We start from the raw sequence: 72,089 nt of genomic DNA on the forward strand, positions 1-72,089 counted from the left end.
ATAATTTAAGTCTCTGCTTCCCAGAGAACAGCAGCTTTTATGTTACCAAAAAGCTGCAGGAAAGTATTTTTAAAATGACAGGATCACCTCTGTGTGAGGAGGAATATGGGCATGGAGAGATATCAGCAGCAAGTTACACGTGATAAATTAACCCTTGTAAAGAAATACTTGAGACACAGAGTTACAGACAAAAGAAATCAGAAGAACATGTGGGGTTTTTGTTTTGTTTATTGAAATATGAGCAGCAGTATGCAAAAAACATCTTTAAAAACATTACATAGCAAAACCTAGTAATTTTAAAATTAACAAAATAAAAAGATGTTTAGAGTTAAATGAAAAAAACCTCATTGCTAGAACTGTGTTTCCTACAATGTAAACAAAAGCATAAAGGTTATGCTCGCAACAAACACAGAAGCAGGTTTATGGAGCAGCACAAGAAAGCAACATTTTGTTGTAATCTGATGGTTTGGTCTATTGATTTGAATTCAGAATGGGAAACCCTCCTCAAAAGAAACCTCTCAACTACAGAAGAAAGTTAGTCACACGTCATTTGAAGCAAAACATTCAGAAAATAGTTTGGTTTCGTTTTTGGTTTTTGTTTGTTTGCTTTTCCAGAAACTATCACCAGCAACACTTTGAGCAAGTAAAACAACACCCTGAAAGTTATTATTTCAGACTAGTGAGGACATTTTCATGTCTTCTAGAGTTATACTGCAAGAATCCAAGTTGATCTTACACCCAAGAATTGACAACTTTCACACTGTAATACTGTAGGGAAGAAAAAAATCATTGCTTCAAGTAAAAGAATTCCAGCATTTTAAACAATTCCATCCTGAATCATAACACCTGGGCTGTTTCATCACTATTTTGCCTGTTGGGCTGTTGTGTCAGATTTGTCTCTCACTGCTCAGTTGTGCTAGGTTTGATTTTGGTCCTGTAGATTCCACAACCCAGTGTCAGCCCTTCACAGACAACTACTTGATGCTGACGCAGTTCACGAGTGTGATACACAAGGCACTGCCTGACTGCCAGCAAGGCCCAGCTGTCTAAGGAGCAACAGCCAAGCTGCTGTCCCACCTCAGGGACTAGAAAAGCACTCCCAGGGAAGTGTCCAGGATAAGCCTGATCCAGGCTCTCTGCTGGTATTGCCAAAGCTGACAGTCAGTGTGGGGCTGGTGCAAAGCAGAAAGATGCCCAGAAAGAATGCACTAGGAAAGCCAAATCATTTTCTACTGAGGAGTAACAACGAGTCTAAGCTGGGCTACACTGGAAAGGCTCCATCTGCCACTGTCTGAGCCAATGACCCCATCCCTCCAGCTAGACCAAGGGGTGATTTCTGCACAATGTGCTGTACCAGGAGCAGCACTCCCTGCTCTCACTACACTTTACACATCGTTGGCACCAACTTTCCATCCAATCTATCCATGCACCCATATCTGAATTTTGTATCAGCAGCACAGATGAACAAAACAGGATTAGCAACACCATGAACCAGCAGCACACAAAATCTGCTCACCAGAAAGCTCCCAAAAAGCCCTAATTGGAGAGAAGTGGAACGCAGACAAATCTGACTGGGCTTGCTCCTGCAAGCCTGCCCTGCCAAAACCAGCAGTCACAAGGATATCCCAGCACTGCAACTATTACAGTCCCAGAATATGTACACAAGCAGAAAAACGCCAGAGCATTTCAGTACTTAATGACAGCATCAGAAGTGGGTTAACTGGATATTATTGCAGAAATTATGGTTCAGTGCATGGGTAGCCAATCTAACCACAATACTAGCACTAAGCACCAGCTCTGGCTCACAACACCCACTGCAGCACCCACTCCTGAGTCATTCAGTTGGCCACACATAAGCATACAAGTGAACAGAGATGAAGCCAGGTGAAAAAACATTTTGGATAATGTAAAATCTTGTACCTACAACTGCAATCTTTTCTTAATTCAATGTGCCATGTCGTTCATTACATAAGGTAGTCAAGAAATAGACTATACTGTAGTGTCAGAACAGCAACTTGACAAATGTCAGGCCCCAAGAAGAAAATAGAAGCTGGATCCTGTGGCCAACTGACTTGGCATCTTATTCAATCAAAAGAACTCTGTGTGGGTTGCAGCATCAAAGAATGAAAGGGAAGAAACCAAACCTATGTGGCAAATAATGTCACTCCCCCTTCTGAAGATGCAATCATCTGTTTTCAAACATACTTGAGAAACTGTTTAAAAAAACACAACAAAACACAAAAAGCCAAGACAGTAATACAGAAATTCCTGTACAAAAAAACATTAGGGTTCTGCAGAAGTGTTACAGTTTATTCCTTTAAGGCAATTCATAAAAAACATTTTAATGACACGTAAACAATTTCAATCCTTTAAGATAATTTGTTACTTAGGTACCATACGATGCACGGTTTCCACATTTGAGGAGAAACTGTCATTCAACAGAAGACACAAGAACTTCTTTAAAAATAACTTTCTCAGGATTGCAGCAATTAACTGCAACATATCTTTTAGTAAGTATTTGCATATTAGTTTTCAGCTTCTCCCTCAAACACTGAACCCTTTTCTGAAGAGGTGCTCAGGAAAGAGAAAAAGCAAGGTGAGGTTAAAAATATAATAGAGTCTTTCTGCATGCAAAAATTTTGTATATAATTCACTTCTAATTTTCTTAACATGTTTCTTTCAGCCTCTTTATTATCATATAAAGGAGGGAAATACGCATATGCTATGTTGATTTTTAGTGTTTAACATAATGTTTAAATTCTCTACCAAAGTTTGCCAAATGCAAACATCATGAAGTTCAACAAAGTCAAGTGCAAGGTCCTACACCTGGGTCCCAGCGATCCCAGACACACCCACAGGTTGGGCAGAGAAGTGACCAAGAGCAGCCCTGCAGAGAAAGACTTGGTGATGGCTGATGAAAAGCTCACCAGGAACTGGCACTTAGCACTCAGAGCCCAGAAAGCCAACAGAATCCTGGGCTGCATCCCAAGGAATGTGGGCAGCAGGGTGAGGGAGGGCACTGCCCTCTCTGCTCTGCTCTTGTGAGACCATACCTGCAGTGCTGACAACAGTTCTGGGGCCCTCAGCATTAGGAGGACATGGAAGTGCTGGAGCAAGCCCAGAGGTCACAATGCTGGTAAGAGGACTGGAGTACCTCTCCTGCAAAGAGAGGCTGAACAAGTTGGGGCTGTTCAGCCTGGAGAAGGAAGGTTGAGTGGAGACCTCATGGGAACCTTCCACTATCTGAAGGGGCTACAGGGAAGCTGGAGAGGGACTCTGTCTGGAGCTGTAGTGACAGGACAAGGAGTAATGGGTCCAAATTGAAAGAGGGCAATTTTAGCTTAGACATACAGAAGACATTCTTTACTGTGAGGCTGGTAAGGCACTGGCATAGGTTGCCCAGAGAGGCTGTGGATGCCCCAACCCTGGTAGTGTTCAAAGCCAGGTTGGAGAAGGCCTGGAGCAACCTGGTCTGGTGGCAGGTGTCCCTGCCCATGGAAGGGAAGTTGGGACCAGGAGATCTTTAAGGTCCCTTCCAAACTTCAACATTCTGTGATTCTTTAGCTGTGAGAGAGAAATTCCACTGTCATATTAATACAGTCCTTCAATCCCATAAAGATGCCAACCACAGTTACAAGTCTTCTGATTGAACCCCTGCCACAGGGACAGGATCGAGAGCAGTTTCATTCAGGCTACAAAGAAGTGATTACTTTTGGTCATTACCAACAGGTCTGAATTAAATTACACGATCTGGAAGTAAAAGCTTCTGCATTCAGTTACTCATTTGCTAAGCCACTCACAGTCTTCAGAGACTCAAATTTATACTTGAAAGTGAATTAAATACAGTGTCATCACTAATACTGCATAGTGTCTACTGAGAGACTAAAAAGGCCTAACACAGATCAATTCCAGACAGGCAAAATAAACAGCTAAAATACCAAAAAGAAAACAAAAAACCTAATCCTTCCAAAAAGTAGTAAGCACTGCCATTTACAAATAGTAGTGTTTATGTTAAAATAGAGAAAGGTACCTAAAAAGAAATAGCCTTGGCAACCAAATCCAAACTGCATGAGTGTAAATCAAAGCAAAACAAGAATCACTACTCCAGAAACGTGCAGGATGTTTACCTTGGATCAATTACTACTTTAAATGGTGGTTAAAAGAGATATTACAAAACCAAAGTGGGAAAAGGCTAAGAACTGCTATTCTGCATTAATATACATTGTGTTTATGACAGCATTTTCCAATAGAAAATACAAGTATTTTTACACCACTCCAATATTTGTAAAAAGTATATTTCATGTGTACACTTACAAAAAAAAAAATCACATTGCTCCATCTGAGGCAAATTAGCCATGATAAAGTCTAATTTTGCTTATGACAGATGTCAACCTTAAGATGTTAAAACACTATGCTAAAAATACAGCTTGCAAGCTTTGCTGCATATGTTCAAACAGTTTCATAAACATTAAAAAAATCCCAAATTATGATATGTATTTATTTTCTGAAGTCAGTCTTCATTAATTCTTGTCCCTACAGGACAAAAAGGTTTTCCAGTTAAGACATTTGTCTGTTTAAGCTTTAAGGGGAAGAAAAGTGTTCTGAATTTTTCAAGACTATTTTTTCCCTTAGGGCTCAACTGTCACTTAAGCATCACAAGAACAATTTGAAATGTAAAACTGATTAGCTATACACAATGGAATTGGTCACAAGGGATCTAAAAAAAAAAAAATAAAAAGTTAAATCATTAGATCCATTCTCCATATAGCTCACAGTATCCACTGGAAGTTTCTCTAGAATTAGAATAAGTTCGCTAAAAATAAGGCTGCAGATGGAATTTCAGCACTATGAAACAGATGAGATGGGATTAAGAGGAGAACCCATTTGTGTAAGTACTTTATCCAGCCACTGGAGGGGCCCATGAAGATGAATTTCTATCCAGCACGGGGTGCTTGTGACATCCTGCCGGTGATATTCAGCTCCCCAGCCCTAGAAAATGAACAAAGTGGTACTGATCAACTTGAGAACATGATTGTCTTTTAAGATGTAACTACTAACAAGAAGCAGGAAATCTTGATCTCAGGATACCTATCTGAAGGTAATTCACAATCACAGTGATCAAAAGGAACAAACCTGAGGCTGGGAAGGAGCAGGAAGGAAGCTGCACCTGGAAGTCTGAATCAAGTCTTGCGTGCTCCAGCCTCCTGCGGAGCTCACTGTTGACTTGAGGATGACTCCTGGCCATGGCCAGGAACATCTCTCTTCACTTTCAACCTCCTGCTCCCTTCTCCTCCACACTCTCAAACTGAGCAGTATTCATCATAACTGACAAAGCCAAAGAGACTTCTTTTGAACAAGATACAAATAAAATGCCTGGAAAGCCCAAGTTTGGACTCCACACTAAACCTGAGACAGACGGAGACGTGATTAAATGATGCTCAGGAAACTCTCCTGTGAGAGTAACAGCACAGCTTGACCTGAGAAATTCACATTCTGTCTTTTTTCCATAACCAGGAATTTTTTAAAACTAATAATCAATTTGAAGAAGCTGAAAATTTTCTTCAATAATTATGCTCCTTTTTACTCACATTCTTTTAGTGGACTTGTTATTCACTTTACTCGTTGAAATTTAGAGCATAAACTTAAATCTCCTTTAACAAAATTACAGCAACCATAATGAATAAATTCCTGTCCTGAATACTGAAGTAACTGAACACATAGCCAATATTCAATACAGCAATCTGTGCTTTTCCTTTCTTGCACCGATTTCCTTCTCCCCCAGTTAATCACTTTAATCACTTATCATTACAAAGAACCACATCAGGCCAGAACAGCTTTGCTACAGTGCTAATGGAATTACTGCTAAATACCCAAACCCACAATAAGCTTAAATACCCTCGCCATAATTTACCTTTACAAAACTCATTCGAATTGTGCACATTTTGGTGAGCTCATATACTGCTTCAAATCCATGGTTGACAGACTGAGCTAAAAGCTGAGCGAACTCCTGATTGTTAAAAATTTTCAGACTGCATCCACTGGGAATCTTGCATACAGTTGTTGGATGAAAGCCATGGTGGTAGTTGCAGTTCCTGCTCTGTACAAATATGCTGCTATCACTTAAACACTCAGCATAGACTTCTCCACCAACATAGTAGAGATGAACTCCTTGAAAACAAAGATAAGAACATTTTAAATTACTTTGTTGTCTCTGATTTTGAGGTAGTTATCGTAAATTCTATTTTACTGGAAAAAAAAAAGATGTAAATATCTGCCTGAGGAGGTTTTCAGAAAAGCTTTTGCTCACACTGTAACACACTGTCTCATTTCAACATAGCAGGTTCATGATACACCAAGCCACTAGATGTCCTTCTCTGATCAGTTGCAGAATAGAATTAAAAAATTACTGCCACATTTCAACTGTTATTTAAAGCTATTTTTCTAGAGAATTTATGTGGATTTCCAGTTTTATAGGAAACTTTTAGTTTCCAGTTTTATAGGCAGCTTCTGCCTATGCCAAGTAGAACAGAAATAGGTGTGTCCTGGGAGAAGGGTCAGTGATAGACATGAATGAGAAAGTATATCCACAGTGTGCTCTGACTTTCAGTACATTTTATCAAGCCAAAGGACAGCTAAGTCCAACAGTTGCTGCACTTAATTAGCATCAGGCTTTACAAACCTTAACAAAGTCCCTAGATTTATCACATCTGTCTGCATTCAGCTATGCATGTTTTGAAGACTACACAGCATTATTACTGACTAAAAATTAATATCCAGAAGTTGCCCATCCCTTCAGCACCCAAAACTCAGGTGGTGCTGCTTCACTGAGACACCTGATTTTCCTTCCCCTATCCCAGATTTTATATGGTTGGGATACAGCTCCTCCTAAGTCTTCCCTGCAATACCCTGAGAATCCACTATGGACTATCCTGTGGAGTGCAGAGGAGGCTGCAGCAAGTCAACAAATGCAAGTTAATCTTTCAGACAGCAGCAACTGTTGTGAATGTTGCTAGACCCACCTGGGACTAAGGTAGGATGGAGGTTACAGAGGAACCATTGGTTCAATACCTACAAGCAGCTGTCAGGCAATCTGGGGTGGGCACGAATGCATCTTCAAAACACAACCCTACTTATTTAAAAAGACAGTGACCACCACTTGCCAGCTACAGTAAAAAACCTTAGCACATAGGATTGGGTGATTCTAAGGAGGCAAAACCTCAAGACCTTTCAAGCAAAAGCCATAAATAGTATTTTATCCCTAAACAACCTTAACTCTTGTCAGAACAGTTACCATAAAGCAAAGTTTAAATTCAATAATTATTATTAGAGATGCAGACATTTTAAAGCTCATTACAACATGATGATGGGTCCTGGTTACACTTCTGACCTTATGCAGATGCACAAGATTTCTCTGCCAATACCATCAAAAGGGGTGAGCCAAAACAAAAGAGCCTGACAAACCACCCACACCCCACAAATCATTTGTTCCCCTTTATAATATTATTTATTATTCTTTTGACAACTGCATTGCAGAGCCAAGTTTACAACAGATAAAAATAGAACTTCTGGTCTCCAAATTATCTGCAAAATTTTGTCATATTTAACATCGTTTCTAATTAAAAGAATGTTATGGGACAGGGTGAATTTTCAACAGTCAAGACCAACTTTATCAAATGCTCTTAGGTGGTAAAAAAGCTTCCAAACATTGGCAAGAGAAACAGGGTTCCCTTATCAGGACCCATCACAAAAAAAAACCCCACAAAAAAAAAAACAGAAAAAGTGTTCTACAATTTAAGATAATCCAGGCACATTCCATCAAAGATGAAAACTCTGCATCTCTATGTACTATCAGCCAAAACAGTACAGGAAAACTAGAAGATCTTGCAAAACCTGCTGTCTCCAGGAATCCCTCCCACACACATCCACACCCCATGGATTCACTCAGACAAATGAGCCCTTGCAGTTTTGCATTAGCACTTCAAAGTCCTGCTGCCAACTCACCAAGATATTTGAACATACCGTAGACAGCAGGTAATACCTTACAACAACAACAAAAAAAATCTGACATACTGTAAAGGTGTAGGGAGAATTTGATTTAAGAAGTAGATATAATGTAGAATATCATGGCATATCCTGTTATGTTTCTTGGTGCTGAAACACAAACCACTACACATCATTTACCCTAACAAGCAAGCCCCAATGGCAATCTAGTTTGGTAAGGAAAGGGTAATATTTAGTCTTTTTAATTAGTGACAAAGAAAAATGCATGCAATTCCTGACTAATTAGAATCAAACCATGCCTAACTAAGATGTTTTCTGATACTGGAGAGGTAGATAATGTATCACAGATTACCTCTAGCATTCTCATCTGAGAATAATCACTGCTACAGTACAGAGAAGCAGAAATAAAACCAAGGACTTGGTTTCTCAGCCATGGGTAAGACAACCCAGTTTTACCTTTGCCAATGTGCCGTCGAGTGTTCTCGATCGTTGAGTTACGATTAACATTGGAGAGCAAACCTAAGCAGAACCTGTTCTTGTTATTGGAGGGATCTGTAAACCCATCTACTAAGACACTTGTGGAAGATGCATGGAAAGCCTCCCCAACACGGTTATTTAACTCGTAATACACAATGGAACACCAGTGTTTGGGTTCTTCATAGGCAACGGGCTGAACATCTGAAAAGCAAATGGAAGTAACAGTTCACACAAGTGTTAAAATATTAAAGCTTCAACTGTCAAGCAAACCTTCCAAAACACCAATGAACAAGTAAAATCTTAGTGAACAATTATGATGGGCAAGAAGTGTTGTGATTTAGACCTTCATGCATTTTAGCTGGCCTGTTGATTTTACCATTATTTTCCAACTTTAAGCCAAATATTACACAAAAACAACCTTACACACACAAGACTATGTGACAGCAGGTAAAACATAAACTCTTCTGCCCACTTTTAAAAAATCTGTTATAACTGGTATTTTGGGACTCAATTTTCAGAGCCTTTGTGCTCTTTGTGCTGAAATGTTATTTATAGCAGAAAAGATATGAAAGTTCAACTCACTGTAAGCCACATTATGCACCTGAGGCTTTAAAAGGAAAAGATGAAAATAAAAATAAGCAAGGCAAGTTTTATTTCTCAATTATGTCACTCACAGCCCCAGTTTGCTAGGAAAACTGCTTCTACCTATCAGCAAGATTTACTGGCCCATTTAAAGTTATTCATTCAGTTTGGTCATGAGTTGCAAGAAGACAAACTATGTAATTTTACACCAGACTGTACAACTTACCTCTGGTAGATATATTTGGCATGATTTGAGGGATCATTGTATTGCTTGTGTCCATAGACTGTGAATTATCCTGCGCCATTTGTTCATCAGGGGGCATATATGCAGGAGGTGGAGTATCAGCTACAAACATGAAAAAAATAAGAATAAACTTCAACAGTTCAGAGTATTTATGAACTTATCTTTCTTTCTGTGGTTTTTGTTTTTTCTTTAATACCTACACTCCTGCATTTGGACAAGATGACTCTGCTTTAACATTAACTTTCTTGCTTACTCTCTTCTCAGTGTTCAAAAATAAAGCCGTAGAAAAGTAACGATTTGTTTAGTATAACAAAGGCCTAGAAGAGTTTGGGGCTTTTTGCTGCTCCTGCAGGCTGAGTTCATTATGAAAGTCTGGACCTGTTCTCTGCCATCAGCACAACACTCAGTGTGGCAGCAGCCCATTATGCCCCATAAATGCATCTACCACAGTGATCCCAGAACTTGGCCAACACAGACACTCAGACTGGGACACTTCTGGGGACCTGAGCAACCAGACAGAACCATGATGAGGCCACTGAGCTAGTGGAAAAATAATATCTTTATTGAATTCCTGGCTTTATAAACCGCACCAATAATCAGACAGAATCAGTAAGACTTCTTTCCTTTGCCCCTATCAATTGTTTCTTCTGTATTTTCCAACTCAGTTAAACAGAAACAGTTTAAGCCAATCTTTTCCCAACAGAAACATTACTTTTTTTCCAGTTAAACACCATATTTTAAGTGCTTTTATTCAATAAAAGACATCAGTAAACTTCCTGCTCAGCATCATGCATTTGCTTTTTTTCCATTGCGAAATATTATTCTAAAGTATGGATTAAATATGCTATAGTGAAGCTGTGCAAAATAACTCACCAGTATTACATCCATGACAAAAATCAGTTGGAAAAATAAAACTGTAACAATCAACCAGTAACAAAACTAGGAAGAAAATCCCACATAATTCAAAAGAAAAAGCCATTTATTGCAAATACCACAAACTCCTCAGGTCATAGGTCACAACAACATGTGACATTTCAATGATTTTTATTAAACTGACATTCAGGCTGTACTCACCTGGCAGCTGAAAGGGACTGGATGGCCCAGAGCTGGCTGGGGAGCTCGGGTAAGTGCTGCTGGCTGGAGAAGGGGGGTAGGGGCTGTTTGGCGAGATGGAGAACGGAGTGCTGTTGGGCTGCTGGAAGGAGTCTGGAAATGTCGCGTTGTGTGGCATGTGGGGCTCGTTGTGGCTGAGGTTCCTGAACTGAACTAGCAGACTGTGCTGGGGGTTGAATTCACTATGTCTAGGCACTAACACTGGAGGTAGAACTGCAAAACACAAACAACACCCAGATACATTTAGATTAAAACCTGAGATATAAGGTAAAGAGAACAAATAATGTGCTATTCTGCTCATCATGATAATTTCAACTCTAGCTGGGGTGGAAAGAGGAGCAGGGGATGAATCTGGCATGCCTTTACACATCCTCTCGCCTTTATTTTTCTACATCATACTTGACAGAAGATTCAAACTTCCCTCTTGCAAGAATCATGAAAACACACGTGTTTCACACAACTTGAAGATGACCTTTTTTAAAAAAATAATAAACCAAACCAGGCTACATGTAGAACTGAAACACTCACATCTGCACACATCAGCAAATCAAAGAAAATGGAAATACAGTCTCTATTACTACAGTCAAATTATATGAGTATATATTGTCCCTTCCACTGAGGAGAAACAAATTCTATACTGCAATATATTATAACTTCAGGACTGGTGAAGTCTGTAATTCCAGTGCTGCAGCAGGGTACTTGAGCACTACAGTCAATGCAGTAGAGTTACAACCACTTTGGGAAGCAAGGGAAGCAACTTCTCACCACACTGTCCACAGAAACATTCTTCATCTCTCCCACTGCAATCCCAATCCTCCTCACCTTTCCCATGGCAGCACACTTTAACAGCAGGCTCCTTACCTGACACACATCTGACACACACCTTCCTGTAACTGATCACATCTCTTGATTCTATTCAGCTCTGCTGTCTCCTAACTGGGAAGTTATGTGGGGAACTCTATCACCCTAGAATTTCCTAGAATTTGATTAATTTTATTTTTTATCTCCTCAGTTCATGTCACACATTGATTAAATAGCAAGCCCCTTAAAGGCAGCCACCAACCTCCTTGCAAGGACTGAGATTTTGAAACAAGTTTCTCAAAGAAACTGAAACTGAAAGAACACATCACTGCTTTCTATTTTATGACAAAGGAGAGTTTTTCTACTAGCTTTAAGGGCAGCAGGCTTAAGAGGTCAGTGGGAAAAAGGTGATTAATCTCAAAAAAACAGCTAGTACAAAATAGACCACACACCTCCCCAAAACACCACCAGTAAGGTATACTTTAAACATTCCTCTCCCAAACTGCCTCATAAACCACTTTTAATTGGTTGTACAGTACCATGGGAGGAGGAGGATGATGGAGTGAATAGTTAAATGATTACCAAAGATTCTGTTCAGTTTTTAGGACAGTAACTTTCAAACATACCTGGGCTCTCCACCCTCTTGTAGTGGTATGGATTGATGCAGACTTCCTTTTGTTTGGATCCAAAAGGAAATTCACAAATATCCAATGGCTTCAGCTCGTGATGGCTTTGTAGATCCGGCCAGCGCCACACACGACAGTAAATCACGTGGGGAAGGCCTTTTCTGTGAGAAACCTGGAGCCGTCCATCCAAAGAGCGGGGGATAGTAACGCACTTGCTGGGCTGCCCTGGACTGCTCAAGGCTTTCTCCAGTTCTTCCATAGCACCCTTTTTCTTTTTCAGCTTTTTTACCAAAGCATCGACAGCTTTTTCTGCCCATTTTTCCTCTTCATCTCCTTGTTTCCAGCCCAACAGACGCTTTACAGCTGGGCTAGTAAAGGAGAACAAACTGGCCATTGACGTCATTTGACACAAGTCTTCAGAAAGTTTGTTGGGTTTTGTCTGTTGGGGTTTTTTTGTTTATTTATTTGGTTTTTTTCTAAATAGATGTCAGTGTCTACCCAAAGCAGTTATTACAACTGATGAGCCGTATTATTTCCTGGAGGATGACAAACGAACAGAGATGTCAGTGATGAAGTCTTCCCATCAAAAATGATGATCGATTCCTCCAACTCAGTACTAGGAAAAAGACAATTTAACAAGAAATTAGCAAACAAATAAAGGCTGCGGTAAAATAAAAAGGCAGATATGAAAAGACTTCCCGTTTCAACCCCATCATTGCACCTGATTTTGTTTCAAAACAAAATCCCAGAAGTACTATGATCACATTCCAAAAAAGCTCTCAGTCCCCAAAGCTTGCATTATTGATTAGTGGGAAGAGGGATCACCAAGGGATGATAGGGACAGCATAGTTCCTGTTAATATTCCTTAAATTGATTCCTCTCTCTCAGAAGATAAGCTTGTGGAATATGCTTTAAAACTAATACTACCCCTGTCACAGTACTGCATTAGAAGACTAAACTTGCTATGAAGAAACGAGGAAGAGGCAGGGTGGAACCTACCAATGCCAATACTGCACAGAAATACTCAGCTTCTCAAATGGATATTTATTTCCAAAAAGGAAAAAAATCCAAAAGCATCTGCTTTCTCTTGAGCTCTAATTAGTTTTCCTATGTTTTTGGGAGCATTAAAAAAATAAGAAGAAACTGTAGCACAATTAGAAGAAAAACCCAATGAAGAGCACAAACCACTTTCTATCCACCTAGAGATGTGGTCAACCTTTTTTCAGCTGTAGCTAATTTTATGCTACACTTCCTTATATCTTTTAAGAAGAGTATTTGAAGAGCTAGATATTTTTAGCCTCGGCAAAAAAAAAAAAAAATTGTTTTCTTCTCCCCAGAAAAAAGAAGTGGGGAAAAGACATGGTGGAGTCAGCACTAGAAATGCGACCTTTACTACAAAGTGCCTCCAAAAGGAGAGGAGCAGAACAACTGGCTCATGAATGGTGTTTTACCACTCACTAGCCCTAATGCAAATCCTCCCCCCAGCAATTCAAGGAGTACCGATGACAAGAGGAAATGATGTGCTGTGGCAACGAACTGATAAGAACTTGTAAAATCCCTTGTGAATACTAAATAAGCAAGTATAGACAATGAGCAGCTGGCAAAAAGCAAGAGCAGTGCTAAGAGAAAGGATGTCAATAACAAAAGATGCTTCCTCTCTTGCTACAGAGACTGCCAAACAACATTGTCTCTTCCACTTTTGATAAACCACGGTGAATTAGAACACCTACCAGCCTGAGACACCAAATCTGCACATAAGAGAAAAAGGGGGTGGGGGGAGTAAAATGTTAAATATCTGTGCTGGTTCTTTCAGATTGCTACCTTTAATCAAGAACATCTTTTTTCCTCCCATCTTTGATAAACTAAAAGTCATCTGATAAGGCTTTTTAAGTGTCTGGGCACATTTACAGGTTCATTCAGGCGCTTGGACAGATACTTTTATATAACAGAACTGTGTACTAAGCACCATCAGCCAAAGCTAAAGCAAACATTCCTAGGCAAAGCATTCATGTCCCACAGGTAACCATCCTGTATCTTCTATTATGGAGTTAGAGAGTGAGGAAAGCAGGGAACAAACCCAAGGACACTTGGTGTTCCTTTACAGGAAAAAAATCCATTTATTTCATGCAGTAGGTTAATCCCATTGGTACTTCTTTGATTATTCAGCTTTGTTTCAGTAATATGGAAAAAAAAAATCAGAAAAGCAAAACAAACAGAAAAATTGTGTGAAGGTCTTTCTTCCTAAAGCCCTCTTAAAAAAAAAAAAGAAAAAAAGGAAAAAAATAAGATAATAGAAGTCTCCCACTGCTTCAGTAACTCCCTAGAAGAAGGTACTGAGAAAAGGAAAAAAACCCTCAAATAATTACATATCACCTCTGTTTTCTTCAGAAATATCACTATGTCTGCACTTTCAGACTAATTTAGTTCCCTCAGACTGTTACACATGAGAACCTTTGCACCCTTCAAAGAAACAGGAAATACATAAAGGGAGATAAACTTGGCCAGGAACTCAGACTGAAATTTTTCTTTTACTGAGGATAAAAGTTTACTGTTTTAAAAAGTAAAAGCTGTTTACAGTTGCAACTGACTTGCTTTCAAGCCTCGCATACATTCAATAGCTGCAAGATCAGCAACCGCTCACACCCCTAGAAAAGGAAATGAACCCACCTAGAATCTCAGACCAGAAGACAATTAAAATGTTCTATTTTTGCTTTCAGCTATGCTTTCAAAGAACCTTAAGCATCATCAAGGCAGAAGATGCACTGGAAATTCCTCTAGTTAAGTTGAGCTCAAAGGAGATCTTAACAAACATCACCTGATCTGTCCCATTACAGGAGTCCCATCTGTATTAAGAAACCAGATTTAAAGACCTATAATTCTATGCTATGATCATGTAAAATTTTGGTTTTTAGTATATTTTTAACATAATGTATCAACTAGGAAAGATATTTTACTGGTTTTATATAATTTCAACATCATTTACCCACAAGTATGCTCATGGAATAAACAAGCTCACTAAGAGGAAAGGAAGTTGGAACAGTTCTACCAAGATGATATTTTGCAGTAACCAGTATTTGTAGGGCAAGTGTCAAGGGAATTAGGATAAATGACTGTCCTACAAACTATCACTTTAGAAATAATCTGCTTGCAGTAAGTAACAGAGTTAACTCTAAAAATTTTACATTTGTCTGAGAACCCAACAACAAAAGCAAAGCCCAGTAAAACAAGTATTTAGAAGCATCAGAACAGATTCGATCAAAACTGCTTCAGCTTCTTCGAAAAAAGTTTCCACATACATGCTTGTAACTCTAACCACTGAAAAATGAGACTTGAAGTTTAAAACCTTAGTACCATTCACTGTAACTCCATTCTGGCCACTTACGAGGCTTTCAAGGTTCTTCAGTAGAAGTGTATTTGAACCTGTTCAAGAAAATCAAGGGCAAGAAAGAAAATGCAACAGAATATTAATAGGCTTTGAGAAGTACAAAATGACTCTGAGTTTATCCCACTGCACACCTTCCAGAAGTTCATTTTGGAAGGCAAAACACTCACAGTTTACAGCTTTTGCCTCTTCTTAAGAAAACAAGGCAGAACTAAAAAGCTTCATGAATCATGAGCTGGCTTCATGCGCTATTTAAGGCCACAAAGCAGTAGGTTCAGGTATTTATGTAGAAACCAAACATTTCCATGTAGAAACTGCAATTCATGAAGGGTTTTTAGATTTCTGAATGTGTGGCATAAAACACATTTAGAACATTTACTTGTATTTGCTGTAATTTCAGCATCTAATTTGTGAAAGGTTTCTAAGTAATCCTGACATCTTCCAGAACAGATTCCCCAGATCATCTGTACTTACAATCCATTTCTTCTGAGGCTTAAAAGCACAAGTTATGAGTTGTGATTGCAGTACCACAGAGCATCACTGAGCTTTGAATATAGAAACAAATGCTTTAAAGAGTCACATTTTCATTCAGTGGTGCACAAATTACTCGTATTGCTGCACCTCTAGACACAGCTGGTAACTACTTTCATGGGGAAAAGAGCTTACTTAAATTTCCTTAAGAGGCAGAGGGCTTATTATGCATTACCTTCTTTTATTAAATAACTTTTCAGCTGAACTACAAGACAACATCAACTGAAAACCACACTATTACATTAAAAAAACAGTTAGAAACACTCTTTAAAGAGTGAGTGTAATGAATTACATGGAGTAGTATGAGGGGGCTTTTAAAGGGCAAGTAAAAAAGGAAGTAATCACTGTATCAAAATTAGACTTTGGGGCATGCACTAGTTATAGTTTTAAAGATCTTGTTAATGACTACAGCAAATGGAAGGAAACTAGTTGGGTGAACAGGTCCATTGTTTGAATCCTCTCCTTTATACCTTGTCCACCCAGCCAGACATAAACGAAGTTGGCCAACAACAGAACTTATATTTCATTTATGGAGATGGGAGAACTCTACCACCTTCCATCTGCCATCACAGATACTGAGCAACTTGACTTCCTTTTAGCACTTCTTGTGAAATTTTCCTACCCTACTACATTAAACTGGCACGCTCTGTAGGTTCATACCAAGGAATCTCCTTCTGCCAAAAAAGGAACTGAGCAAGAATCACTGCAGAACAGAGAATGTAACAATACATACAATGTACCTATTTTCATGAGATGCATTTTGTATGCAATGTGTTCTCTCACTGATTTCCAAACTACTTTCCCACCTGCAAAATCTAGGTCTGAAGTACCATTAACCAAGCAAACCCATCATCCCAAGCAGCAGGGCAAAGAATGGTGCTTTCACAAGCAGAAGAATAAAATGGGTAAAACCAATGACCCTCATGCCTTCCTACTGCCAGTACTAAGCTTGTGTTCAAATGTACAAGGACTATTCTCTTCCCATTAATTTATTTGTTTGCAAATTCAGGGAGCCTCCTGTAGCATCATACCCAACCTGAAACAAGGAACTTCACTGCTGATGATTAGAAGCTGTTTTGAGACTCAACTTCATACAATAAACAAAGCACCACTTATAACCAGCAGCACAACTGGGAGTTCATTAAAGCTGCTGCAGATCTGCAGTTAAAGCTGTTCTGCAGTCAGCTCTTGTGCTTAACTTTATTGCCCTTCCAACTCAGAAATGCTCAAATATTTTGAATTCATACACACATTGACATACATACTCATACAGAAATCTCAGAAACTCAACCACAGTATATTACAGTGCATTATGCTATATACAAAGATCAATACTTTCTTTAAAGCTACAACCTCACACATCAATTTCACCTGGTTTTATTAAAATCCTTCTTTCCTTATAAATTTCCTAACAGGAACTGTGCAGGATTGTGCTTGGGTTTTATTATAATTTTCCCAAGTCTACAGCTTACATTGCAGCCCAGCACACAGTCCCATTCAATGGTACACATTAGTCTTTTCTTGAGAACACAGGAGAAATGTTAGCTCCACAGTTTCTCCATACACATCAAGCATAGAACAAATCCTAAGATGACACTGTGGTTAAAAAACTTGTTCAATAAACTTGAAAGGCCTGCATCCTTCACACCATTGCCACAGCATCTCCACAGAAAAGATTTTACTTCAATTATCCTGTGCAACATCTCAGCCACAAAGAATACCACCAATGAAAGATCTTTTCTCCCTTCTCCTCATAAGTTTAAGATAAAAAATATTTTATTAATTATATCGAAAAGGAACTTGTGGTATTTTCATCAGAACTGGGCTTGCAGTACAAATGTACATCCAGCTGACCAAAATCTAGGGTAAGTGCTTTTACCCTAGCACTAGATTTCTTGCTTCAAACATGCCTTTTAAGGCAATATAATCTAACTGATAATATATGTAAACAAGAACAGAAAAGAACTGTCTGGTGTCTTCAAAACTTTTACTAACCATGACTGTCCTCCAAACAGAAAAATCTACTGACAATTGCTGACAGGGCTTTCTCACACAATACTTTTGCTTTTAATTTCCACATCTGTACACCATCTAACACAGCTCAAAAAAAAAACAAAGCTGAAGCATTTAGCTCTGTCAGCTGAGAAGTATTTAACCAGCACTCTCTTACAAGAAACCTAACAAACTCTGAGGCTAAGCACAAGCAGCAATATAATATACATGGAAGATATAGCTCAGATAGCAAAGTGATGCTTCTGCTTCTTCTTAAAGTTTCCTCAAATACTAGTCAAAAAATAGTACCAGTGATAATGATTTATACCACAAAAGAGGTCCAGGCAAAGAGATCATTAAGAGAGCTCCACTGCATTTCCAAAGCACCCTCACTTTCATCTGATGTCAATAAAAACCTCAAAAAAAAATTATAATCAAAGAACAGTTTTGAATTTGTCCTGCTTCATGGCAAAACTTGAGTTTAACTCTGACACAGGGGAAGGGAGAGGGAGGGAGAGAACACCACAACTTGCCATGCCTAAAAAGTACTATCTATTTCTTAAAGCATCCACATTTAGAACAAAAAATATCTAATGTTTCCATGGCCCTGGTCTCTGCAGCTGCTCTAATTACTGAGCAATTAGCTTTTGTAGAAATTCTCAAAACTAGAAATTCCATCTTAGAACCAATACCTGTTTCCCTTAAGTGTCTTGTCAGAACTGTACATTTTCTCACACTTCTATTTCAGCTAACTAGCACTTTGCAGCAGAAGCATTATGCTGGAAAATGCAACCATCAACAGCAGACAGCCCTGAAACTGCCTCCTGTTTTTAAGGTTAAGATCTACTCTAACCAAAGCAGATCAAGTACAACTTAGAATCCATTTCTTAATTAAAATTCCAGAGAAAAGCACTGCTACATTTCACTAAACATGAAAACAAAGGCCTATGCCTCCATTGGTAGGTTGGTGGACATAGACAAGCAAGTGGGTGATTAGGAATGACCTCAGTACTACACTTGGAAACAAAACTGGGAAAATAAAGGGCATCTTGTACTTTTCACAAGCCCTAAAGTATGCTAAAAAATTAACAAGCTGGATAAAGCCTTCTGAAAATTTAGAAGTTCATGTGCAAGATCTTCATTAAAGACGAAGATTCCAAATACTGAGAGTCGGCAATAAAAAGTATAACCTGGAAAATGGGACACTCAAAAAATCTTAAAAGAAGAAGAAAAATAAAGATGTATATGTGTGTGTGTGTATACACTCCCACTCCAACCGAATTGCATTAAGCCTGTGACAAGTTTACAAAAGCTACAGGATTGGAGGGAACACTGACAATACTAATTCAGCAAGCTTTCTTTTCCCCTTGCACAGAATGAATGAATGGCAAAGTATTCTAAATTTGTCAGTTTGTGACATCCACTGACCCAGAATTCAGAGACACTACTTCATAGTTGGTGTATCAGTAGCAGGGACTCTGACAAAGATCCTCTGTCAAGGATGACAGTGCTGGCAGGCTCAACCTTGGTGGTAGGTCAGTGGGATACAGACTTGGCAGGCAGCACCCTGCACCTTGCCAACCCACGCTGGTCAAGCGCGCTCCAGTGCCAGCCAAACTTTTCTACGTGGTCACAGGGACACGGCTAAAAAGGCTTCCAGAAAACAGTGCAGGAACCTGCATTGTGACTAATGATAACAGCAAAAGTGTTAAATTACTGCTCAACTTGCTTTTAATGAGCTGTTTATCATTAGCCATGAAGATATCTCAAGTGCACTCAGCTCACACAAGAACAAATCTCATCCTGAACAAGAACTCCTGAACTGTTATTAAAAAAAATCAGTAAAGATCTTTAAAGAAACATTAGCAGATTAAAACAAAATTAATGCCACCAAATCTAACAAGGACATTTGAAGAAATTTGAAATAAATAAAGAAAAAAACCAAACAACTAACATGAATGTAACACAGGGACTTGCACAGAATTGCCACAGGAGTATTTCTGCACGTACGTAATTCAGCCAAGGGCAATAAAAGAGTTCCTAGCATTTTCCTTAGACATTTATAAAGAAAATAGAGAGGACAGTTTTCTGTAATTAGAAGTGTCCTCCAAAGCACTAAAGATCACAATATAATTTGCAAAGAATATTCAAGTAAAGCCAAAAAGTTTCTTAACTGAGCATAAGTACTCCATCTTGGGAAACATATTTTTCCAGCTCAAATATTCTGTGATCATTCTGTGATCTGCACAAATAACCCACTCCAGGTGCAAGATTAAAAAACTGACTTCCTAACAAGTACAAAATAGTACAAGGTCAACAATTACAGTTCCTTCAAGTTCCATCAGAGGTTACAACTACAAACCTCAAAAAAAAACCCAAAAAACACACCCACCACAGCTGTACACAGCAGCACACCCTGTTGTGATCTTTTGTCATCAAGAGAAAGAAATGCAGAGGAAGCCTCTCTTCCTTCTTTCCTATTTCTCAACCCCATCATGATTGTCCATCTGGGCTTCCACTAAGAACATCCTCTTCAGAAAAAAGAGAGAATTCCTATCTCAAATGTATGTCCCCCATATATGAAAGGAAAAGAAAGGTTTGAAAAAGGTAGGTATCCCAGTAAGCACATGGTTTGTTGGGGTTTTATTTCAGAGAAATAAGTGGCATTAGACACTTAGCAGCAATTTCAAGGCCAAGTGAACAAAATTTTAATATCAGAGGTAAGAGTAAACCACTACCAAACGGTAGGGATTAAGACATTAAATCCAACACAGACAGGGCACTCTCAAAAGTTACAACACACTAATTATGAAACATCTTCAATTAAGTTATTTGCTGCTTCTATTAACTTCCACTACCACTAGCTGCCAACTTCATAAAGCATCACAGCTTTTGATGAGCACAGGCACATGACTGCAAGTGTTAGCATCTTCTTCTTTACTCCAGTCAAACCGAGATTCCTCAGAATACCAGGAGGATATTCTGTGCAGAATTTCTGTAACATATACAATGAACTACGCTCAATTCAGTTTTCAGGATTTTAAAGCCACCCATGGAAGGCTAATTATCTGATATTAATGAAGGAATGAAAAGCAGAAAGAGATTTCATCTAAAACCATCATATCCTGACAATCTAATTTCCCATGACAGACAAAACTTTGCTGATGCAAATTCTGACAATTATTCCTTGGAGGTTTTGTTAAAGCAGCGAGCCCAAGTGATTCACTGCATGGAATTTCTAAATCCCTACCTATTCTACCAAGAGACTCAAGAATTATTACTGAACCTATTCAATAATACATTCAACACTACTGCTGAATCAGTTCTGCCCTATCTCATTTTCCTGCGAAGTATCACTCAATTACCTTAAGGTCACATAAGAAACCCCACAACTGGAACAGAGAACAGATCACTTGATTTCAAGTCTTGTGCTTTTAACCGCAAGAGCATATTTCCTCTATTAAATTTACAACCCGCAGAAGAGAAAAATTGCCATTCTAAATCACTGAAGCCGTGCATCTGTTGTCAGGCAGCTCTCAGGGCTGAGAGAATGCGAGGAAGGCATGCCAAGGTGGCCAAGTGTGTGTTTGTGTCTCTGTGTGTTTGTGAGCGCTGTGTGTGTGTCTGTGTGTGTGTGTCTGTGTGTGTGTGTGAGCGGTGTGTGTGTGTCTGTGTGTGTGTCTGTGTGTTTGTGTGTGTTTGTGAGCGCTGTGTGTGTGTGTGTTTGTGAGCGCTGTGTGTGTGTGTGTGCACTTGTGAGTGGTGTGTGTGCCTGTGTGTGTCTGTGTGTTTGTGTGTGTGTGTGTGTATGTGTGTGTGTGTCTGTGTGTGTGTTTGTGAGCGCTGTGTGTGTGTGTGCGCTTGTGTGTCTGTGTGTGTGCCTGTGTGTGTGTGTGTGTGTGTGCCTGTGTGTGTCTGTGTGTCTGTGTGTCTGTGTGTGTGTGTGTGTTTGTGAGCGCTGTGTGTGTGTGTGTGCGCTTGTGAGTGGTGTGTGTGCCCGTGTGTGTCTGTGTGTTTGTGTCTGTGTTTGTCTGTGTGTGTGTGTGTCTGTGTGTGTGTGTGTGTTTGTGAGCGCTGTGTGTGTGTGTGCGCTTGTGAGTGGTGTGTGTGCCTGTGTGTGTCTGTGTGTTTGTGTCTGTGTTTGTCTGTGTGTGTGTGTCTGTGTGTCTGTGAGCGCTGTGTGTGTGTGTGCGCTTGTGAGTGGTGTGTGTGCCTGTGTGTGTCTGTGTGTTTGTGTGTGTCTGTGTGAGCCCTCACTTCGCCTCCCGCCTCTTTACCAGTGCCTGCAAATGTGTTTGTTGCTCTCCCCTCTCTCGGTCAGGCCTGACTCCAGCTACCCGAGTCCAAGTCTTAAAAAAAAAAAGCACCCACGAAAAAAAACCCAAAACAAAAAAACAAACAAAAAACCCCAAAAAAACACACACAAAAATGAAAGACGACCCCCTCGAGCTCCGCTGAGCACTGCGATGTTCGCTCCTGTACCGGCACCACGCGTGTCCGAGCAGCCCCGCGGGCGGCCCCGCGCTCCCCTCTCCCTGCCGGGGCTGCTCCTTCCCCCAAGGCCGCTCTCCGTCCCCTCCCGCTCCGCCGGGACCCCCCGTGTCACCGCGGGCCCGCTCGAGGCCTCGGCCCCGTCTCCCCCACCACCCCCACCGCCGCCCGGAACCCGACTCGCAGCGCCGCGACCCCGCGGCCCGGAACTCCCCCCACCATCCCGCCGCCCCGACACGACCCGACCCACCCGGCGCGGAGCAGGCGGCCTCCCCGGAGCGGGTGTCCGTGAGGCGCCGGCTGGGCCGCGGCCGCCGCTGCTGCAGCAGCGAAAGTTTGCCGGGGGAGGCGGCGGGACGGGAGCGGCGGCGGCGGGGCCGGCGGGGCCAGCGCCGGGACCCGGATGTGCGCGAGGGGCGGGGCCGCGCGCGCGCCACGGCGGCGGCGGGAGGAAGCGGGAAAAGGGCCGGGCCGGGCCCGGGTGCCGTGTGGGAAGGGGCCCTGTGGGGAATTGGCCCCAGTCTGTGAAAGGGAGCGAAATACATATAATAATAAATCAGTAAATAAGCGTGCGGGGTTCGGTGTCCAGAAGGGAACGCACCACATAACGGAGAAAGAGAAAAGGCCCCGAGGGTCCCGCTGCGATGGCGGCGCTCTCCCCCAGCACCGTGTGCTGCTGCCGTACCGCGGCTGACACGGGCCCTGGGCACGGCGGCTGTTTCCACATTGTCACAGGCTCACCTGGCTTGGAAAAGACCTCGAGATCACTGAGCCCAACCTATAACCAACACCACCGTGTCAATCAGACTATGGCACTGAGGGACACGGTCAGTCTTTCCTTAAACACTTCCAAAAAGAGTCACTCGGCCACCTCCCTGGGCAGCCCCTTCCAATGTCTGAGCACCGTTTCTGCAAAGAAATTCCTCCTGATGCCCAACCTGAACCTCTTCTGGAGGAGATTAAGACTATGTCCTCTTGTCTTGTCACCCAGGAGCACAGCCTGACTCTCACCTGGCTACAACCTCCTTCCAGGTTTGTAGGGAGTGGGATGGTGCCCCCTGAGCCTCATCTCCTGTGGGACTGGCTGTTATCCACAATGTCTTGGGGCAGCCGAGGTCCTTCAGGGGCTGCGTCTCTTACTAAAATACACAGTAAAGCTTAAAGGAAATCTGTCGGTGGTGTTAAGGATGGCTCTAGAAAGGATTGCACAGATGAGGAGTTGTATATATATATATATACACATATACTGTGTATAATGCCACTACAGGATAAACTCTTCTGTCCTCATCATGTCACATGGAATTGAGCACTGTTGCCTCAAAGCTGCTGTTGGACTGCACAGAAGAAAATTTCAGAGTGATACTGGGCCAAAACCACATCCAATGTGCCACAGCAATGTCTGACCTGGGTAAAGCATACTGCATGTGCAAGTGTTTCTTGTCATTTTTAACTGAGTGAATTATTAGATATGAGGATATATTAAAAAATAATTGGATTCCACACCGTGACTTGATTGCAGAAGGTTTTCATTTTTTAAATTGCTGTCAATACACAACTTACTTTTGGTACTCCAAACACCCCAATTTCCACTAAAGAACGGGCTTTCTTCTACTGAAATCAGTTATAAAAATCATTTGTCCATGCAGAAGTGTCTCATGGCACGGAAGGACCGGCCAGGTCTTGTTTGCTTTACAAGAGATGAGGTGCTGTAGAGCAACGCGTGCAAGGCTGATGCATGCACTCAGCTCTGTTCTTCAGGACCAGGTGGAGCCGCTCACCACAAACTATTATTGAGGTCTGAACTCCGATGGCTTGGAAATATTTTCATATGGGCAACAGGAACATCCACAGTCTGAGAAAGTATTTCACGCTTCAACTCACAAAGTGATTTTAAGAAGAAACTTTTCCTACAGGACAATTATTTCATAACTCTCCTTAGAGGAGGCTGATGATGGCCAGCTTCAGACACATTTCTGAACTAAATTAAACCCTAGTCTGATAACTACAGAATTCCTACAGAAGATTTTCTTCCTCTGGTCAAAAAAAATTGTGTAGGAACAGATGTAGGGGGAAAAGCCATCATTTGTACATAAATTTGTGTCTCTGTTGTAGAACATGTAACTACAGTTAGAAATCTGGCATGCCAATTGTATCTGGCACGCCAACTGAATCTTGCTATCACATTCCTTTTGGAAAAAAAATAGAAGCACACAAATGTAATGAAAAGTGATTTTATATACATATAAAAACACATAGATAATTAAGCTAAAAAGAAGCCACATGAAAATCTGTTTTTTATTTGTGTAACTTAAAGGTAAAACATCTACCAAAAAGAAAAAATAAATCAAGAAAAAGCAATGTAAAGTTGACAGAAATAGGGATAAAAATCAAATGAGCCAAGCTGAAATTTCAGTTTCAAGTATGTTTGAGCATTAAAGAAATTTTCTTCTGGTTCAAAACTACATGGCTCTTGATTATTTTGGATGTAAACAGAAGTTCTTAAGAAGTCAATTAATAGCCCAACAGGCTATCTCTACTAAAGTTCATGACAGCAGTGAAGGAGCAAGGCTTTGGTGTAATGCAGTCCCAGAAGAGAGATTATCTTTGGGGACTCCTCTGTATCTCTGCACCAGCAATTGTTCTGCTTTGGCCAGGCAGTCCAAAATATGGACAAGAAAAAACAAAAACAATAACTGTTGGCCTTCTTCCAAACCTTTTGTGTAACTTAATTAATAAACCAAGTAACAAACAACAAATTGGCAGCAGGCATTTTAGGTGTTGTTCATGTGCCAACCATCATCTAGAAAACAAAATGTTCTCCTCTGCTGAGGTGTTACAAAACAGTTGTATACTGCTGCGTGAATCTATATCACAGACCTCCAATGCACTTCCTGCTGCGGAGGTTTCAGAGTTCCAGTGATGAGGAAAGCTGAAGGTGTGCATGCAAGAGTATGGGAAGACAAGGAAAACTCTAAGGTTTCCAAAACTAAGTTTTCCTAAAAATTCTTTATTTAAAAGTACAGGCAATTGAGACATGTCTGCTTGTGGCACACCCTCCTCAGAAAGCAGTGATTTTTAAGCACAACACAGAGGCTGTTTTGGAATGTGGTGAAAGGAATATGGTAATTGGTCTGAAAAATAGCTTTCCTTTTTTTTCACACACTACTGTTGAATGGGAAAACCCCAAATGTTTGAAGTCAAATTATCTCTTTGTAGTCAATGAGACGGATAAAATAAAAATAAGTGACACTGGCTATCGGGTGATTCAGGTCTGTGTGCCCTTAAGGCCACAGGAAAATCAACACCATTTTCACTACTGCCAATTCATACATGGTCTCCATCATTTGGATCCCTAGTGCCACATTCCAGTGGGTCCACTCTTACCATATTCAATAAAATGACAATATGGAGACTCAAAGCACCCTGAACACGTTTTCCAGAAATCATGTGATTTCACAAATTCCTGAATTTCACAACTCATGGGACCATTGATCCTATTTTATCACTGTCAAACCCAGATTTTCCAGCACAGACATGCAACTGTGTTAATCCAAGGAAAAATGACTAGCTAATCTCCCCCTCACTTAAATATTTTATTGAATTATGTTAGATTCTGCAGAGACAACTGTACCTGTTTATACTTTGGGGTCTGCCTTGTAAAGTCAGCTGAAGTAAAAGTACCTGATTCCAGGCTAATGGCAATGAGGGCAGAAAAATACCTTCCCATAAAGCTGATTTACTGTAGGTGTTTATGTCAGAGTGAGAGGTAACCTCAGTCTGATCAAAGTACAAAACAATCAACATAAGAACTACCTACAAGTATCAGGCTTTCCATGATTGGGAAGTGTGAAGTTGAAGAAGTTATCTTAAATTCCATTATTTTCATTTTACTCTCCAAATTTTGAATACAATTTCTGTATTTCTTAATGAATTTTTTATTTGGTTAGAAGTGAATTAGTATGAAAATCAAATAGATAGCTTGAATTATAAGGAGATAGTTTTATTACAAAACATTGTTCTTTCTGTAACTTCTTAAATGGCCATATTGTTCAATTTCATACTCTATTCAACTTTCTAAATTGCTGGGGGAAGAAGGTGGAATGTTGTTTAAAAAAGAAAAATAAATCTATGTAAACAGTTGCCATGTCTCTATCCACATTAAGCATTTGCAAAGCCACTCTATGTTTAAAAACTCCTGTACTGTGAAAGATGACTTGGATATTTAAACCAAATCCAGCTTAAAAACAGAATTGGGGGAAATGGATAGGATAGCTCAAGAAAGTTCCACTCACAGCTGTCAGCTGAGAAGAAATGGGGGAAGGGGGAAATGCTGAGAAAGGAATTTATTTTTTTTTGGCCGTGAGGAGAGGAACATGCCATCCCTGTTTGAAAAGTTTCAGGGTGGGAAAGGCTAAGGAGGGGCTAACATACTATACATACCTTTATGTATATTTTTGAGGCAGAAAAACAGTGTAGTGTTTAAGCAGAGTTCAGCAAGTGGAGAGGGAGGTGACATTCACTCTGGCCATTTGGTTCTCTTAAATAAGCCCACAATTGACAGCAGACTGAGAACAGGCACAGGAGGTGGTAAGAGGCTGCCTCCCAAGAAGACAATACAAATGCTGTGTATCTTGCATCACATATGTAAGAAAATGGAAATAACCTTTAGTGTCTGGAGGAAAAATATTAAAGAGTTTATCTACAAGGCCCTCAGAGGTGTAGGTTCCTGTGAAGATACACTTACTGGCTCACAGCCTTTGAATCCCCAGAGCTAATTCTCAACTTAGGTACCCTGTTACTGTTACAGCCACACTTCTGGGTACCTTGCATGATAACTCACAGAGGAAGGGAGAGAATTAGTCTTGTTTCCTGAAGCTACAGATAGAAAGCATTAACATGAAATTGTAGTCCAGGGGAGAGAGGGAAGGCAAGCCAAAAGTATTCTTACCAGCAAGTTTACAGCTGCAAACTTTTCTTCCTAGACTGGAAGAAGAAATGGGCTGAGACATGTGGCTGAATAATGGTATGGGGCATCTATGGGGATGTTAGAAACCAAGACATAATTATGTAAAAGTCTGGTAAGTTCAGTTTCACTCCACAGAATAAACTGTGACTATATGGGGTATGGTATAGCCAGTTCAGCAGACCTGAGAGTCACTTAGGATGCAACACTGAAGACATAATTCACGAAAAAAAAGTCTGAAAAACATATTAAAAAGGTAAAATCCTAAGAAAATAAAAAGGACACTGCTGGAAGAGTAAGACGTGTATGAAGGAATGAATAAGGGCATTTGCTTGAGAATTGTCACACTGTCCACATCAGAGTGGAAACTACCATCCTTTGATACCTGTGGATAGAGTCTGGTCAGGGCAGAGTATTCCTGAATAAGATCTTCTTCTTGGAATGGGGTGAAAACCTTCCCAGAGAAATGGAAAAAATGTCCCAGCAGATGAACACAAAGTATTGTAGTTCTCTCAGAGAGGAAATGATAAAGAAGAGAGTTTTAAACAGCTTGATTCCTTTGACTATTCCTCTGGTGTTATTTTTGTGGACCATCCCCAGCCTGCCCCCACCATCACATCAGCAATATAGAAACATGGAGTGCTCTCATTCTTTCTAATCAGTGATTTTCAACTATTTCCAGAATATGACCTTGCATTACAAGAACACTTTCTGGGATCTGACACCCACTACTAAGCTCAGAAAAGAGTTGGCTCTTGCCTCCTCAAAGCTGGCTGCAACAACCAGACCAATTTCCTATGGAAAACAGAGAAGTTGGACCATGGGATTGAGATAGAATATGTTGTACAGAAATAGGATGAATCTGACATCACAGTGAAGCCCTGCCATGTACCATAACCCTGTGATCACTATGAGCTTTTTTCTTTGATGAAAACTGGGCTTCAAATTAGCCATGAACAAAATTGCGTCTTCCTTTCCTAAAGGTTTACTCCCTTCCCTTCATTTGTTTTACATCCCATACCATTGGCCAAACATGGAGATTTCTGGGTGAATTCTTCAATGTTATCTCCTGCATGGTCCCAGATTTTCCTAGGGTTTTTCAGTGCCCAGCCCAAGCACTGCCTCCCAAGCATGGTCCCTTTTAGTGGTTCTTGGCATTTGGGTGGGACACATGCTCACTTCAGAACAGTGAGAAGATCTGACATGCAGCCTCACACTCAACAGAATCATCTGCTGACACAGTCATGAGCTGTGTCATCCATTTCTTGCAGGAATTCAAGGAACCAGCATCCACAATAGCTGTGCACTGAAAACTTGCATTTGTGGCTCCATGGCCAAAACCACAGGAAAACTATTTTTAGCACAACAGAGCTCTAAATAGTGGAAGCACTGAAAATTTAGCTCACATCATGGGCCAAATTCTTCTCCTGGTTACACCCACTCTATGGAGAAGCTTGAGTGTAGTAAACAGAGACACTCTGAAACAGAAATTAATTTTTTTTTAGAAGTGGTGTTTTGCTTATGAGCAAAATAAGTATTTTTAACTTTAAATGAAGAAGGGTATGCATCCTCCAGCATTTCCTCTGGAATTAAATGAAAGGAGAAAGGAGCGGTTTGAAATAGAAGCTCTCTATTAGAGTAACTGTATCTGTTGTGATAAAGGTAATTCTTCCCACTGTGTATGTGTGAACCATACCCAGAGCTGACATCTCCCCATTCATTACACGGCCACTTTTGGCCTAGACCAGTGAAAAGAACACTGAGTTTATCTGTATCTTGAGAGAAGGTGACACAGATGAGTACACCTTATGAGTAACAAATCAGGTTTTAATAGCTAGACCTACACTTAATTACTCACAAGCCAACTTTCTAACAGCCGTTTTATCACCTCAGCATTTCCCAACACTAAACAATTAGTGATGGCACTGCAGAGCACTCAGACTTTCTCATGTACAAACTGACAGGACCTGACTTTCTCCTTCTGGGTGTAATTCCAACGGAGTCACCAAGTTACAGGGTGCTGAGCCTTTATAACTTGCATTTAAATTTTGTGGCACACTTAGGGACACAATTTTTTTTTTCCAGCCTCATGACCAAATAGTTGGGTTTAGTAATTTCCTCCACCATATCAAGATCTGCATATACAAGCATAATAACGTCTGTTGTAAATTAAAGTGCTTTTGGGCATAGTGTAGTACAGGTTTTGGACCGTGTTGCAAGCAATTTCTTTCTCTTACCAAAATTTCCACCAAATTTTTCTTTTTCTTTTTTTAGGGGAAGAGGGAACTGGATCATCTTCTAAACCCAAAAGTTTTTGGAAAAGCCAGTAAGATAAGAAAATCATAGAACAGTAATATAGTAATGATAATGTTATTTCTCACTATCTTATTGTTGATGAGTCTTCTTTCACTCTTTAAGCACTGCTCTATGACATATGTTTTAAAAGGAAGTACAGAAATGAAAATCAAACAACACATTTTCAATTTGGTTACATTTTTTCTAATATGAAACAAAGTAGTATTGTTGTTGTCTAAATACCTTCATAAGTAACACTGGAAAGGGCAAAAAATAAATTCATAAATGCTCCAGCTGCTTAGCTGGGCCCTGTGTAAGGCACTGCCACTAAAATAGGTCACACCCGTAATTACAATTCGCCACATCTTGGGAATGACATTTAGGATTCTCGAGGTGCTTTTAGATAATTTTTAGACTCTGCTTAGAAGTTCAGCTGTTACAAAGTCAGTTTTATTTTGTAACAGATTTTATCCTTTGGAATGTTATGTTTGGATTGAGCTGAATATATGGAAAAATACATGCAATATAGTTTGCTTACCGGTCTGAAATATAACTCCTAAAACAAAGCTGAAACTTTTTTTCCCCTTGATGTTCATATTCCAGCCTGTGCTTGTCCACAGCTATTTAAATTTGGAAGTGGGGGCGATGGGGGAGGCAGCAGAAAAAACTCTCCCCTACTGCACTATTCCGACTCCATTAGTGGAGTCAACGAGAATTCCTGCTTTCTCTCCAGTAATTAAATAAATATTTAACATTGCGGGATGTAATTGGAATCCCAAAAGTTAACAATAGCCTCAGCTATCGGTGTCGCTATCTCAGGGGTTCTGTTTTCACAGAGGTATATTTAGATCTCGGCCACATCGCCCACTTGCATTACGAATAGTACAACCCCCTCTCTTAAAGGAAAAAGAAAACAAAACAAAACAAAAAATCCACCAAATCCACACGCACACAAACCCCCCAAAAAAACCACCCAAGAAACAAAAACACACAAACAACAAAAAATAAACAAAGAAAAACAAACAAAAAACAAACAAAAAAAAACAAAAAAAAAAAAACAAAACAAAAAAAAAAGGGAAAAAAAAAAGGAAAACCAAGAAGCTCGGTAAAATCTGGAAACTTTTATAAAGTGACGCCATCTCCGCGGATCTCCTTCCCTGCTGCACAACAAATGCAGCGGCCGGCAGGAGCGAGGAAAACAAACAAACAAACCAAAAACCCAACCAAAAACAACAACAACAACAACAAAAAAAAGCAGTGAGGCCTGAACAGAGCGTTACCTTGCAGCAATTAGTGCAGCTCCATTTCCTCGCCGTGTTCTGTCCCTCTGTCCCGGGCAGGGGATGCCGGTTCCCGGGGAGGAGCCGCGGCCGTGGCACCCCCGAGCTGCCGGCGGAGAATCCGCATCCCCCCGTCAGGAACCTTCTGCAAAACCCGTGTGTCGCCTCTGCTTTTGCTTCCTTCTCTCATCCTGGAATATCGCCCTTCGCCCCATGCAACGCAGCCATCTTTTGTGCTGTGCCTTACTCTCTGCGTTTTGCCGGTGCAAATTCTGGCTTTGCCTGAGCACGCTGATAGCTTTTGGTGATTCATTTATCTAGTTTGCAAAACGGGAGCTACGATCGTGGATAGATTCTTTGCGTTAAGTCTGTGCACAAAAAGAATATGCACAATCTGGGATTTTATGGATATCAATGTGTATATGCATGTATAATACATATAAATACATATGTATACACATATTTAAGATATTCGCGTGCTGTGTCTATGTTCACATCAACACACACCTCAAAATTGGGAATTTTAATTAGTGTAATGATGCTTTTCATATAAGAACTACAGTTATGAGGTATGAATGATCTTTATGCCAAGCTTATGTTTGTGTTTTACTGTGTGTATAAGCAAGATGGCAGAAATGGAGAGTAACGTTTGTAAACGAGACTACAGGTCTGCAAAAGATCGTTCTCTGTGTATCCACTGAACTAAACACAATAAAAACTGATTAGTCTTGTTGACAACAGAGCTCACAGAGGTTCCAAAGTCCAGTTAACAGAGCAGTTGAATAGCTGCACCCCCTAGAAGAACCACTTAAAACAGAAAATCAAATTTATGCAATTAGATGCCTACAGAATCAAGGAATTTATTATTAAAATAATGAAATTATTATGATTATGGCTAATCATTAGGCCTTGCTCTTCATGAGGATGACTAGAGCTGTGTAGGAATGACCACCTCAACCCTCTCAGACCCCAGTTTGGGAGAAATTCTCCCTCACACTGCAAGCTTGAGTTCCCTGGCCAGAACATCAATGTTCTGACAAGATTTGAGCCAGGAGTAGAAAGGAAGGTTAAGACCCACTGTGAGGTGTTGGCTTGTCAAATGAAAGTCAGACTTTGCAGATTACTGCTGGTTTGCTTTGAAGGATTCGCCAGAGCGTGAGGAAGATAATATTCTTCTTGATGTATTCAACCTGGATTTCTAAAAGGCTCTTGGCAACGTCTCCCACTTGTCTCAGGGGAGATTATCTGCCAGGGGAGAAGAGGTAATGGTCTCCTAAAAGGTATAACCACTCAAAAGAAGGGCAGGAAAGAGTGGCAGTTTGTGGTTCCTTTTCACAGCAGAGGAAGTGGAATTTCACAGGGAAGAGTGCCCATTGGAGCTGCTCAGTGTGCCACTGGCTGTGCTGGAGAAGGCACTTAGATGAGCTGTGGATAACAAAGTCATGTATGAAAAAGTGAAGATGAGGACTTGGTGTGAAGAACTGAAGGAGGAGTTTCCCACACCGAGTGGAAAAAAGGCAGATGAAGTCCAGCCTAGATGTAAATGTAAAGTAGCACACATGGGGCTGAAGTAACATCCAAAATTACATGATCTAACATAGTATCACTCACTAGCTATGTTTTTAATAGTTCAGTGCAGGTATTGGATGAATTTTTGATCACCAGGAGTGCACTGAACATCAGAAATTGCTCCAAAAGCAATAGCAAACAAAGCAAAGATTGATTCCATGCTGGGAATTCCTGGTGCACCTGCATCACAGGTTCCAGGCAGAGGGCCAGTTCTCCATCTCAAGGAAGGAATGCTAGAACTGGTAGAGGTACAGCCAAGGCCAAAAGGAGTGACCTGAAGATCTGATGAGTCCCATGCACAGCATGCCTAAATAATCTCTTCCATCTGGAAAAGAAACAGCTGAAAAGGGATATTAAAGACATCTGCACAAAGCTCAAATTGAAAAGGTGAAAGAAAAGCCTTTGTCTTCAAGTTCTGGAGGAAGAAAGCTTAGCTGCAGGCTTTTGAGAAGAAGAAGGTAGTTCTTCACTCAAACTACAATAAGAAGTTCAAATTTCTGCCACCAAACATTGTGGATACTAAAAGTTTACATGAATTCAAAAATCAAAACTGGTGATGGAGCAAATTCACAAACGAAAAGCCCGTTAAAAGTCATTAAATACAAGACACTGGTGTCTGGCTCTGGAATTGCCCTGGTTGCAAACTGGTGGGTGAGGATTCCATGTCATCACTGCTATCCCAGTACTTGCATTCTTCCTCTGGGCATCCCTGGTGTGGCTGTTGGACAGGACACTGAGCTAGACAGGCCTCTGATCCCATCCTGCAAGGGGCATACTCATGTTCTTCACATGCTGTCAGGAGAACTTCTTTTCATTTTGAAGCTCATCTCTCACTGCAGTCATATTTTATTGCCTATAATATCACAAATTCTGCTCTGCATTTTTCTAAATTGTGTGATACTCCAGTTCTACCTTTCCACCATTCTACAAATATTTCACATCTGCATAAATAACACATATAAAGACATCTGTTAATAGGAATAAAAGTCTTCTATTCAAAAACTGTGAAATTGTTTTCATTTATGTACCACTCTGGCTTTCTCAATAGGCTCAGAAGAAAAGAAACTATTAAGAAACTATTATTAAGAGTTCTACATTAAAGGTAATTTAAATAGAAACCTCAAATTAGTGAAGCTTCAGTATGGTAGAGCATGACTATGAGAGCTCATAGCCCAGTGCAGAAACTGAGCGAGTGAGCCCTGTTGCATCTCTTCATCCACATTTTTCATTTAACAGTGAAAGTTATGTTTTGAAACAGGCATCTGGTCTCTTCCAGTGATAACAGGGCCGTGTAATAATGGGAAACTTCCTTTCATGCCAAACAAGGGGAAAAAAAAAGGCTTTTTTGAATTTTCTGTGAAGAGAAAATGGTAGCAGACAGAACAATAATTTGGCATTTGAAAAGCTATGTTTGATGGGAAAAAAAATCCTTTTGAAACAGTAGCACCAGTGAGGAACATCTAATGGAAAAGCAATTTTCAAAACTTGAGTTTTTGACAATATTGACAATATTGACGACAATGAAATGGGATTGCAGCTGAACTTCTTTTGTCCATTCTCCTCCTCTAAACTAGCAGTAAAATAAAATGTATTTCATGAGGTACTTCAACAAATTTATATAGACCAGTGGAAGAGATGTAGGACAAAGCTTCTTTGTTCCAGCTCAAAAGGATGGCAACATACTTGAGGAATATTTGATTATTCCACTTTCTAAGAGGAAAGCGTTTGCTATTAGAAATACGAACAAAATTAGGTTCAGCTACAAAATGCCACGTGTCCAAAATCAGTCAGATATATCAGTGGCAATTTCAGGGCTCAAGCTTTTAATTCAACCCCTACTTTTTTATTCCAAAGACTGCTCTGATGCAGAGGATCTTGGGTATATAAACATAGAGCAGTTATAGTTGCTCTGCAGTTCTCACTACCCCTAAATACTGAAATATTTTGGGGTTTTGTAGAGCAAGAAGGTTTTTCCGTTCTAGATTGCCAAAGAGCTGTTTCTGAGAAAGCCACACAATTCAACTTGAAATAAGCGCTTTTCCTGCCTTTCTTACAAATAACTCATCACACCCAGATTTTAATATTTGTGTTCTTGTTTCAAACCTACTCTTCTAATTTATTATATGAGCGATATCTTGATTTTCATGCTGTTGAACTTCTTGGAAAAATTCTGGTTTTAGTGCCAGGTATTATTAGTGGGATAGTTGGAACTGCTGATAGAAGGCTATAAACTTTAGTTTTAGGAAAATACTGATTAGTGCTTACATTTAAGCATAAGATTAATCTCCCATTTATTCAATGAAGTATTTATGGCTGTGCTTTACTTTAAGCACACGTTTAAATTCAGTTAACTTCATTTTAATAATGGACTTAAGTGCTTTGTTCTCTCAGGATAATAAGACCATTGGCATTTCATTTAGCTGGCTGAGCTTGTTTTTAAGTAAATTTTGTACTCTCAAGCAGAAACTGACAAACATGCAAATAAGAGTTACCTTTTTGCCTAAAGACAGAAAATGATAAACCAAGTAGTTTTCCAGTCCATGAGGGGAAACACCTAGGCAAGGAATAGATTTTCATTTCCCTGATACTATCATATTAATTGTCTGGAAGTGAAACACTGCCTAGCAAGGAGGCTTTGTGCCATCTTTGATCTCCTTCTGTACTTGAGCAAGGAAAGACATAAGTGTTGTTTTCCATTGAAATGAAAAACATTTGTTTGCTTGTTTTCTAGACAAAGGCAAATGTCTTTGAGACCTTGTGGGCCATAGCTCCATTTGATATAAACTGGCACGTCTCTTTCATTCCAGCAGAATTACACTAATTTTACACCTCAGAGTGCATCTCAGAGACTTTCCACGTCATGTATAAACTTGAATAGAGAGATTCTGTATCATGAGGTGAGATCATAATATGCAAGTGTTTCACAGACATAAAACTATGAGGTCTGGGAATGCTTGACAGTAGCTAGTAAATACAGTATGGTCTAGTCATTAAGTGGGACCAATTGTTTATAAGTAGAATAAACCAGTTGGTAGGCAGAGCCAAAAAGCAGTTTTCTTTACCATGGCACTCCTAATTAATAGCTTTTCCCCACTAAAGCAATAAAATGAAAAATTATTATGGATTTTTAAAGTCTTATGTGACTCAAAAAAAGCCCTTTTAAATGTCATTAACACTTGATCCGTTCACCAGAGAAGTAACCATTTTAAAAAGAAGTAAAAGAATAATTGAAAAATTTGAGCATAAACCAGCTTATAGAACTGGTAAGGCTATTTTTGATGCAAATTGAAAAAAAAATGCCAATTTTGCCACCATTCAATGTTAAAGGAAATAAATTATGTTGTCATAGTTACTTCAATTAATGTGAAATAAAAGACTTTCAGTATTTTCTAACACTGCTAATATTTATGGAACCAGACCAAAAGCAAGCCCAGCAAAATTGGAATTTCTGGTTTTCATACAATTACTTCTATGAATAATATTAACAAAGGCTCAGTATGAAAAAATACCTTGAACACATGTAGCACACTTCCACTTTCTATATTGTGAACATTACTGTGATAATTTTCACATACAGGAGAATAATAATGCTAAGTAGGATGGCTTCCCCATGTCCTACCCTTCATCTGACTGATAAACACCTTTTTCTAAGGTGAAGAAATAGTGGGTTTGGTTTGAAGAGGTCCCTCTGGCTGACTGCTCCCCATTGCCTGCCTTTTGTCCTTTCCACCTACTTTTACAGGCTTTGCATAATCTGCCTATAAGCCCTGAAGATATTGTTTAGTCCTTTCTTTTAAAAGGCAAAAAAGTCTGAGTACAGAATGATTTCAGGCTGTTCAAATTCCTGACATGGAAAACCCTGTGGTTAGTCAAAAGTAATCCTGTTATTTCCACCAGTTTTACAACACTATAACCATCACTTCCCGTTGGGTGGTTTTGATGCTACATCAATGTGAAGGGAGAACAAAGTTAAACCATCTTCTTCTGAGTACAGAAGGGCTTTGGAACCTCCATTAAACTTCACTTCCTTGTTGTAAATGATAATAATTCAGGACAATTCTTCATAGGTTCTTTGCATTTAAACATCAAATGACACACAAGGCTTCAGAAGCACTCACAATCTGCTGAGAATAAGAGGAAAGGAAAGCAGTAAGAGTTAATAACTTCTTTGGAGCAAATCATCGTTTACAGCTGGTTCACCATTAATGTGTACCTGAGCAACCACTCTGAGTTCATAAAGTTCAGCAGATTCAGTAAATTTAAATTAATTATTGTATATTAAAGGCCAAGTCGTATGTATTCTTATGCAGGCAAAAGCTTCACTGTTTCTTTCTGAATAGGGCCTGATTAACAACAGCAGAATTCAGCTCTATGTTAATGTACCATTTAGTACCTCACTTTTGCACAACTGCAATGCTGCATCTGTGCCCATTTCATGTTCTCAGCTAAGTTAAAAGCCAAAAAGAATTGTGTGCATTGCAAGTATCTCACGCATAGTCTTCCTCATAAGCTGAATGGCTATTTTGTAACCAAAAAATGGCTTCTTTTCCTGACTGGAGGCCTTTTCTAAATCTGAATCTGGCTTTTAAAATTCTTTATGGTAGTAGAGAGAAAAACCCCATAATCTATATTGATGTTGTGCTTTCAGATTGCCCTCCTTGCAGAGGGCACAAAGAGCTGCCTGGCTGGTGCGTGGTTCCACGGGAATAATCCATTTTTATCACTTGCAGTTATTGTTTCCTTCCCTTGCCACAAATATTTCCCACAGTGCCACTGTTTTCCCTTGGCCTCCTTACTCATCCAAGCTAGTAGTTAAGGGCACACTGGGCATTTTGTTATGCTTTTCTTTTTATGTTCTGGTAAGCATGAAAACACTCAGTAGGGATTCCATTATGTTTTAGCACTTGTGTTGAAGGGTGAAATAACTTCACAGCCTGTCAGAGGAGTGATGCATCATGAATAGTTCCTTCCTTTATTCTACATATTTTTATTTAAACATTCCTAGCCATGTTTTGTTGCTGCTTTCACTGTACTAGACTGTCCAGAGGAGGAGGATCTGTTTTAACTTTCAAATGACCATGAAAGATTGGAGAGAAGCAATAAACAAGAACATCTCTGTGTTAATTTATCAAACTTCTGGCAGGGACCTGAAGCTGGAGAGCCAAATGCTAGCAAAGAATTTTTACCTTTGTTCAAGATTTTGCTACCCTTGTTTTTAAAATTTTCATTGTTTTCACCTGGGTATTAATGTCTTCTCAAACTGTGACAATTTCATCTCTTTTGTAATTTCTTTGAAGGCTGAATGTGTCAGAATTTAGATGGAGAGAGCAATGGGAAAACCAGTGTCAAAACCCCAATGGGTACCCTTTTACTGAAAATCTGCACATTTTTGTCATGAAATTCTGTTTCCAACACAAGAAAATGTCAGCTTTGACATTTTTACTCTGTTGCAAGAATTCATCTCATTACCACATCCAGCTAAATAACTGCACCAAGCCTTTTATTAATGGACATCTCTGATGAGTGAAATACCCAAATCTCCTGTTATGATATCAAATGTGTAAAGGTCATTTAGCCTTAGAGGGTGGCCCTGCCTGGAAAGGATTGTGACATGGTCAAGAATGGATTGTCAGGGAGAAGAGGAAAGGGCATTTTCCTCCCCTCAAAGCTTTTCACAGTGCAGTTCAAGCCTGAAGTTACTGTGTATTTCTGACTCTTCACCTCTTTAAAACAAGTACATCAACAATGGAATGTTTTTGTATATGCACAAATTGAAGTCAAGTCACAAAAAGTTAGCAAAGTCTTCTCCATCTGATAGTTTCCTTCTGGCTTACCTAGCTTTATTTTGTGATTGCTTTTGGAATTTCTCAGGTGTTGGCCAAAGCCACCAACGCTGATGGTGCATCAAACCAGGACGACACATAATCACCACTACAGCCTTCATTATCTTGCCTTATGCAGCAACCTGTGCTTGCTGTTTACATTGCTTAATTAAGCCACATCATTATATCATAATGTGGCTTATAATTAAGCCACACTATATGTTCCTCCAGATGTTCATCTTTAAAAACAGTCTAGATATAAATTATGGAATGCTAAGTTGAAAATGTAGGAGCAATATCTTCACAATACTTGAGTCTGGAACATCTGTTGTCACTTTGCCCTAAACCCCACTCCTGGTGAGCATGACACATGCTGCCCAGAGGCAGGTTGAGACTTAGGTCATGACTCAGAATGCTCTTCATCTTCCTTCCTTAGGGTTTCCTTCCTCCCTGTGTCCAGGAAGTGGGTCCTACACCAGCTTTCTGCCTGGAACAAAGCATGGCCCCACTGCGGCATCTCGAGCTAACCTCTGGCAAAGGAAAGGAGTTCACAGCACACACAGCCCCATCAGTTCCTGTGACATCCAGGGAAGGGACAGAGCTGCTCTGCTGAGACTGCTCACTTTGGTGCTACCCCTGGTGTTAGTGTCAGGAGCATCAAGAGCCTGGAGCTTGTCCAGGGATGGATGTGCTTAGCAAATCCAGACCTGGCCAGGTTTGAGCACCCTGTGGAAGTTCCTTCATTTCCCTCAGCATCCACAGGCTCAGGATGCTGGTGGCCAGCAGCCATGAAAAGCAGGGTCATGGCATGCAGGGACTGCAGACTGTGCTGGCTGTGCTTTGCCCACAGGGGCATTGTGACAGACCTCCAGAAATCAGTGGTCTCGTATCAGCCCCCACACTGAAACCAGAGCTCTGCTTCCCAGCTGATGCACAGCAGTCTGGCTGGGATAGTGGACCCCAAGGTGCTTGCATGCAAAGACAAGCTTCCCATCTCATTTTCTGCTCCTAAAGGAAAAAACTAGGGGGAAGGGGGGAAACAACACAGTAGTTTTTAAAACAGTCCACTACTCTTTGGCAAAAATAGCAGTGAACTGGACTTGGGCGTTCTGCACAGAAGCAGGAGACTGAGAACCCTCTTCTTAAATCTCTGTAGTTCTGTGCTGATTTACAAGTCCTAAAGACTAAGTTCATTAACAATATTCCCCTTATGAACTGAACTGGGAAAATTCTTTTTCACCCCTGGCTAGGAATATAACCTAAGAATGGTAACACCATATTAACCTATTGATGCAGTAGAAAAAGATTCCAAACTGATTAAAACAGATGGCTGTGTGTGGATTCAGTGGCACAGATGTGCAAACTAAATGGTTTAACTAAAGGTTAAATAAATTAGCACCAAAATAGTACCAGAAAGCTTAAGAAAAGCAGTAAAACATTTTGATCTCTCCTCAAGCTGCATTGCCATTGATTTACTATAATGGGAAGAGTTGAAAGGCATCTTTAGCCTCAAAACATGAAGGAAGTAATAACGTGGCCCCTAAAATATAATGGCAAATTTATATAAAATAAGGAGAAATTTTGGGGAAGTTCTTCACCACGTATCTAGGCTGCTCTTTTAAGAAGTCCATATAGTGGCTGGGGTTTGCAAAAGCTATTTAGTAAATTTAGCAGCATGAAGGTAAGAGTAACTTGGGGATTTTTGCAGTTCCACAATGTTGATAACAAACCTATTTTCTTTTTTTTTCAGTTTTCTGAGAATTTTGAGAAAAATCTTTTTTACATTCTTTCAAAATAAAATCAGCTTTTCTTTTCTGATCCATTTTTTATGGATGTAACTGTGAGCAGCAGGATAAAATTGCTGGCTGCATGCAGTGTGTGCTTAAAGGACACAGACCAGACTTCAGGCTCCTTCTGCCTCACAGAGATCGGTTGGAAGCAAATTAATAAAAACCCAGAACTGATTTGCATTTGCAAGCTCAATAAAAGAGAGGGAATGCAGAAAAGGTAATCACACGGGAATGTACAGAACATTAAAACCAGCAGCAAAAGATAGTGCACAGTCAAAACACAGGTGCTTCATCACCATATTTTCACTCAAGTACCCCTATCCTCAAATAACCTGCACAAAAATCCCTGGAAGAGGTGATGGGAGGACTCTGGAGGATGAAGGAAACAGTCTGAGGAGAGCATGGAGCTAGCACTGAAGGATCACAGGCAGCAAAAACTTTTTCTGTTAAACTTCTTCACATCAGTACAAATCTGCCCAGACACAGGCTGGGCTCTCTGCTGGGTGACCTGCTTTTGTCTTCCCAGAACATACAGGACCTGATAAAGAAAATGGACCTTTCAAGTTTCTTTGGTTGTACATTTACAGTTAAATGAAGATCAGGTTGAGAAGCAGACTCTTGCTGAAGAAGGGGAGAGGAGAGGGCCGAGCTGGACACCACAGAGCTCAGCAGTGCCAGCTGCCGTAGCGAGTGTCATTCTTCATGCTGACTGTGCTGAAACTAAATCACAATGAGGAAGATGCTGTAAGTGTAGGAGTGTCTGCGTCGTGTTCCTCTGGTCACACACTCCTCTCATCGGGGAAGAAAGGTGCTTGGACAGCCAGAGCCACTGAAGAGAGGTCTCATACACACTTTTACCATCTCTGGTCAGAAGAAGCAAGGAGAAGAACCATGTATGCCCACGGTTACAAACCAGGGGCTTGATCCGCAGTCTATTGAAGTCCATTGAAAGGTTTCCATTGACGTCAGCAAGCGCAGGATGGGGCCCTGGAGCTTCACTGCACACTCACAACATCATGACTGATGTCAGCTGCAGCTTCCCTGGGTGAATTTCAGGACTGGCTTGGATGCCCAGTTTCCTGTCCTGTCATGATGGGTGAAAGGGCAGCCTGCAAGAACAGGGCTGCAGGTTTTTAGGCTGGTTCTAAACAAGGACCAAGCTTCTGCATATTGTGCAGCAGCCTTGGACTGTGCTAAATTAATGCCATCTGCTCCTGGCCTTCCTCCCCTGGCCTCCTCCCACCTCCTCCCTCAGGGGGCTTCTGACAGTAGAGAATAGCTGAAGTACAGTCACAAGCATCACGCCTCTTCCTGTCCCTAACACACCCTTTACACCCTTTGTTTCTCTCTAAGTGTCATGGGTGGAGTAGGATCCCAGTACACTGGCTCCAAACCAGCTGGCAGCATCTGGCCAGGCTCAGCCCCATTTCTCCCAGACTTGGAGGACCAGAAGCAGGCAGAGCCTCAGCTCTACAATCTCCAGGGATTAATGAGGGTTTTTTTCACCCAGGAGAGGAGTTATTATCCCAGATGAAAGCTTATGAACTTTCCAAATTCAGAGGAGAATTGCAAATACCATGTGAAATCTTTTCTCACCCGAGGTTGAAACCTTTGCCAAGAACCCTCTCAGGGCAAGGATCCCACCGCTAGTCTGAAAGTTCAAAAGGTAGGAGCCATTTCTCACTATCAGTGTTTGTGAAACCCAGCTGAAAGGAAAGATCCTAATTACATTTGGCATTTCTAATAGTCAGTCTCCCGCTAAACAAATGACATCGTTTGTGGCATTGGCAGTAAAAGAACCCACTGTAAGGGACTGTAAACAACAGTCCATCCAACCTCATTCTTCTCTAACAAAGGAAAGGGAAAGGAGGGGAATTTCGCTTTTTTTTATTTTTATTTTTTTTTCCCAAGAATTAGACATGTCCTGATACCTCTACAAAATGGTTTTGAAACGGTGGATGAAGCACACCCAGAAACTGGAAATTTTGGCAGCCCTGGGGCAATCTCTGCACTCTGCAGGCTGGGGGCTTTCTGGATCTGAATTTTGTGGGTCTTAAAGATCTGTGAGGTTGGTTCAAACCTACCTCTGATCATGGAATGTTGTATTTGATATTTCCATAGGATGCGTTTCTTGTAAAAATGTGTGCTCCTTCCTCTTCACCTGCGGGGGTCACAGCCCACCCCTCTGTTCAGGGGGAGGGAATGGTTCTGTGATGAACTCCACAGGATTTTGGTGTAGAAATGAATCAGTCTGGCCTTACCAAAGAAATACCCTAATGCAGCAGCTGTGCACCAAATCATAATTTAGAGACAGACAAAAATCTCATTATATAATATGTAAGACTGCTGAATTTCTGTCTCAGGTTCTGTATCTTCTGGTTTTTCTGTGCAACAGCCTGTCACAGGGCTGTGCTGGGAATCAGGACAACACCAGCTCAGAGTGACCCATGCTGCCAAAACAGGATGATTCTTCAGAGCTCTTCTTTCCTTATAATGATCCTGCTTGACTCTGCTTAGTTTGTGATATTTGAGGGCATTGCAGCATGAGGTGGTACGAACACAGGCCATTAATTGTAACAGGATGCTGGTAGGGGAGGTTTGATACCTACATGCCTGTAACTGTAACCTGCACCCAGCTATTTTCAGCCCTTCATGCAAATAAAAGCAACATTTGCATTAGTGATGGATGATAAATTAAAAGTACAGTGCAAGGAAAAGACTTGTCTGTTCCATTAATGCCATGGCAAAGAGATACTTTTCTTCCTTGTCAGGTTCTGTAGATGTGCCAGATTTCTTTTTAGGCTATTGCACTCACTGCTGAAAAACAGCTGCTCATTTGGTCTGGGAGCTGGAGTATTATCTTAATACTTTCCCACTACTCAGTTTTTGAAACCTTCTTCCTAGCTGTGCTTCAGATAGCTTCCTTATCCTAAGGAAATGGCTTCACTTTGGTCTTTTTTTCATTTGCAAAAGTATGGGATACATTCTTGATCCAAGCCTATGGGAAAATCCCCTCAGTTATGAAAGGGGATGTGTTCATAATGTTCCTTTCTCTTATTAATTTAGTTACAAGGCGCTCTCTGAATCCTGTGCAGTATCACCATGCAAACCCTTTCACGCTAGTTAGGCTTCATTCATAGGAGCACTCGCCTTGCCGAGTGTGAAAGAGGCCATTTATGCTTAATAATGATAATAACCAGCAGTTGGAGACTGGGAAAAGAAAGGAAAATAAAACCCTGCAGAACTTTACAGGAAAGGACATTTAGTGTTGCCAGGAGGGTGAGGAGGTCAGACATCTGGTGGTTAGTCTGGCCCTGGATTACAGGCAGGAATGCTCAGCCGCAGAGGTGGGGCTGGGCCGGCCACCGTGGCGCAGGCGCTCGTGGCCGATGGGACATTGGGGTGCCCCAGCGTGCCCCCACTTGCACCAGACCTCTTTTGTTTGGGGGTGCAGAGCACACAGAGAGCTCATTCTGCATAGCCAAAGTCCCAGGGAATTACCAGCAAGGAGAAGTTAATGCCCTGGAAAAATTAGGAGATTGAGTTGGGGCAAAGACTACCAAGGAAATATATAGGAAATCCCTCAGAAATCAAGCCATATTCATCCTTGTTAACCATGAAAATGCCCAAGACACAGGATCACAGAGACCTGTGTGCCCTCAGTGGGTGGCACCAAGCTTCCTGGGCACAGAGGCCAGTGACAAACCATCCTCCCACTTGTAGGTTTTTCCATAAAGAGCCCCAGGCATTTCATTTCTGTAAGGAAGAAACATTGTGAGAGTACTGCACCTGAGAGTATCAAACCTCTGCAGAATGCTCCTGAGGAATTAGTGGCATGGAGAACTCCTAGGGTCAGATCTCATTTTTTGCCAAGGTCACTGAAATATAGAGAATAAAGCCTAGAATAATGCTGAGCCCGCAAGTTTTATCTTAGTGTCAAAGTGTAAGATCTTACGATGTTTTTCCTTTGGTGCTACAATTTCAACCCCCTCAGCACTTCACTGTAAGTTATCTCAGACATTTACTGTGTTCAGTTTATGTTCATCTCCATCTATTTTTAACAAAAAATAAACTAATGCACATTGGAGCAAGACAGTATTTCTCTGGAGTATCATGAGACTGCTTGATCACATCTTTTCCTGGCACTTAGTCCATCAGTTTATGAATTATTTTGTTACACTGAGTACATGGTTGATAGTTTAATAGCTGGAAGTGATTGTTCTCAAAATATGGATGAAGTTGTCATGAAAATACATAGCTAGGGTTGCTAAGGCATGCTTAAATTAAGGCATGCATTGAATTCTCTCTGTTGTTTTAGCTGTTCTTTCCTTGCCATGTTTGGAGAACATCCTATCTAGTGCAATCTTCCAGGACATCTTACTGGATTCCCCATCAGGCTGAGAAGAACCCAACGCTTTGAATCCCCAATTTGCCATCCCTGGGCTCCAGCCAGGCCCATGCAGCAATGGAGGGGCAGTGACTGGCCTCCAGTACTGCCTGTTTTGCAATACCAGGAATTCCTTCCAGCCCCTCTGAACTGAATTCTGAACAGCCTTGCACTTCAACAGAGCATTTGGCTCCATGATACACAGAAGGTTTTCAAGAGCATGAAAAAGTTCAGACAACAGTAAGAGCTGGTTTTCTAGAATTTGATTTTTTAGGGTTTTAAAAGCACTGATAGCAATAGATGGGGGGTCCAAGGAGATTTTCAGAAACACATCTTGAAAAGTGTCACCCTGGGATTGCCTCCCACAGGCCCATGCAGCAATTTGTTCAGAGAAGGGCACCACAGCAATTTCCAGTTAGAAATTCAGATAAGGAAGATTTTCATTGAGTATCTCTGTACTTCTGATAGACCACAGCACTTCTGGCTTCTCTTGAGAGAGCTCAGCTGACACCAGTTACATCTCTGGTCATGTGTGACCTGTCACTGGGAATATTTTTCATGCTGTCTTACTGACAGACATCATGTGCCTGGGTGGGATGTGGGATAATTACCCTAAAAGCAGCTCCTCATGACCAGCCCACTTCAATATTTTCAGTAGGTTTAGTCTGTGCCTCCCTATCTACACACAGTGAAAAGGAATATCTAACAAATCCTTATTTTTGAGCAAATATTTGTGGGAAAAGAGCATTATTGGCAATTTCATACAAGGTCTCAAATCCATGTGAGTATTTGAAACATGAGTAAAGGGAAACCTTCAGACTGAAACTCAAGGAGAAAAAAAACAAACCAAACAAAAACAACAACAAAAAACACAACCCAAAAGAAAATAAAAGGCCAGTCTATGAACATGTGGAAATAAAAGCTTCAGACTTGCTAAGTGAAACAGAAGCCCTATATTTATCTCAGAATATCCTATTGCTCTGGAAAAAGGAAATTCACAGCAATAAGAGCTAGCAAAGAAAATAGTTTATCATCAAATCCAGTGACATAGGCTAATAACTATTCATTGCAACTGCAGTCAACACCTTTCTTGTAAATCCAGCAAATAAATATTCACTGCCCTGTATGTGATCTTCAGCCTGCAGTGGAGATGACCCCAAGTACATCCCAAGCACATGGGAAAAGGATAAAAACAAAAAGCACATGATGATTCTTAAGAGAAATGACATTGTCCAAGGGACAAACACACATGGCCTTCAGATTCATGTAAAACAATACCAGGGCTGCAGCAGGGCTGGGGCTGGGAAAAGCAGATGCTGCCCAAAGCGGGATCTGCTTGCGAAGTTTAATGTGCACAACACACGTCAGGAAATCACAGCCCTTTCATGAAAGTCAGAAGAGCTCATGGGAAGTGCATTTCCAGCAAGCATCAATGAACCAAATGACATTCAAGAGGCAGAATTCAGCCCAGGGGCCCTAAGTTCACTTGGTCTGCTTGAGTTTGCCTGTATGTTCAGCTTTTTGGTGAGAAAGGAGCCGGCTACAGAAACAAGGCCAGGCTTAAGGTCAGCACCTACTGAAAACTGTAGGAACAATTCTGCAGCATTTCATGCTGTTATCCATGGCAAGGAGCAGAACATTTCAGCTGGTGCTCATTCATGTAAAATGAAAAACTCACACAAAGCAACAGGGTCCCTGAGACACATGTGGAGGGTGGAAATCCCCCCAAGCCACATGTTTTTGACTCCTCCAAAAACAAATTCAGTTTAACCCTCAAATCTAGAGCTGTTTATGTAAATGTAAGAAAACCTCTAGATTTTAACATGTGCCAAACCCATTGCTTTGGCTAGAAACTCAGATTAGCTTTGGGCTAGTGGAACTGACCTAGTGATTTACTGAAGTCACTTTCACAGTGCCTGTCATAATTTTATAAACCAAATACAAGATGCAAAGAGTTTTGGAAGCATCCAAAGGCAATTGGTACAAAGCTGTGGAGACTGCATGGAAGTTACCAGCATTGTTTCTGACAACTAAAATATCTTAATTATTTTAGCAATAAAGGGAGTTTGCAAAAACATCTTCATTTTTCCACATTCAGAGTAACAGACGTGGAAAATTTAAGCCATGTTTACAACTGAGTTAGAACTAAAACACAGCTCAACCGTGAAAAAAAGACAGATAAATCTCACTAGATAAAATAGACAGATATTGGTGGTGTTTATGTTCATGGTGTTCATGAGTATCTCCAGAGGAATTATCTCCATGAATGGTCCTGGTGGAAGGCGTGGAGCTTCCTCTGTGTGTGCAGTTGGGAATTCAGTGGCTTCTGTGCATACAGCTTACAGATGGGAGAGAAAGAAACTTCTACACTCAGTTACAGCTGCTTGTAAGCATAGGAAAGGCCAGGTCACCACATTTCAGGTCCTCCATTCTTCTCCCACAACAAGGTTTTTGCAGTGAAATCTTGGATCTCTAAGGAGGCAGCAAAGACTAAAGCTTTTCCTCATCTGTCATTACCAGGTACTAAGAGGTGATGCTCAGGGTCCCAGTGAGGAGGTGCAGGCATCTGCATCCTCTGAAGCAGCACTCCCAGCCTCCGTGGATCTCCTGTGGGATCTTGTGGAGCCACTGCTGTGCCTTGTGAGGGGGGTCAGGTGAACAGCAAAGCTCAGGACAGAAGTGACCTGGGAAACATCTGGGTCCTGTGCAGGGAGGAGGCCACAGCACCGGTATTGCTGTTGGCTGCCTACCCTGCCCAGGGCATCTGAAGGGCTGGGGCATCCAAACAGTGTGCAGGGACTGAGGGGCTGCAGCTGCCCAAGGTTTAGGATGTGAACGAGCCTGTCGGGGCAAAAGAAAAGCAGCTTGTGCCCTAAAGCTGTTCTTCCCTTTCCTTTCCAAACAAAAAAACGATTTATTCCAAGGCCCAAAATATTATTAAGAGCACAAGGGTGACACCTTCTCTAAAAGGATTTTTAAAAGAATCCTGTGCTTTTTCAGAGTGTTATCTTAGGGAGTGTTATGAGCATCACGTGAGGCTAAAACTCCCCTCTGCACCCAGAGCAACAACCCAGCCCTGGCACTGGCACATGAGCTGCCAGCCAGAGAAACATGCAAAGCAGCCACTTGAAAAACAAAATTCCCCACTTTCTTGTGCATGTGGAATGAGCATGATTTATCTGGGAAGGAATTTGCCCTCAGTGTTGATCTCCTTAAAAGAGACTGTAACTAAAATAGCTACAGGCCACTCAAAAATTAACCAGTTGTCGTGTGCAGTGGCCTTCCCATTATTTTCCCTCATGCTAAACCCAACTTCTCATCCCAGTATCCATGTCAGTATGTCCTAGCCAGTCTCCCCAGCAGACAGGGCAGGGAGACTGCTAATTCCACAGAGGAGCTGGGGCACCACTGTCACTGGCAGCTGGAACAGAAGAGCTGTTCCCAGCCTGCCTGGGCAAAGGGCTTCCCAGCAGTGGAGAGTTATTTGGGAGGCAGGGAAGAAGCCAACTGACACAAATTGCTCACCCAGACAAACAGTCAGGATTGCAAGTATCAGGAAGCAGGATTAGAATCACAATTTGTTGGCATAGACATTATTGGCTTAATACTGTTTGTGAAACCTAAAGTGAATTGATTGGGAGGAAGGAGGGGAATCAACCACCCACCAAAAAAACCTCGCAAACAAAACAGTCTGTCCTTTGTAGGTTCGTATACAAACTCTCCCACACAGCCTGGGACCAAGTTTTGGATCAAGGCCTCAGCTTGGCTTTCATTTTCTGGCCAAAAAAAACGGAGTGGATTTACAGGGGGGAGGGGCTGAGCAGTGTGAGGGAGGTTGTCATCTCCTTGTGTTGGCTGGGCTGGTTCATGTTTCCCTGTCTGCATCCCAGCTGTAGCAGCCTTTGCAAGGAGGAGGGAGAGGAATCCAACTCACTTTAAAAAGCTCCTCACTCCTGATGAGTGCTCAGAGCTGGGTAGGATTTAACCCCTAACACCTACAACTGTCTGTCACCAAGGAGTGATATCAAATCTGGAATGCCTGCGATGATGGGGCACACCTTGGGCAGGAGAGCTGCTGAGGACAAGTCAGTGCCTGGGGAAGCTCCAGACACTCAGGTGCTGTCCCACACTGAGGCATCAGCAGGATGTTTGTTCCAGCTTCATAAGAATGATGAGGGACCACCAGATGCAACAGCACGTTTACCAAGTCCTTTAACTCAGGTCATTATTCACAAAAATCTTTGCTTCAGTCTTTTGTTTAAGAAAAAACAAGAGGTTTTAATGACCCTTTAAAGATATCACTTCAAGGACTGACAGATTAACTTGCCAAAACAGCGTTATTGAGCTCCTGGAAATTCATGGCAAGGAAACGTGGCTTTAATGCACCTCATTTAACTCCTCTCATTCAGAGGAGTCGGCAGGTGTATTTCTGTGAAGCACTCGAGATGCTAATGGAGACAGTGTGCAGTCAACAGCCTGTGCCTTGCTAGAACTGGAGTTACTCAGCTGGAAGGAAAGATATGCTTTTTCTCTTCTCCCCAGAGGTCTCCAGAGGCAAAGGGATTTTTTCAGTCACTCAAGATCCAGGATTTTTATTCCTCTTTGCTGCTTCGGCCAGAATTTATCCCCACCTCACTGTGAGGTTCACAATGTTCAGATACCCCATTCCAGCAAACTTCCCTTGATGGACCAATGCCTAAATATAGAGGCACCTATTTATGTACTACTCCTGCAGTGTCAAAGTAAATACTAAGAGATTTTCTGGAACACAGCTTGAATATCTGCCCTAAACAGCGGATTATTGCTCTTGGAGCAATATAATCATTGGCTCTAGTGAACCAATGCCCACAGGAACAAAGTCAGGGTGATGTCACAGGTGAGACAGAACAGATCTGTGTTTGAGGAACAGAAAACCCTCACTGTCTTGCTCACTCACCTGAGGAACTGAAACACCACTATGCAGTTTCTGTACTCTCCCCAAGCTGTTGCAGTTCTCGTGATCCCATTTTCCTTCCTGCAAACGCAGCTCCCCACGAGGCGCAGTCACTGCCAGCCCCACACTCATGCAGTACTCAGTTCTCCAGGCTGAATTCCTATTTTTTTGCACAAAGAAACTGAAAGCTGCCTCTTGCACTTCCCAAGAGAGTGACTACTGACAGTGGCTGGTGAGTCCACTGTTTTACCCCACAGTTAAAGGCTTTCAAATAATTGAAGATTCACTGATCTGAAAGCAGGATGCTATAGCACTGCATACCCTGGCCTCAGGCAGAGTGGAACAGTTCTGGTCTTTGCTTCCAAAACTGCTCCATCTGATGGTGAGTTGATGTAAAACATATCCATAACCCTAGAAATGCCCTTTAATGTTTCAACCCGAACACCAGCTCCTTTGGCAGCCTTGCAGCAGGGTGCTGATGTTCACACCCAGCTATTCAAACGCCTCCTAGCACGGAGGCTCAGTGCTTAGGAGGGGGATATTAAGAAAGTGTTAAGCACAGCTACCCGTGAAAGGTAGTCCAACATCCCCAGGACAGCAGGCTGGCACCTGTGTGAGAGTTTAGGTGATATTTAGGTGATGTCTACCCCCTCCTCCATAAGCTTGACAGTGCTCCCAGATGCAGCCTGGCCCCATCAGAGATGCTGTTGGTGAGTGTGCAGAGAGGAGTACCACCTGCCTGGGCAGATTTTGCCAAAAGGACATCCTCTACTCCTGAGAACATAATAGCAAGGGAAGAATGACAGGAGAGGAAGAGACAGATCTTTATTGCTTGACTTTGTGCTCCCTTTGTGCTCCAGCTCTCTCAGCTGGACAGTGCTCACTCTCCCACTTACTGCTGGTGGCAAGTGTGTGGCAGCAAAAATCAGGATTGCAGACAATTGCTACTGGGCTGGGTGCATCCTAACACGAGACAGGAGACAGTTGGAGGAGATAAAAAGGCAATTATTCTGCTATTTCCCACAACGGAACTCTAGATCGTGCTAATGAGAGATGAGGACACCTTCTGCAAACAGAGCAGTTTGAAGCAACGATACTGTTTCTCTTGTTTCATTAGACCTTCCTGTGTGGCTCTGAAGAACACAATCCCTCCTGATGCCCTGCATCCGCCTTGCTCCATATCCATGTTCCTTCTTCTCCATTTATTTTCCTTCCCATGCAGGTATTTGTGGAGCAGTGCAGCCAGCAGCTGATGGGCACAAAGTCCCCAGCCCCTCTGCCCTCCATTTCCCTCTGTGCAATGTGTTTCTGGAAACAATGTTGGATTGCTCCTGTTTACTAAATCAGTCCTGGTTTTTACAGCACCATTTAAGCTACTTCCTCAGGAAATTTCACAGGCACACTGGCAGGCATTGATTTCAAGCAGAAAATATCCCAGCAGGAAACTTAAAAAGGAAAGATGTGCTGTAATTATATCTGTTCTGGGCTCGCAAGACAGAGGAAGACAAGATATAAACTAACACATGCACTGGAGCTATAAGGTGCAGTAATGCTGTCATTAATACAATCAAAGCACTCCAGAGCACAATTCAGAGCACTTTTCTTGCAAGCAGAGTTTTGAAGTTGAATTGCACAGCTTTCTATTTGGTCACACACATGATCCCAGCAGCATCAATGCTAAATGGCACAGACCATCTCATCTCATCTCATATCTCATCTCATCTCATCACTACACAATCCAGTTAGATAGGCACAAACAGTTAAATAACTGTGACAACTTCTGGTTCTCAAAAAGAGTGGACATGCAAGTCCAGCCTTTCAGTTGATTTCTAGAAACAGTAAATGCTTTAATAGAAGAAAGAAAACTGCACAATGAAAGGGGATAAAGACTTGGAGACGTATGAAAGTACTTCACACTGTCACAACAACAGATACTAATTTTACACAGCTTCTCTAAAATGGCCTTTTTCTCAGCCAGTTTAGGATTTGCACATACAGTCTGCCCTTTACCTAACTGAAAATTCATCTGTGCCTTTTTCCTTCAATGCATACATGATTTATAAAGCACTGATGGGTTTTAGGGTGATGCTCATTTTCAAGTGAAATTCCCAAATGAAGAAATGAGGGTTGGGGTAGGAGATGACTAGATTTATAACTTCTTTTGCTTCAATTAAACTGATTTCAGGTCTGTTCTCTGAACGGAGAACCCTACTAATCAAAAGGTATATCCTGCTCTGCTAGTGTCCCAAAGCCAACCCCTCATGATGGGCAGCATGGACAGTCCAGAGCCAGACATTATCCCATAAAGGTTTAGAGAGGGATTAAACCTGTTAGACAAGACCATTTGGGATGAGATTGAAACCACATTCCTCATGAACAAGGTGCAAGTGGGCACCAGGAGCCAGTGAACAAGAATGTTTCACTTTTAATGTCCTTGAACCTGCACTGGCTAAGACAGCTACCCTGCAGAGCCAGTCCTTCTCCAAAGCAACAACACCAATAACTTCACCTAAGGGATGAATACAGTGAGGATTTTGCTGAGGTTTAGCCATACTATTGGAAAAAAAAGTAATTAAATCATTCTATAATTCTTTTATCTGAAAATTTGCAAATAGAAACTTAGGGTTTTTTCCCTGAAACTGATTTTGAAGTATCATTGCCATTTGTATTTGTGACATACAAGTACCACATTTATTTATAACAGGGGAAAATACACTAATTATTTGAGATCTCTGCTCAGAGCAGATTTACCCCTTGTAGTTTGCAGGAGAGGGTGGGGGGAAATCTTATTACTGGTACAAACAGGAAATTCGGGCATAACTTTCTGACAAGGTTTTATAGATCTGCTTGTGGACAGGCCATTCCTTTCTCTCCTGGTGATTTGTTCCATTTTCCTCACTAGAGAGCTGAAGAAGAAATCAAGTTTTGATTTCCAGGCTGGGTTTTGCGTTCTTGCAGCAGGGCTATTTATACTCCCTGGAACAATAGGTGACCTTGGCCCGACGCGAGCAGTCGCTCAGCCCGTGCCTGCATTGTCCCGCAGCATTCCCACCCCGCTCCTGCGCTCCTGCCCTGCCCAAGGCTGCCAAGCCCTTGGACGCAGGGTGGGGACATCACAGAAATCATAAACAAAGCAAGCCACAAGGCTCCAGGCTCGGCCGACGGCGTGTCCAAAGGCGGGGAGAGGTGATTTCTCCCTCCCACGGCACGCAGGGATAAACTTCCATGCTGACCTCTGTCATGGGATTGTTTCTGTGCTACCAACAGCTGCTTCTTCCAGGACAAGCAAGCCTGTCCGTGGGGGGTTTCTTCCTTTCTTCCTGCAAACAAGCCAGGTGTCCTGGTTTTCCTCCCGGCTCGTTTTCGCACGAGGGAAGCCGCAGTCGGAGCGGTGCAGGGCCCGCCCCGCTGCCCTCACAGGCCGCTCCCCATGCCCTGAGCAGCAAGGGGGGCATGCTGCCAGCCCCACCGCCCTGGGACAGAGCCTGCGAGCTTCCCGGATCCTCCCGGGGATTCCGCAGAGCCTGCCAGGGCTCTTGGGCAGCAGATGGCCGGCGCCTCTGTGAAAGCAGAGCCGCGATGTGCCGCCCAGCCAAGGCCAGCATCGGCTGGAGGCCCCGGCAAGGAAGGGGTGTCAGGGATCCCTCCCGGAGCAGAGGTGTCCCTCGCCTGCCGTGGGGTCAGATGGACAGAGGGGCTGTCCCCAGCCCTGCCCGGGGCCGAGGTGTCGGTGCTGCTCGGGGCCGGCGGTGGAGCGGAGCTCCCCAGCAGAGGGACCTCTTGCTCAGAGCTGGGAGCGCCGGCTGAGGCCGTCCCGCGGGCCCGCTCCGGCTGGCCACAGGCCGGCTGTGCTGTCCTGCTTCTCCCTGGGCCAACACCTGCCTTCAGCTCGCCCGCAGGAGGGGCCAGGACTCCCTGGGTAGGGCGGGAGGCTCATGCAGGTAGCAGCTCATCTCCCGCAGCACGGGAGGAGAGGGCAGCCCCGCCTTGGCTGAGCCTCCTCAGCACGAGGCCATCACAGCTCCCCCGGAATGGGACCTGGCTGAAGTCAAATCCCTGCAGTGATGACGAGGAGCAGAGCCCGAGCTCTCCCTTCGAGCCCAAGCTCGGATAAATATCTCGGGATACAAGCGCCAAACCCCAGGGGAGCAAAGCCCTGTTCTCATTTTCAAAGAGAAGACATGTGCTCCTTGTTCCAGCATCAGCTGCCACTTGAGAGGAAGGAGGAGCAGGAGTGACAAGGGGCTTTTGGCCTCGCAGGTTGGCAAAGCTGCTGAGGAGCCACCCTGTACCCACTGCAAGAGCACCGGGACTTCATCACGTCACCAACTTCTACCCTTCCACACCCTTTCCAAATCAAACCTTGGTGAACAAGAGGAAATGTACATGCCCATGAGACAGACAAGGATCCAATAACCATTCACTGAGAATCACATTCCTTTTCTGCCTCATTTAGACCAGAGCCTTGTATTTGCAGTTTAAATCCAAGGAAAGAGAGAATATTTTTCATCCTTCACCGTAACGTTTGTGTAGGGATATAATTCTGATTTTTATATTTCCCAAGCAGAGTAGAACTGAATCAGCACATTTGCATACAAGGGTTTAAGTAAATGGATTCCTCATCTCCCATTAAAAACCACTTTTTTTGTGAGATCTTCCCATCCACACCTTGGAGGAGAGATGGAACACCCATCAATGCCCAAAACCATGAAGCCAGATACAATTAACCCCTCCATGAGCAGACTGGAGGCTGAATGGACCAAGGGGACATTATCAGTGTCTGTTTAAGGTTGCACAACTTCCTCCTCCCTCTCCCAGCAGGACCCTCAGCTGGCAGGGTGCCCAGGGGCAGCAGGAGCCTCCCATGGAAGCAGTCCTGAATCCCAGCTGCTCTGGTGGGAGATTTTTCTCTTTAGCATGAGTCTGAGTATAATTAAGCTCCTACAACAATTGGATTAGAGGTTAGATTGCCTCCCCAAATCCCCAGGAGAGCCGCAAGAACAAGGAGAGGATATGGAGCTGCAGTTTGTGCCAGCACACACCTGCAGCAAACCCCAAGCAGCCTCACAAACAGCAGCCAGCAGGTCACAGAACAGGGGAGGTGTGACCCAGCAGTGCCCACAGCAGCCACGGCCTCCCCTTTCCCCAGAGCCTGGGGTAGCAAAGGCAGCCTCTGAGCAGGAAGGCTGGGATGGGGTTTAATTACTGACAGTATTTGAAGGGGTGAGTAAACACACACAAACATTTATGAGTGGAAGTCTGTGATTAGGCCCTGTTTCCAGATGGCTTCCTTGGAAAGGCTCTGGGATGGCTGCTCTGTCACAGCATGCGTGGTGCTATATACACCACTTTAAAACCTTTCTCTGGAAGTGCTCAAAGCACAGGTTTCCATCCAGACCCACATTCCCAACACCACCTGGTGCCTCAATCCAGGCTTCACCTCCCAGACACATCACCAAATTTTACAGAAATTTGTTTAAAAAGCCCCTTCTGCCTCACATCATCACCAGAGATGGCTGTCAGTTTTGAATTTTATTTCTGCTGTTAAAACATCCACCAGATGTTGGGAGTTTTTTGCTCTGATGGCACCACAGTTCAAACATGCTCTGAATGCACCACAAATCAGATCTAGATTTTTAAATATAATAATAATAATATAATAATTTTATATAAATATAAAATATAATATAATAATTTTGCTGTGGAACAATTTTCAGTGATGATAGGAATGGTAGTTCTAAATGGCACCTCAAAAAAGTGCTAGCTATCCATATGCACGACTCCACCTGTTTAGTAATAAACTTTGTACTGTTTAATAGTGAGATGGCAAAACTCCAATCTCAAAATTGCCCCCAGCCTTTGCAAACATCTTGTGATTTCTTGCCTGAATGATAAGGTCCAAAACGAGCAACCTTTCCATGAGTGAGAAATAATGACTGCAAGCAAGAATCACCAGGCCCCTGAATTATGCACAGATTAATTCTTATATTGATGCTAAGGGGGTTTCCTTTCCTGATATGATAATTTCCTTTTAACTGTTGAACTTGGAAGGGAGCCATCCCTGTGCACTTGGGCAGGGCTGCACTGTACTGGCCATGGAGATGGTATTTTTGGAGTGGGGGGCTGCTCCCAGCTCTCTCCTCCCCAAGTCTCATAGTGTGGTGTCAGGGGGAGTCATCCCACAAACTTGAGCAGTGAGATGCTCCAGCCACACTCTGCTGCCTGGCAGAGGAGGAAAGCCCCCAAACTCTCCCTTGGTTTGCTGCCCGTACGGGGGTGTCTCTGTGGGCGCTGCTGCTCTGTGAACACAGCAGCCCCCTGCCATCTCCTGAATGTTCCAGTAAAAAGCTCAGGTGCTGTTCAGTCTTAGTTTTTCTTTTTTGGGCAAAGGGTGTCTCCTCAGCAGCAGTGCCTGGTGTCCTCAAAACACCTCATCCTTTCCTGGCCCTTTGATAGTTTGAAACCATTACTCTTTGTCCTAAAAAAGGTCAATTTAGGTTAGATGTAAGGAAGATTTTTACAATGAGGGTCATAAAACACTGGCATAGGTTCTCCAGACAGGTGTGGATGCCCCATCCCTGGAAACATTCAAGGTGAGATTGGATGAGGCTCTGAGCTGTTTGGTCTAAAAGGTGTCCTGGGTCATCACAGCCATGTTGGACAAGATGACTTTTACACGGTCTCTTCCAAGCCAAACCATTCTATGATTTATTATGATTTTATTATTCTATTCTGTGATCTGTCAGTTGTTGCCTGTTCCAGCCTTTTATCTTTCCTCCATGGCACCCTCCAGGTCCCTCTCCAGCCCCACAGCTTTCACACAAGGGCACACATGTGCAGATGCTGTTTTGATGGGTGGTTGAGCCACATCTCCCTGCAGCAGTCTCCAGGCAGCACCACACCAACATCTGCTTCAAACCCCATTTCCTCAGTGCCCCAGATGTGATTTCAGCACTAAGTAATGTTTCTTCAGTAGCTGAAGCAGCTCTGTGTCTGCCTCATCACAGTGAGTGCTGCCCATTAGCATGCCACAGGCTTGAAAGAAACAATTCAACAAAAACCAAAGAGCTACAAAGGGGAGAATATTCCCTATGGCCTAGTTGAACTCCCACTGAATTACCCATAAGTGTTTCCACTGACTCCAAGGTGAATTTGCTCCAGGGCCAGTCACTATCCAGGAGGCAACCTATAAATGGATGATATTTCTGTGTGAGTCATCTATATGTACAGCCAAATTTTGCTCCTTTCTCCACTGGGTCTTTTGTTTTGTTGTTGCTGTTTATGTAAAGAGCTCTGTCCTTCTGTCACCTCAACTCTTTAATGACCAGACACTTGGCATCACACACAGGGTGATGACTGTAGGCTGCAGAACATGAAGCATCACCACCCAACTTTCTGCTAGAACATGAATTTATTTCTTCCTTCATAGAATTGTAGAATTATTTTGGTTGGAAAATACATTTAAATTAATCAAGCCCAACCCAACACTGCCAAGTTCACCACTAAACCACATCCCCAAGTGCCACGTCTTTTAAATCCCTGCAGGGATGGTGATTCCACTACTGCCCTGGACAGGCTGTTCCAATGCTTGACAACACTTTCAGTGAAGAATTTTTTTTCCTAATATCCAATCTAATCCTCCCCTAGCACAACTTGACGCCATTTCCTCTCATCCTGTCACTTGTTACCTGGGAGAAGGGACAACTCCCACCTGGCTACAACTTCTTTTCAGGGGGTTGTAAAGAGCAATAGGGCTCACCCTGGTGTCATCATGTCCTTATGAGCATCACCCACTACAATGAAAATGTGCTCCCTCCATTTTGAGATAGCACATTGCCATGAAGAAGAAAGAGGGTTTCAGAAGATCACACTGGCTTGTAAAGGCATTTTGTTAGACTGCACCAAAACAAGTGCTCACCCAGACTCAGGTCGCAGGGAGCACACTCAGGAGGAGTGGGGCTCCCTGGCATCTCCAGCAGTGCTGTGGTTGTACCAGTTGCAGTAGTTGTCAGCTAGCTATTGCATCCTCCCTCACTGATAGCTTTGTCTAACCAGCAACATAAGGGCATGGAGTCTGGAAACAGATGTCTGGAAATCATGCTGGGAAATGGCTTTCAACCATTCAGAACACAGCACTCAGCTGGCACCTGAAATCTGATGAGCAGCAAGGGAGCAGGGAAGGAGCTACACCCCCAGCTTTGCAGATCCAGACACCAGAAATTAACCAATAAATTCTCTGGCTGAAGAGCTTCAAAATGTTTGAAAGAAATTAGCAGCCTTATCTGTTAAAAGGGTTTAAGCAATGTGAGACCAAGGCAGCTCTTCAAGAACACTCAAAAAAACAATCAAACATAGGAAGTAAATCTTTGTCTGCTTCCCCAAACTACCACTCAAGGCAATTTGAAGGAATTTAGAAGCACCTGATGTATTTTGATAGGTTCTGAAGACACTGGCAGGGAGAAGTAATGTAGAGAGAGAAGCCCTTGAGAAGTGATGAGACCCCCTCAGACCATGTGTTTGAGGCAAAGGAAGAAACGAAAGCTGTAATTACTCAAAGGAAACATTTCCAGAGCCGAGAATTTTCCAATTAAAATAAAGGCAGATAAATACAGGACAAGCCTGAGGACAGGCAGCAACTTCGTATTCCCAAACTGGCCCTCTATAAACAACATTTTCTGCCACAAACTGGGCTTTCTGGAGAGAAACAGCCAACCCCATCTTTGAGGGATTCTTCTGGGCAAACAATCTGTACCCTGAAAATACAATCATCCATTTGCCAGCCTGTGTACTGCTGATATGTACCTCAAGCATATCACATCAAAGCCAAGGCTTTTACCAGCCACATCCCTCCCTCCATAAGGACCCAAAGACTCACAGATCCAGTGCAGAATGGGATGTTGTCAGGGAATGGCCAGTGACACCTCTAGACAGTGTGACAACATTACATTCAGAAAACAGAAGAAATGAAAAAGCTCCATCTCTTTAGTGGGTGTTTTTCCTGCAGGAGCCAGGAGAGATGTGCTTGGCTGCCTGCCATGCCTGGAACACATCCCCTGCCCATTTGGATCTGCTCAAACTTCACTGACTGCATTACTTGGCTTAGAATCCTAGAATTGTTAAGGTTGGAAAAGACCTCCAAGATCATCAAGTCCAATCTTTGACCCAATTCCCCTCTGCCCGCTAAACCATGTCACAAAGTGCCACGTCCATTTGTTTCTTGAACACTTCTAGGATGGTGACTCTGCCATTCCACTTATGGGCATGACTGGCCAAGTGTAATCCTAGAAGGTGTTGAACTCTCACATTTTTCATAGGCTACAGCCAGAGCCTCAATATTAATGTCAGAGATGGTCAAAGTTACTTTTTTCAAGCTATGGAAACTGGGTGTGTAATGGCTGCTTCCTGTCACCTTCCAGGATCAGCTTCCCTACACACCTCAGTGCTTTTGTTCCACACCTCATTTCTTGGTGTTAGAAATTAAATTGTCCTCACCTTGAAAGACGAGAGCTCAGGTTTTCTCTGAGGAAGGAAAACATACTAAAATATAAATATTAATATAACATTACCTCTAAAAGAACAGTTGAATGACAGTTCATTTTTCCACCTTTTATGTAATTTTTTAGCTTTGAAAAGTTTCATTAAATTAAATTAAATTAATTTATAGGAACAAAATTAGAATCTAGATAGCTAAAGAGATTTCCTTTCATTTACAATTCTTCTGCTTTTTTAATTGCTTGGCTCAAAAGCAAGCAGAGCTTTTCGTATCAGTCTTAAATGCTTATTGTTAATTTTCTTCTATAAATGAAACTCCAGACATCTTCCTTGTAAAAACATGCCAGAATTTACAGTGGCACCAAACTAAAGCAATAATTTCTGCAGATACTAAGCAGATTTCATTATTGTCAACATGTTTCTCACATCATAGGAATAGGTTGGACAATTCAAATGTCATATAAAATGTGGGATCATTTTACTGGAGGGGAAGACTGGAGGATCCCAGTCCCTTGGTGTTTTAGCAGTTCTAATTCCTTCCACAAGGCAGAGAACAAACTATAGAAATACATAGAAACCAAATACTGAAACATTGTAAAATACTTTCAACAGAATTTGGACCAGCTCAGGTATGCAGAAATAACCTTATTTCTCTTTCAGTTCTTAGAGAAGGTTTTGGCATCACTTTTAGCTGGAGAGACTATTGCTGCATGAAACAGGTCTGCAAGGAGGTTTGTTGAACTGAGAAAGAAGCCAGAAGACCTTACAGAAAGAAATCCATCCTAGAGGCCAATGTCTAAATTCATCTTTAATTATCTATTCACCTTGTGCAGCCCCAGGAATTCCAAGAGTGCTGGGAGATCAGACATTTATCTTTACATCCTCTCAGCATCCCATTAATTTTATTTTTATTTTTAAGGAAGCCTCTTTTGTCTGTCTCTCCTCACTTTCTCCTGCTATAGCCTCGTTTGAAAGTTCAGGGACAGCAAGGCCAGGTCATGCCAATGCACAGTTCCTCAGTCTGCATGGAAGATTATAGCAGAGGAATAGCAAATGTCAAGAGTCCTTTCTTTAACCAGGAAAAGCACTGTGGTTTGGAGGATCTGCAGGGCAAAACACCCAAGAGATTATAGGAGAAACCAAGTACAGAGAGAACACAGAGATAAGTCTTTTACCATCACACAAGAGCAGAAGTGCTTTCAATCTGTGATCACTAACAGCAGGACAGACAAGTTCAAGCCTTTAAAGCTAAAAGCCCATTGTTAAAATGTGAAAGGGTCCAGAGGAGGAACAGAAGCCCAAAATAAACCCCCAAAACTTGAGGAGCCTCATACCTTTGGGCTGTTTTCCACAAGAAGAGACAGAGAGGGTGATGCCCAGAGACCTACATCTGTCCACACTGGAGCTTGATTTCTCCCCCACAGTTTGTGTAGATGGTACAGCTGAGCTGGTGGCAGAGGAAGGATTTAAAGGATTTAAGAGAATACTTTTTCCATTTACTAGCCCACACCCAGGTCGTTCCACTTTTCAGTGGAGTAACAGAATGTCCACCAAGTCCTGACACTGTTGAATAAATGGAAATAATCTTAATTACATGGCAACAGATGCATATTTGTGCTGATGTTTAACAGATGATAAAGAAATTGAAACTTGAAATTTGTTGTTGATTTTTGTAGGATTTCTTGATGAGACTGTCAGTGCTGACTCCAGAACAGTTCAGTCCCAGAGGGACTAAGGCTCCAGTGTGCCTTAACATCACCACCAGGGATTGTTAGAAATGTTAAATCAGGAGCCAGATGGTGGGTGCATGGCCCATGCCTGGCTCTCCATCTGCATCAGCATTCCAGATTGCATAGTGGAATAACACAACCACACAGAGAGCCAGTCTTTGAAAACCACAGGGCCCAGCCAAAGACCTGAGCTTTTTGGTTGCAATAGAAACAAAATATTTTGTGAATAAAATCAGAGTTGAATGCTTTCCTCAAGACCTTAGGGTCAAGCTTAGAATTTAGTATGTTGACTACAACCAAGGAAAAAGAATGGCACATGGTAGAGAAATAGCCAGGAATCCTAGAGGCTTTGGTACCTAATGGCACTCTCCTGGTTTTGGTTTTGACCATGAATTACTATTCAAGTAGTGTGCCATCAATTTATTTCTTTAATTAAAAATTAGCCATATCTGAAGGGAGGGAACTGACAGGTCTTGGGTTGAGGCTCAGTGAAATCACTTGATTCTACAGAGCAAAGCAAAGACACTTCTACTTACTATGAAGCATTGGTTAATAACTGGTTAAAGTGGACCACAGTACAGAAGCATATCTAAAAAAACTTTGTGGATGGTGAGTTGTCTGCAAAGGAAAACCCTGGACACAAAATACTGTACACAGAATGAAAGCTTGAAAGAGCAATAAATTTAAGGAAATTATTTTTGAAGTCCCTAGGCTGTCTATGTGCAGTCTGAATGTATTAAAACTGCTGTGCTCTTTCCACAACTGAAATACTTGACATGCTTAAAGGAACCCTATGTAAATAGGCAAATAACTTGCTTATATTTTCTTTAGCAAAACTGCCATTTTTCATGGCATTGGGCTGTGAGCATTGACACACCAAGTTGTTTTCATTTTCAAAATGGAACAGAAAAGAGGAACAGGTAGTGTGAGACACCATGCCAGGAAAACAACACAAAAATGTGCAAAATGGCCTGACAAGTAACATTCTGCAACATCTACCTCCCCTGCCCTGCTGCTGTAGGAGAAACCTCAATATCTGGAAAGAACAGCCAGTGAAAAGCAGGAGGCATTTCCATTGGGAAACTCTAGTTTCTTTACCTGTCATTACAATTTGCACTTCTGTGTGCAGCACCTTCCTGACCTCTTTTTCCAAGTGCTTCAAAAGAACATTCTCTTTCCATTAGCTGCTTACCCTTTGCAAGAGATGGTTGTTTTGGAGAAACCAGCCAGAAGCTTATCCAAAAGGCTACAGTTTGGACATGAGTGCAAGAAGGGAATAGCTTTCAGTATTAGAAAGACATTTTCCATTAAAATGTAGATGTTAAGTGAGTAATTCAGCATGTGGAAGGCTACTGCTGGGAAGAGATGTTCGTGTGGTAGTTAATGAGCAAAGGTCATCCAGCCCTTCCAGAGGCTGCTGGAACAGCCTGGCTGTTGGAGACAAGACAAGAGGATCTTGACTCAAAATCTTATGGCCTCAGCCCAGCCTCTGCTAATGAGTCATTCTGATCTGGGAACGTTCCTTCAGCACAGCTGCCTTCAGATCTGAGTGCTGACATGCATGGTTGAAATCTTCAGAGACACAGGAGAATCAGACACTGTTCCCAACATCCCCTTCAAAAACAGGGAGTTCAAATGCTCCAGGCTTCGCTTATGGACCCTTCTTACTCAAGCACTACAAGTGCTGAAAATGGGCAAATCTTCTCCATAAGTTTTTTCTCCTGAAAAACATCCAGAGATGCAGAGCAGCAGATCAGCTTCAGGGAATCCACAGAATCCCAGAGGAACCACCTGGGCAAGCCTTGTTTGTGGGCTCTCTTGAGGGACAGGAATCCCAGACCTTTACTAGAGCCAGTTCTTTGCACCAGCTACAGAAGGAAGGCTGAGGACCTGCTCCTAAGCAGCAAGAGACACCTGGAGACCAGCTTGACTTGTTTTAAGAAAGTTTTGCAGCCACAGAGCAGTTCTCAGCTGCCCTGTGGCAGACCAAGACCTATTCTTCTAAGTATGACTTAAATAGCTTTACCTTTATTCCCCTGATTTAATGAATTCATGAGTAGCAGGAAAGACTCCAAGTAGCTCCTATATTCATCCAAACTTTCCATTTGCTTCTGATATTTCTTCTTTCCTTTCTCCCTTGGCCTCCCAGGGCCAGTAACATGTTCATGCCATAAGCTGGAAACAATTAAGGCAGAGACAACAGAAAAACATCCTTTACAGATTAGTTCGCTTAAGTAATTGCATTAGCCTTTTCAGCAAACTGTGTTAAAGCCAAAAGGCTCCTGGCTTCAGTGGCTGCAGGAGGTTTCAATTATAGTCACCCTTGAACAAATAAAAACACAGGCTTGCTGCAAGTGACAGCAATTCTGCTCCTACAGTAATGGTGTGACACAGGACATATCTGACTGCCAGAGACACGGATATCTATTCTCCAGAAACAAATTACTAGAACCAGAAGAATGTGGACGGAGTTTATAGTAAACATCAGTACACTACAACTTTACACTAGTGGTAGGTTTTCTACATAAGGCTCATAAAATGCAAGGCATCTGTCTGTGCAAAATGCAGTGATGGAGAAAAAAATCCTCATTAAAACCCAACAGATGAAACACAGAACAAATTTCAGAGTCTTTGCCAGACTGAGCTAGCAGCAATTGCAGCCACTGGAGAACAAGCATTTATAGATGTCTGCATCCCATCAGCACATGGTTACAGAAGGGTGGGTAACAATTCCCAAATAGATCTTGTGCCACGCTTTGAAGGGCCACACAAATGTGAACATGCACTTTCTATATGGATGGAGCTGCTGTAGGTAGCAGTGGTATTACAGTACTGCATTATACACTGAAGTACATATATTATGTGTCTATTTATTTAAAGCTTATTTGAGTGGAGAAGCAGATTTCCCAGGGAAGCTGTGGATGCCCATCCCTGGAGGCACTCAAGGACAGGTTGGACAGGGCTGTGAGCAGCCTGCTATAGTGGAAGATGCCCAGGGGAGTTGCAACCAGGTGATCTTTAAGATCTCTTCCAACCCAAACCATTCAGTGTTTTGCTGACCTGACAGCAGTAGCCAAAGCACTTTTAGGGCTGATCTACAGCTGCATGGGGCTTTCACTAGGTGATCTTCAAAGGTCCCTTCCAACCCAAACTCTTCTGCAATCCTCCCAGCACCATGGGAGTAGGGAGGAACCAAACCAGGAGGTGTCTCACACCCACACAGGGCAGGCAGGTGTCTGGGGCCATCACAGGAAGGGCTGTGAGCTGGTGCTGCACCATCACACATTCAAATTCTGGACATGGTTGAAAATAGCAAGGGAAGGGAAACAGAAGGTTTCCAGAAAGGTGTGGGCTAAGTAGATAACTGAAGGGTACATCTATGGATAGATCCCTCGTGGGTGAAGCTCTTTTAGGCTACTAACACAAGTCTTTGTTTTTGGATCAATGTGTGGCACATACAAGTCACCAAAGGGTGGGACTGTGAGGGGTAAGTCAGCCCAACAAGACATATGTGCTCCAATCCATGGGGTGAAGAAGCCCAGGATTGCCCAGAGGTGGGTTCGCAGGCTGCTGTCACTGTGCTCTTGTCTCTGAGCCTAACATCGTGCTACAGCCTGAGCTGTGTTGTGGCATGTGAGTAGGTTCACCCACAGCTTCCAATACAGCAGAGCCTCAGTCCTTCTAATAGATCCAGTTTTAAGGGTCTAATGGAAATTTTGAAGTTAGTCATTGCTTTTGTGATGAAGAACCAGAAGCAGGCTGTAAACAGGCAAGGTATATTTTAATGCATGAGAGGATCTAATCAAGCTATTCCACTATTGCAGCCAGGAAGAGTCAAAACCTGCTTAAACCTGACAAGTTATTTCTCTACATTGTGGAGACAAGAACAGATGTGAACTTCCTCCTAAATCCCCAGCAAGTTCTGTGTGCTCAAGGGATGCCTCATGATGGGCCCATAGAGCACTGAGTGGCTGCTTAGGATACATCCTCTCCTCCAAAGTCCAGAAACCACCTTGATTTTGTGAGGAGGCAGACAGCTCAAGAACTGCCCAACATTAGTTCACTGCATTGTCTGAGTCCTTCCAGAGCCTGGTATGATCTCCTGGCCCTCTCAGGTGGGGAAAGCACCAAGCTGCACCTGAGAGATGGGAGAGTTTCCTCTTGCCTAAATCCAGCCCAAAATGCCAAGCTCAGTTTCTCCAGTCCATGTGTGAGCTATGCTGTGATTGTCTCTATCTACCTCTTACCAAAAGTCCCACCCAGGTTAGAACAAGAAATCTCTCATTAAAGTTTTACATTCAGTGAATCAACAATTCCCAGAAAAGAAGAATTTCACTGGAAAATTCCTAAACCAGATCTAATTTGCTCCTAAATGTAATAAAAATTCCAGACCAGATCCTCAAGTGCTGCAGCTCCAGTGCCTGAGGCAAGGAGGAATGATGCCACCTCAGCAGTGACCTGGCTCACTGTACTTTGGCCAGCTGTTTTCCTTTTGCTCTTTAGGGACTTCCCAGTTTACCCTAAATGACCCAAATTGCATTGGGCAGCTGCAGTTAGATCTGTAACTTGCTCCTTTTTCCTGTCTTGCTGTTCCAGCTGTTGTGGTGATCTCTTGCTCTGAGCTATCTGTGATGCTGTGTTTGGTTGTGGCTGGTGCAGACCAACATGCTCATGAGTCAATGTTTGCCTTGGTCTGCAGTGAGTCAGCTTTGCCTTCCAGGACATGGCATTCTGCTGCCATGTGGTGTTCTCCACAAAACCCCACAAGAGAGACTCCTGGCATTGCTCTGTTCCTGCCATTCCCTATGAATCCCATGGAGTCTGGGAGTAGAATGTCAGAATATAACCTTTGTACTTATTTATATTAAAACAGAATTACAAAAAATGGGTAGGATTCACGTAATGCCCATCCAAGCTATTGGGCACAGATTGAGAAGTAACTACAGCCCAAATCCATAGATTTTGTTCTATCCATAGATTTCTGTTCTGGGAAGAGATAAGTTCTTTCTAAGCCAGGTTCTTATTTAGAACTTAGTGGTAGGTAGCCAGAGTTTTCTCATCAGTTATGCAGAAAATGGACTTAGTCTCTGGCCTTTTCAAACTGAAATTGTAAACAGTGCTCCTTGTCACAGCCATGGCATCCAACCACAGCTCGGTTGCTTTGTCTTGCATCTGAGTGTTTGGGGTGCTGCTGAATGCCTGTGGTCCCAGGAACACATGGACCATGGAGAATCTAAACAGGAGTCACAGGACTGCAGACAGGGAAGAGCTGAGGCTGTTCCAACAGTGCTGATGCACAACAGCACAGAGCCAGCCTCAGGTCTGTGCTTCCTTTTTTCCGTATGCAAGATCCACATCAAGGCTTTGACCAACCCTTGTGTAAGGCCCTTGTGAAGGGTTATGGAAAGCCACACCTGGAGGGAAGGTACATGTAAAGAGCAGCCAGCTGAGTACCCCACACTGACACTATTAGATCAGTAGGAGTGCATCAAAGAACTCAGGGACTTACACCTTACCTGAGGGCAGGAAAATGCCTTAACTGCTTTTTCAAGCTTCGTTTGGGGCTCCTGGTTTCTTTGGGGGCTCCTAATGCTTAACTCCCAGTTAGTTAACTCCTGCTTAACTCCTAGTTAAATATTAACTAGGAGTGAGACAAAAACATTTCCCTTTGCTAAGAGATGCCCCTCCTGACTGCCTACACATCTGCAGAGGCTCAAAGCCACATTTCTTTTGCACAGTCTGGTTTGAATTAGGCTCAGGAACTTGTTCCAAATGCCAAAACATGGAGAACTCATGACTCATGCTCTGTCATGCCTATCCTGCCCTGGGGAGCCTGGTCCCTCCAGCCAAGGAGGGAAAGGAAAACCCACAGATACTTTAAAGGGTATGGCAGGAAGGTGCTGCAGATACAGGGAGCTGCTGAGGAATCTGGACATCGTGTGTGTACTCAGCCAGGATTTGTGAGCTGAAGTCACCCTGCTGCAGGTGATTTAGGGTCTAAGATGGATACATTCCACAACAGGACAAACACTCTTCTGAACGATTTCTGAGAGAAAAGTCACTCAGGCATGACAGACTATAGCTTGGCAAAGCTGCACACTGAGAGAGATGCAGCATTCAAGGGAGCTTGAGGATTGACTCTGTGGTGAGAAAACTAGCAAGGTATCCTGTCAAAAACCCTTGTGACTGAGAACATTTATGGGGATAAGATACAAAGGTCCCCACTTTTCCAGCTGATGAAAAATTCTACTTTGTTTTCTACATAGTATCTGGAGTGACAGCATGAAAAAGTAATGGCAATGGGCTGTTTTCTGTCATGCACAGGGAAAGAACAGACAGGATTTCTGCCAGTGCCACCTGTCTGGAAGGATGGAGACTAAACCCTTCCTTTGGCCCCATGTGCATTCTCACAGGGTGCTTGGGTACCAAGTGAGAAAGAGCAAATCTAAAAGCTGAAAGGAAGGTGGGATTTTAGAGATGAAACTCCTGCAGTTTTCCCATGTCATGAATTTCTGGATAGTGAGCTGTCAGTGTAGTACACCACATTCCCAAGGAAGCTGGCAGAGACCTCTGAGCACCTTTAGTGTCTCTGACTGCTCAGCCAGCAATGCTCCCCTTCACCCCACACCAGGCTGAGATCCTTCTTTATCACAGTTTCATAAAAAACTCAACTACTCACAGGGCTGCCCACCTGAGTGTTTTATTTCCCACACAAAATTAAAACAGATCCATTAAAGTAGAAAAGCTATGAATAAATTTGCTGCTGAACCCCACACTTTAAACTGCAATAAAGGCTTCCTGAGATCTTATTACTATTAGTCTCTAAAATTTACAAGAACTCTCAAAATTTCATTTCCTTGAACAATATTCTTGCCTCTTAAGATGGATTTTGCTCATCAAAACCCACCCAGAGGGTGCAATGCAATTCAGTCTGTGCGCTCTACAGCTCACCATGCACCACTGACCTGCTTCAAAGAAAATTAACTCACAAAGAGAAAGTGGATAAGGATTTGCTACCAACAGCCAGAAGTTAAAACCAAAGAAACAAATTCTCAGCATGAGAGAGCTTTTCTCTTTCCACTAAGGTACTATACTGAACAGAAAGTAATTGAAAAAAAGAGATTAAAAATATCTGTATCTGGAGGTAATAGTGGGGGTGGCAACAACAGAGTTATTTTGATAATTTATTCTTCAAAAGACTCAAAGTTTTTGATCTGCACCTCATTTTGAAGATGCTCAAAGAAAACAATTTCAGATTTTATATACACACTGAGGATCTTTGCTTTATTCCATCTCTATTTCAATATTATTCACTAGGAAATGACATGAATCCTTTTTTAAACACCCAATAATGCTTTTTGCCTGAAGTTGTGTTTAATGAATTCACGAATGGCAGAAGTTGTTTAAAACAGCTAATTCCACAAAGATTTAGTGTTACATTTTTTCCATGTTTTAGTGCTCAAAAATATTGTTTCAATACCAAGCACTGAATGAGCAGGAATAAGAAGATCCTAGAGATGAGCTTTGAGGGGAAGGGGGTAGGGGGGAAAGAGGAGTAAACCCAAAACATGAAGTGCAAGATAAAACAGGGCTCCATTCCCTCAGGTGGCCACTGCCTGATCCCTGGCCCATTGTTTTGGTTTTTTTTAAGTTGTGTATTCTTATTTTTTTCCCTTGGAATTAGATTAACCATGTCTGTGTTGCAATATTACCTAATTTTCTTCTTTAAAGCCACCTCCTATATCACTGTGCAGGCACACTGCTTATATGTAGATAGAAAATGGCCTGACTGAAAGAACCAAGACTTCAAGAAATCATGAACTTCCCTCAGGATATGGAACACTGGAAGCCTTTTGCTATTTAGACTTTTTTTTTTTTTTTAAAGAAATACTGATCTTAGCTACAGTTTACTTTCCCCACTTAGAAACGTGGAAAAGTTTGTTCAGTTTAAAATTTCCTGTTTGGCATCAGCAGCTGCTGGCTATAATATTTATAAATATTTCAGCAGACATTTCTAGGGAAATCTGGTTACAATTAAGCAGTGAATGATGGGGCTGTGCAATCCCTCACTCCCAGGCAGGATCGAGGTGACCCCTGGGAGGAGAGGGGCTGCTGCTGGGTGAGCTGTGTGTGCTGCAAGCAGAGTGTTAGCAGCCAGCAGCCCAACTTCAGGGGTTCTGTTTTCAAACAGGAAAGTGAAATCACTTGCCTGTGGTATCCAAATATAGTAGCTCAGGAGGAACATTTGGTCAGCAGGCCTGGGACCACCTACTCTGAGCATTGCTCACTGTGCTTCCCTGGCCCCCAGTGCCCTCAGGCATCCCCAGGCTGTTGCAGTGCAGAAACTTCTCCAAGCAAAGCAACCCTCCCTGCCTGTCAGCTCCTTACATCCCAGCGTGTCTCTCTCCCTGGGTACACCAACCCCAGCTTCCCCCAGTTCTCATTAATGTGAGCTAGAGATCAGCAGGTCAGAGTGAAGGGCAGAAGGAAGAGCCCAAATGAAGACAAACCTTTTGATTTCCCAGGCAGCTTTCAGTCCACAGCTTTGTGAAGCATTCACCTCTGCAGAACCAAATGCAGGTTACTGCCCCTCAGGCAGCCACCACCTCACTTCAGAGCTTCCCAGGGCAAAATTCTTATCATCCTTTTAAAATAGCCTCCAATATGATCTGAACTGATCTGATCCCTAACCACGTAAAACCCCCAAACTTCTCAATATCTCCTTGGACTCAGAAAGATTTTTGTGCAGTTGATGCACACACTGCATGGACACACTTTCAAACCTGGGTCCTGCACCGCTCTGTGCAGGGCAGAGGAAGGGAGAATGTGGCTTCCCAGTGAGACAGCTTGCTCTCAGGGGTCAGGAAATCAAATAAACAGGCAGTGGTGTTGCCTCACGAAACACTAACCTGAAAGAGCAGCTGCCCTTTTTAGTGCAAAGGTGCTGAGCAAGGGAAGGACGGCTCAGAGGAGCTGCAGGTGGAGAGGACATGTGCAGTGAGTTGCTTTCCCCTCTGCTCTGGCTGTTACCCTGATGCTACACCTACACCAGGGCACCCCAAAGCTCTCTGGGGCACCCCAGAGTCTCTCCACTGTGCCCCAGTGACACCAGTCACACAGCGAGGGCCAGCTGGAGCCTCATGGCAAGCAGGGTTGCCCAAGCCCAGGCAATCAGGCCTGAATGAGCATCATTCCTGCCCTGCCTGCACTCCTGCTAGAGGGCATCTCCCAAATCTGCACCAGGAGCTCTACAGCACAGGAAACGGTCCAAACCATCCTACAGTGGCTCATGGTTCAGTGCTGATCTTGCTCTGGGTCCCATCTTTCGGGTCCTTAACTAAAAGCTTCCGTAGCTTCAGAAAACTTTGGAGCATAGGTCATTTTATCACAGTTTACCAAGTTTATTTCAGTTAACACCAGCAGGAATGTAACATACAGGCAGCCCAGAAGAAGAAAGTCCATAAAATAATTCTGCAGTAAAAAACTTTTGTGGAAGAAGTGACTTGAAGTTCCTCATTTGCTGGTTTTACGTAAAAAGAGGCAAAATGTGCTGAGCAAATAAAAGGCAGAATGGCACAGCCTCACCCCCAGCCTGTTTCCGCTCCTACGCAACAGCACCACAAACTCCTTAAAGAGCAGCATTTCCTGAGCCTCAAGTGCTCGCAGATGGTGCTGTCCTGGAGCACTTTCTGCTGATGCTCCTCAGTTCCCCTTGCCTTGCGTGACTACCCTGCAGCTTGGCTTTGTTTATTCCACTTTTTCCTGCTCTTTAGTTACGAGCTACAGAAAGGAACCAGGCACTTTTGGTGCTTTAATCCCTCACTGGTGCCAGCGCACATCCGCGGGGCAGTGGTGGGGTGTGTCACTGCCATTCACATGAGCCGTGATTGCAAAATCAGCTCTGAGGGCAGGAATCACAGAATGACACAATGGTTTGGGTTGGAAAGGACTTTAATGATCATGTGGGGACCAAACCCTCTGCCACGGGCAGGGACACCTCCCATAGGCCAGGATGGATCTACCATCCTCAGGGACAAACCTGTCAGTACTTCTGCCTGACAGCTTTGTGCTCTGGATGATAAGAAGGGTGAGGTTCTGTTGCCTGGGTTTGAGTAGGACCAGGTGTAGCCAGGCTTGGTCCAGTCACTTATCCTGAACTTTGAGATGCCAGCTCCAAGCTGGAAGCCACATCACCACATGACTGTGCAGTGCCCAAATACATTGGCAGGGGAACACTTGTGCTGAGCATGGGATTAGGATGCCTACAGTTTAAAACAAATAGATGCATCATCAGACCACTGTTCAAAAACCAGCCTTAATTATAAATTCATGACTGCTGTCATGGTCATCATGATTCTTGATCTTCCTTCAGAGCAATCCTCTGGCTCTTCCCTTGTGGAAGTTGGTAACTTCCCAAGTGCTACATGTACAAAGATAGTATTGTAATACTTGGGGATTATCTGGGATTTCCACCTAAAGGTTCCTGAGAAAGGAATCTGCAAACTTCAAAATTGCAAACTTCAAAACAAAGATAGAAAGCTAGAAGACTACACAGCAACACTGGTAGAAATCCTGAAATCCAGGAATTTATCCTCCTGCCTCTGCAAAATTTAACAAATGTCCTGAGACAGCCTCCAGCTTCTGCACAATTATTTTCCAAACAGGATATCTTGATTCTTCTCCCAGAAGCAGCAATTAAAATAGAATGAGTTTTGCATTTGCCAGCTAATAGGGCTTGATGCACAAGCTGCATGTGAAAGAAATATGTGACTTCCAAAGTGAGATGTCCTCTTGGAAATGCTGAACAGAGAAGGAACAGACAGGTCAAAAGCAAGAGGCAGCCAAGCCCTCTGGAAAGCTTCAGAAAAGTTAAGAATAAGTGTAGCAGGACAGATGTGCATTGGTCAGCCCATGGCAATTCTGTAAAGAACTTTTCAGCATCATGAGTGGCATCATCCAGCACACCAAACCCTTCCTGTCACCTTCCTTCCCAGAAGGTGAAAACAAATCCTTAGAATATTCTCCCTTATCAGGAGATGCCTTCACGTGGCACAGTCCATGGCTCACCAGACACTGCTACCCTCTGCTCCTGCACCAACTTCTCCTAGGAAAAGTGCTGAGCTTTTGCAAAGGGCTCATAAAAATCTTACAAAACAGTAAAGGATCGTTCATTGTTGGAAAGAAAGTCCCCGTAAATATTTTTCTTTGGAGAATTTACAAGTTTCTGAAAAATCTCTCAAATGTGTCTCTAAAAAGGACTCAAAAGAAAAACAAAACAATGCAAGAGTTGCCTGAGCCACAGCTGAATGCCTCTGATCCCAGCTGCTCCTCTGAGCCTGTCTTTCACCAGCACTACTATTGCCACTGTTTTTTTCCTTTGCTCCTGCTGGGACACCAGCTAACTGTACAAAAACCTTCCAATCAATCACGTGTAGCAGCAAGAATTTCCCTACAGCAGAAAAGCAGGAGTACAGTTTTCCTGTGGGTGGCTTCCCCCATCTTCAGGTGACCTCTTCCAGGGGTCATCCTCCTGCAGCACATCTGGTTCTGCACTGCCTTGGCTCCACTCAAGCCTCTGCCTGCCCTTT

General features: G+C 42.4%; 1 protein-coding gene and 1 long non-coding RNA gene across 3 annotated transcripts; one reads left to right on the forward strand and one right to left on the reverse strand.

Moving 5' to 3' along the window:
• Positions 1–210: 210 nt before the first annotated feature.
• SMAD5 (SMAD family member 5) lies at positions 211–33,918 on the reverse strand. Of its 2 annotated transcripts, none has more exons than XM_023936044.2 (7): positions 30,779–33,918; positions 11,845–12,460; positions 10,379–10,630; positions 9,287–9,406; positions 8,458–8,679; positions 5,912–6,168; positions 211–4,989 (listed from the first exon to the last, which is right to left on the reverse strand). In XM_023936044.2, the coding sequence occupies exons 2-7, from the start codon at positions 12,245–12,247 to the stop codon at positions 4,846–4,848; spliced, it is 1,398 nt and encodes a 465-aa protein (XP_023791812.1). In that variant the 5' UTR covers positions 12,248–12,460; positions 30,779–33,918; the 3' UTR covers positions 211–4,845. The 2 variants fall into 2 exon arrangements, with proteins under 2 accessions (XP_023791812.1, XP_086708295.1); XM_086852169.1 differs by lacking the exon at positions 30,779–33,918 and adding an exon at positions 22,491–22,693.
• An 18,347-nt stretch (positions 33,919–52,265) lies between these two features.
• Positions 52,266–60,427, forward strand: LOC147650358 (uncharacterized). The gene is made up of 2 exons (XR_015276827.1): positions 52,266–54,502; positions 59,432–60,427. It is a non-coding gene; the product is annotated as an uncharacterized LOC147650358 (long non-coding RNA).
• Positions 60,428–72,089: the final 11,662 nt, after the last annotated feature.

Source organism: Cyanistes caeruleus, chromosome 15 (genome assembly GCF_971803275.1).
Source record: "Cyanistes caeruleus chromosome 15, bCyaCae1.hap1.1, whole genome shotgun sequence".
Taxonomy (NCBI): domain Eukaryota; kingdom Metazoa; phylum Chordata; class Aves; order Passeriformes; family Paridae; genus Cyanistes; species Cyanistes caeruleus.

Coding starts and splice junctions, on each gene's coding strand:
- SMAD5 (XM_023936044.2), bottom strand. CDS start 12,247: ATGACGTCAATGGCCAGTTTGTTCTCCTTTACTAGCCCAGCTGTAAAG. Junction 10,631..11,844: donor CAAGAGGGTGGAGAGCCCAG/GTATGTTTGAAA, acceptor TGTGTTTTGCAG/TTCTACCTCCAGTGTTAGTG. Junction 8,680..9,286: donor GCCAAATATATCTACCAGAG/GTAAGTTGTACA, acceptor TTTGCTTTTCAG/ATGTTCAGCCCGTTGCCTAT.